Source organism: Canis aureus, chromosome 23 (assembly GCF_053574225.1).
Source record: "Canis aureus isolate CA01 chromosome 23, VMU_Caureus_v.1.0, whole genome shotgun sequence".
Taxonomy (NCBI): domain Eukaryota; kingdom Metazoa; phylum Chordata; class Mammalia; order Carnivora; family Canidae; genus Canis; species Canis aureus.
The window spans coordinates 22,805,736-22,877,824 of NC_135633.1; the positions used below are offsets into that span (position 1 = coordinate 22,805,736).

The 72,089-nt window shown below is 39.4% G+C and overlaps 5 protein-coding genes and 1 pseudogene across 5 annotated transcripts; 1 reads left to right on the forward strand and 5 right to left on the reverse strand.

Annotated features, from left to right (window-relative positions):
* Positions 1-1,262: 1,262 nt before the first annotated feature.
* LOC144295374 (olfactory receptor 51I2-like) lies at positions 1,263-2,198 on the reverse strand. The gene has a single exon (XM_077867764.1). It carries the CDS (start codon positions 2,196-2,198, stop codon positions 1,263-1,265), a length of 936 nt encoding a protein of 311 aa, XP_077723890.1.
* An 8,129-nt stretch (positions 2,199-10,327) lies between these two features.
* LOC144295375 (olfactory receptor 51L1-like) lies at positions 10,328-11,281 on the reverse strand. Its single transcript, XM_077867765.1, has one exon. It carries the CDS (start codon positions 11,279-11,281, stop codon positions 10,328-10,330), a length of 954 nt encoding a protein of 317 aa, XP_077723891.1.
* Positions 11,282-19,766: 8,485 nt separating this feature from the next.
* Positions 19,767-20,759, reverse strand: LOC144295376 (olfactory receptor 51M1-like). The gene has a single exon (XM_077867766.1). It carries the CDS (start codon positions 20,757-20,759, stop codon positions 19,767-19,769), a length of 993 nt encoding a protein of 330 aa, XP_077723892.1.
* Positions 20,760-30,383: 9,624 nt separating this feature from the next.
* On the forward strand, positions 30,384-41,747 carry LOC144295148 (olfactory receptor 51Q1-like; annotated as a pseudogene).
* Positions 41,748-47,952: 6,205 nt separating this feature from the next.
* LOC144295377 (olfactory receptor 51B6-like) lies at positions 47,953-48,906 on the reverse strand. The gene has a single exon (XM_077867767.1). It carries the CDS (start codon positions 48,904-48,906, stop codon positions 47,953-47,955), a length of 954 nt encoding a protein of 317 aa, XP_077723893.1.
* Positions 48,907-54,672: 5,766 nt separating this feature from the next.
* LOC144295378 (olfactory receptor 51B6) lies at positions 54,673-55,611 on the reverse strand. Its single transcript, XM_077867768.1, has one exon. The coding sequence runs from the start codon at positions 55,609-55,611 to the stop codon at positions 54,673-54,675; it is 939 nt and encodes a 312-aa protein (XP_077723894.1).
* Between the last annotated feature and the right edge of the window lie 16,478 nt (positions 55,612-72,089).

Here is a 72,089-nt window from a genome sequence, read left to right on the forward strand (position 1 = left end):
GAATTCAAATAGGGAAGCAACTTGTCTTGTGAGGAGGACAGAGACACTTGTAAATCCAGGCCTCAATGAGGAAAACAAGCTTCTCAGAAAAAACAAGCTTCCTGTGTCTCCTTACTAACATTTCATGTGCAATGACTTCAACTCAGCACAGATTCTGGAAACTCACATTTCAAAATCTCAATCTGACTAAGGATATTTGGCATTAGCAAATAATTCTCTCTGCTTTCCACTTCACCATCTCAGTGTCCATGTACAGTAGATTTTTCCAATGATACCTTAGTAGGCGGAATTATTGTTATTCCCCAAAGTCAGTATTCCTCAAGAACTGTACAGATTCCTGATTTATGAAACTATTCCTTCTGGGCTTATTCTCAATTATAGGGCTTTGTTCTTAGTACCTAGCTTGCTTCTAATTGTTCTAAGATTTGAATAGGTTTTCAGTATAAACTCAAATATGCATATATATGTATATATACATAATATTGTGTATTTTTATAAGGAAGGAAAATGTTGAATGCTTTATTCTTAATTTTTTTAAATAATACAGATAAAGAATTCCTTTTGTGTCTCTCTACACCATCACAGTCTCCTCCAAAAGAAGCTATTATTATTATCAGTTTAACATGTATTTTTAAATTCAGAAATTAACTGATATTTTATATGATTAAATTGTTTTACAAAAAGTGTTATTAAATACATGAGTGTGTGTGTATGTGTGTGTGTGTGTGTGTATCTTCTTATCTCTTGCTTAAACTTTGAATACCTATCAATCTAGGCCTTTTTTACACTGTAGAATACTCCATAGTATGGATAGATTCCCAACTCATTAAACTGTTTACTTATGGACAGCCAATTAGTTTTTTTAAATTACTATTATTTTATTTCAAACATTGCTGAAGTGAAAATTCTTATTCAAGTCTCTGTGGTCATAAACAAACAGCAGAGCATAAATCTAGGGCAGTGCTAAGAATTGGAATTTCTGGGTTAAAGACTAGGTACATTTTAAGTTGATACATATAACAAAGGAGCTGACAAAATACTATACAATACTGATTTAGATTATGACCTCTTGTATGTGAAATGTGAGCTCTCAATACATTCATCAAAATGCAGCCTTATCAACCTTTCTAACTTTGACAAGATGACCAGGTCCCATAGAGCTGCTACTGGTGCCATTGAAGCACTCTGTGCTTCCCTGGACCACCTTTGTGGTGGTGAAAAGGAGTGGCTTGTGGGTAACCATCTCACCGGCCCTAACCTCATTATTTTCTTGGAAGAAAGAGTTGGATGAGCCCCTGGCGAATCTGTTTTGTCTTAACACTGTAGATGATGGGGTTGAGCACAGGAGGCACCAGAAGATAGATGTTGGCCAGGAGTAGACGGAGAGCAGGTGCAGTGTGCTTCATGAAGCGGTGCACCAGAGCCACGCTGATCATGGGCACATAGTACACAAGCACTGCACACATATGTGACACACATGTGTTGAGGGCCTTACACCTTCCCTCCCCAGAGGTAATGCCCAGCACTGTGTAGAGGATCAGCACATACGAGAGGATGATGAGCAGCGAGTCCAGCCCAAAAGTAGAAGTAACAATGCAGAGCCCCAGAATGCTGTTGGGACGTGTATCCCCACAGGGCAGCTGGATTAGATCTGAGTGAAGGCAGTAGGAGTGGGAGAGGACATTGTGGCCACAGAAGGGCAGACGCTTCAGGAGAAAAGGCAGTGGGAACATGAGCATCACACTCTTCAGTCCAAGTGCAGCACCAGTAGCAGCAATACGGGGCCTGGTCAGGATGGCTGTGTACCTCAGTGGGTTGTAGATGGCCACAAAACGGTCCACAGACATGGCCAGCAGAACTCCTGACTCCATGATGGAAAAGCAATGTATGGAGAACATCTGCAAAAGGCAGGCTTCAAAGCAGATCTCATTGGCACCAAAAAGGAAGATGCCCAACACAGTGGGCAGTGTAGAAGCAGAGACACCAAGTTCTGCAAAGGCCAGCATAGCTAGAAAAAGGTACATCGGCTGGTGCAGAGTGGTGTTTTTCCTGATCACTGCCAGGACCAGGCTATTGCCCACAAGGGCCACAAGATATATGGAGCAGAATGGGACAATAAACCAAGGGTACAGGGCCTCCAGACCAGGGAGACCAGTTAGCAGAAAATACTTGGGATTGAATTGACTGCTGTTGAACATTTTCCTATGTTGGAGTCCGAGGACTTTGACACAAGCAGGTACCAGAAATATAACCTGGGGTGAAATACATAAAGGTTATTGGAGAGTGAGAAAACCTGCAATTTCCTCTGCGTCATATATCTGCCCACTTATGTCCCTCCTCCCATTCATGATCAGTTCTTTTTGGTCTTTGATGCTAAACAAAAATGTGGTGTCATACTTAGAAATAGGCAATCTTCAGAATAAGAGAATCTGATAGGATATTTTATCATTCGTATTTAAAACTAATCTCTATACTGGTTCCACTGTGTTTGGTAAGAATTTAATGTTTTCCATGTTTCTATCAAGAGATCGTATTGTGTAGTTTTAAAAAGACATCATTGGAAAAACATTAACACAAAGAAAGCTGTAATCTGTCAGACATTCTCTGAATTACCTGTTGGAGCATATTGGGTTTTAAGTAGCCTATGGAAACAGAGGTTAGAATATACTTACTTCAATGTTAGTAGAGGATGGCTCAAGAGATAAAGATTCTAAATGCCCATCTCTGCCACCCCAAGCAGTATCGAAGACTGCTCTCCACTGGAGACACAGACTTATCTAGTTTTACTGGATAAAACACTTCTAAAATGGGCTCAGTTCTCCATATTCTTTCTACTACCTTCTGAATGATCATTTTGGTTTTTACTCACAATGGAAGAAAACATGGAAAAAGTCAATGTTATAAAGGTTGATGAAAAGAAATACTTTGACCACTGGAATTTCTATTAATGGGAAGAAATATTCTGTCCAATGGATAATTCCTCTCCCACAGTCAATCCACACACGACAGCATGCTTAATCAATACTTACTGTGTCTATGAAAATGATGAGCAGTAGTCCATGTTTTTGAAACTGCACATATAAAAACAAAAGCCTTTTAAAAAAAGATTAATTAATTTATTTATTTGAGGCAGATGTGAAAGATAGCACACTGGGGACAGAGAGGAGTGGGAGAGGGACAGCGGAAGAAGGAGTGGGACAATCCCATGCAGACTCTCTGCAGGGCTTGAGGCTTGATCTCAGGACCCTGAGATCATGATCTGAGCCAAAACCAAGAGTTGGATATTTAACAAACTTAGCCACCCAGGCACCCCCAAAACAGAAGTCTTTTTATCCATGATGGCCCACCTCAATAGTGTTGATGGTTTTGGAAAGCCTGTCTGGAAGGCCACTTGCATCATTTTACACTATCCAAGAGATGAATATGTTGACAAAGGGAAAGATGTTTGCATATTAAGAAGTTGTATCTGTGAAGAAACTTCCAACTTCAGTATGGAAGTTCAATCAAAATTGACAGGTTAGAAAGAAAAATGAGAGTGGAAGAAAAGGATATCTTTCTCGTCAGGTAGAGAAAACAGATCTTATTTCCCATTGGAAACAAACAAATGTAAAAACATGACATGGAGGGAAGTGTATTGACGATGAGGAATTTGGAGACACAGAAGATGGGATACAATTGAATCTGCAAATAGGACTTTAAATCTCTGATTTCAACTTTCTGGTGGGCTCTGATTTTTAAATCTGCAAAATGGAGATAATCATATAGTATATAAGACCTGTGACTTCTCTCTGAGGGACAGATTTCAATGATGTCATGAGGTGTTCCTTGACTAGGAACCATTTATGTGGCTGATACTCTGAGCCTGACTGCTTTTCTAATTAGTATTTGGGGTATATTGTCCCTTTCAGCCTGACCCTTCCACTCCTCAATTTGGCATAATAACAGTCGAAGTTATTTACTTCCTGTTTATAGTATGTAAGTGTTTGCTTTGTTTTTAGCAATATCCTTGGATTACTTAGAATTCAACCTTCATTTACAAATATGTATTTATTAATTGCTTCTTTATGTATTGCTCTTAGATTTCATGTTACGTATTTTGGAATTTCAGAGCAGTGTGCATAAAAAGGTAGGGCTGCAGAGTATGGGGTCAGATTACCTAGGTTGGAATCCTGGTTTGTCACTCTCCCATGGGCTCTCTATTCCTTATCTAGAAAGCAGACATAATATGTAGCCCTAGGCTTGTCTGAGGCTTACACCAGTGAATGTGTATGAAGCAGGTAGCATACTGCATACTTCCAGCAACTGTTACTTTTGCTGGTGAAATAATGGTAATAATAATGTCAATGTAAGTCAGGCATTTAATTTTTATTTTATTTTATTAATTTTATTTTTTAAATTTATTTATGTATTTATTTATTCATGAAAGACACAGAGAGAGAAAGAGAAAGAGGGAGAAGCAGGCTCCATGCAGGGAGCCTGACGTGGGACTTGATCCTGAATCTCCAGGATCACACACCCTGGGCTGACAGTGGTGCTAAACTGCTGAGCCACCTGGGCTGCCCGGCATTTAATTTTTACATAATCATTTTTCACTCAGGCCTTTCTCTCTCCAGCCTTATTCTCTCTCTCTTTTTTTTTTTTTTTGCAATTAAGCAATTTCTGAATTGCTTAAATTTTTCTAGATTGAAGATAACAATTTTGTATCTTTATCCCAACCTTATTGCATTTACAAGTATCTGGAATGCCTGTAAGAAATCATTTGCCTCTGCTTCCTGAGCCATCAGGATGTGGATGAATGTCACCTATATTAAAACAACAACAACAACAAAACTGGTGCAGCCACTCTGGAAAACAGTATGGAGGTTCCTCAAAAAGTTAAAAATAGAGCTAGCCTATGACCCAGCAGTTGTACTACTACATATTTACCCATAGGATACAAAAATACTAATTTGAAGGGGCACATGCACCCCAACGTTTATGGTAGCATTATCAACAATAGACAAACTATGGAAAGAACCCAAGTGAGATACACACACACACATACACACACACACTGGAATAATACTCAGCCACAAAAAAGAATGAAATCTTGAGGTGCCTGGGTGGCTCGGTCAGTTAAGCATCCAACTCTTGATTTCAGCTCAGGTCATGATCTCAGGGTCATGAGATTGAGCCACACGTTGCATCAGGATCCACACTAAGTGTGGAGCGTGATGGGATTCTCTCCCTCCCTCTCTGCCCCTCCCCACCCCCACTTAAGTGGACTCTCTCTCAAAAAAAAAAAAAAAAAAAAGGAAATCTTGCCATTTGCAACGACCTGGATGGAGCTAGAGTGTATTATGCTAGGTAAAACAAGTCAGTCAGAGAAATACAGATATCATATGATCTCACTTATATGTGGAATTCAAGAAACAATACTTGAACATAGGGGAAGGTGGGGAAAAGGGAGGGAGTCAAACCCATAAGAAGATACTATTAACTTTAGAGAAAAGACTGAGAGTTGCTGGGGGGTGGGGTGGAAGGTTGGGCTAAATGGATGATGGACATTAAGGGGGGCAATTGTAATGAGCACTGGGTGTTATATATAAGTGATGAATCACTAAATTCTACACTTGAAATAATATTACACTATATGTTAACTAATTAAAATTTATTATTTTTTAAAATATTTTATTTATTTATTCATAAGAGACACACAGAGAGAGAGGCAGAGACATAGGCAGAGGGAGAAGCAGGCTCCATTCCATGCAGGGAGCCTGATGTGGGACTCGATCCCAGGTCCCCAGGACCATACCCTGGGCCGAAGGCGGCGCTAAACAGCTGAGCGGCCCAGGCTGCCCACTAATTAAAATTTAAATAAAGACTTGAAACAAATAAAAAAGAAAAAATGCTTGAATGATATACATAACATTTAATCATTGACTAAGTGAGTCAATTTTGGAGAAATTATCCTAATGAGAAATGTGAAAAAAATGTTTGACATTTTTGTCCAGAACAGCTTTGTGCACATACACATACAAAATCTGATATTCAAATTATGCTTAATTAAGCATCGTTTCATTTTATGAAACAAAATTTTAAATCATCTATTAAAGTGATATTTAATAATATGTAAAACAAAAGGCTGCTGCTTTCCACAAGCTACTCTAAGCCTTAAAAACAAACAAACAAAAAATGTTTGCATGAGAAGGGAGCCATTGTGTAGAATTGCCAATACTGAGTATCACCCACCACGTCAAAGGAAACCCATAAAGTTTGAGAGAGAACATGCCTGTCTGTGATACAGGTTGTGGAAAGGGAGTAGTGGCCTGGGATCCAGCCTCAACTTTGTGTTTGTCATCTTCTTTGTCTACTGGCCGGTGTATTAATTTTGGAGGCACCAAGAAAAAGTGAAGGAAACAGATTCTAAAATGCATGGTATCCTCTGGCGCTTCAAAACGGTCTGGTGGAGAGGAAGTCAGTGGTATCTGAACATCATCCATCAATTTGAATTGATAAAAGGAACAGTGTTTTGCTGTTGTTGTTGTTCCCTGCCTCCACTGTTTAAGATGAAAGGGAAATTCTTCTATCTCATGTCTGCATCCTCTTTGAAACTCCCATGAGATCTACCTCTTTTAACTTGACTCATCTGCAAATCCTGACACATCCTAACACCTCTTTTCCCCTCCTGGTCATTCCTGTGATTTTTGTTATTATTTTCTTTTCTGCCTTCCATTTCTTAAGCACTTCAGCATTCAGATCAACTAAAAATTATATTTTAAAACCAGTGTAACTTTCATCATTGTTTTGGAACATCTGGCTCAGATGTCAGTCCTGTGGTGTCTTCCTCACTTGGGCATGTGGTTAATCACTTTCTGCAGCAGCACCTCCCTCTAATCTAGCACTCCATCCCCTGTATTGCCATTTAAGTTGTTCGTGTGCCTTCTTCTGGTTGTCTGTAAGCTCTTCCAAAGAAGATGGAGGGCCGGGGATCCCTGGGTGGTGCAGCGGTTTAGCGCCTGCCTTTGGCCCAGGGCACGATCCTGGAGACCAGGGATCGAATCCCATGCCGGGCTCCCGGTGCATGGAGCCTACTTCTCTCTCTCTCTCTGCCTGTGTCTCTGCCTCTCTCTCTCTCTCTCTCTCTGACTACCATAAATAAATAAATAAATAAATAAATAAATAAATAAATAAATAAATAAATAAATAAAATAAAAAAAGATGGAGGGCCTACATTTTGAGCATGTCACCAGGGCTTAATAAAAGGGAAGGGACACAGGGAGGCAGGAAACAGGAAAGAAGGTGCATATTGATATGGTGATATCGTCTAGGCTGGGAATTTGAGGCAGGAAACAGGAAACAGGGGAAGGACTTTGTCTTCTTCTATCAAATGATATCCTCTCAAGACAAAAAAAAAAAAAATCATGTAATATCCTTTTACTCCATTGTATATGAAAAGCTGTTATCTTAGGAAGTCAGGGATCGATGCTGATGAAAGAGGTGTGTGGGTTGAGAGGGAAATATTTTAAAAGGAGGTTAAAGCCTGGTGTTTGGTGGGGAAAAGGTAATTCTTAATTAGAATTTGGTAATTCTTACTTAAAATTACAAGAAAAGAAAAACAATCTGCATTGATTTAGTACAATGTATCAGGTACTCTGGAAGGGTGCCCTGTATGTGTTATCTTTGTATATAGGTCACCTGACTTATTCTCAAAATACTCAAAACAACTCACTCATACACATTTAACAACTTGGGAAAGTGAGAGATCAGCATTTCAAGTGACTTGCTAACTCACAGTGGCAAACCTGCAGTTTAAGAGAACAAGGAGCCTGAACAAAAGTGGTACAAGGAAGCCCATGGTAACAAATGGGTTGGAGGAATCAGTCAACCAGATGGGGAGGAAGGACAGTGAAAAACACAGGTCATCGAGGAGCTGGTTTCAAGAGTGACTAGGCCTTACAGGCTATGTGGCTGCCTGCATGGGAAAAGGGGACAAGGACTATTGACATGGAAGGTGAGGGAGAGGAGGGTAAATAGGTCTAAGAAACAACGATTTAAAAGGAGAATTAAATACCTACTTTAAAATTTGGACTTGGAAAAAAAAAAAGGAGGTTTCCCTGCCCTAGTTTTCCTGAATTAATAGAGAAGAATTGAATAAAACAGATCAAGTATTTCTCTGCCACAGTGAGGCTTTCTGGATAAAAGTCTGAGTCCTGCCAGGAGAGATATTTCATGACATGAGGAAAGGGGAGCATAAAATCCGTGCTGGAAATGAGCTGCATCTCAGAAAGGAAACCCATTTCAGCTCACCTGAACAGATTTCCCATCCTCCTGATGCAATTGGCTGGACTTCTATGCCAACTCCACTACTCCTCTATGAAGGTCCACCTACCCATTCAAGGTAGTCAGTCTCAGGCTGGTTTCCAGCTCACTACCTGGAAGCAGGGGCTGACTGGCCTTCTTATTTATTGTGACTTTAGAACTAGCCTTCTCCTTCTCTCAATTTTACCAGGCAGTCCTCTGGGATACACAGGCAAACCAGACTCAGAAGAATGTGTTGCCTCTAGGCCTGCAGGAATTGGGCCAAGAGCAGAGGATCCCAGGAGATGCTCTCTGGGGAACTATAAGTCAAATTCAGAGATAATATACAAGATGTGTATGTGTGTGTGTGTGTGTGGGTATACATATCTGTGTGAGCATGCTTTTATGTGCATTTGCTAGTGTGTAAATTCATGTAAATATGCATCTGAATGCATGTGTGTGTGCATGTGTGTAGATGTATATATACCATGTTCCTTCATGTAGAAATTTGTTTGCAAGTTTTTATGAACCTATAAGCATGTATATTTTCCCACGAATATATTTACCATCAAATGTGCATTAGTGTAGGTGGTGATATGACAGAGGTATGTCCTTGACTCATTAATCCAAGGAAAGAACCCTTGGATCTGGGTGAAAAGTGAAACTGAATATCCATTCACGTCCGTGTATGTGCATAAATGTCCTGCATGTCTCTTATAATCTTATATATTTGTATGATAGTATATGTCTGCTTAAAGATCCTTCTAAAATACTCTGATAATTGTCCTTTGTCCTAAACCTTATTGGTCCATGACATTCTTGTGTCCTAAGGGGATAGCAGAAATTGTCTTGTACTGAAACTGGCAAAGTATCATCTAAGTGGCCTGTTGAATTTGCACCTTGTACTCAGATCTGGGGGTTTTTCCTTAGGTTAGCAATTCAAGGACATACTTCTGCCACATTACTACCTACAGATCTGAAACTCCGACAACCTCAATTTTTCTTGTTCAGGTTATAAATTAAGCTTTATTTTTAATGAGAAAGAGAGTAGAAATAGAGGAGGGGAAGGCAGAGGGAGAGGAAGAATGAGAGAGGGATTCCTAAGCAGGCTCCACACCCCACACAGAGCTAGACTTGGGGCTCAGTCTCATGACCCTGTGATCATGATCTGAGCCGGTATCAAGAGTCAGGTGCTTAACTGAGCCACCCAGGGACCTTATAAATTAAGCTTTTATGCCTCCTCTGGACTTAATTCTGTCCCAGACTATGATATAGACAAAAAAAAAAAAAAAAGATATATTGGAAAGTTACTCTTAGATATACAAAAAACTTTCCCTGTTAAATGTATATAATAGAATTATTTTTTTAATTTTTCTTTCATTTTGTGACTTTATTTTTTTATAAATTTATTTTTTATTGGTGTTTAATTTGCCAACATATAGAATAACACCCAATGCTCATCCCGTCAAGTGTCCACCTCAGTGCCCGTCACCCAGTCACCCCCACCCCCGCCCACCTCCCCTTCCACCACCCCTAGATCTTTTCCCAGAGTTAGGAGTCTTTCATGTCCTGTCTCCCTTTTTGATATTTCCCACTCATTTTTCTCCTATAATAGAATTATTATATTTTAAAGAATGGTGGCAAACTCATTAGTTAATCCAAAAAATGTGAAGTGATGATTTTAGTCTCCACATAATCAGAGTAACTTATCACTAACAACATTATGTAATTAGAGTTCTACCAAATCAGTAGAGGAGAAAATATAAAAATCACTTTGAACATGCAAATATTTAAGTTAAAAAAATCATTCTTTTTTTTTAAATCATTCTTTTTAATATAAGAAAGTAGCCACTTTACATTCATAAGGATGTACATAAGTAGTATGAGCATAGACTTTATTTGATTTTAACATTAGAGTCAATTCACGATGTACAATCAATTGATCAAACTAAAATAGGTAAGCAGAACTTGCTTTAAGGTATGAAGGCTTAAAAAGAAGCGTGAACTCATTCCTCATTTTGAACTGCTGTAGTCCATTGCCAATGCCTCACTGTATCTTCCCCAGTGAAACCACCTTGAGGATGGCCCTGCGGATCTGCTGGGTCTTGATGCTATAGATAACGGGGTTCATCAGGGGTGGGAAGAGCACGGAGACGGTGCCCATGAGGATGTGCACTAAGGGCGAAGTGTGGTGTCCAAATCTGTGCACGATGGAAAGGCCTAGCACAGGCACATAGAAGCAAAGCACAGCCAGGATGTGCGAGACACAAGTATTGAGGGCTTTGAGCCTCTCCCCGGCAGAAGCGATGGCCAGCACAGTGCGGAGGATGACAGTGTAGGAGAGCAGGATGAAAAGGACATCTGAACCCATGGCCAGCATGATGATGCACAGCCCATAGAGTCTGTTGAAGCGTGTGTCGGAGCAGGCCAGGCGGATCATGTCCTGGTGAAGGCAGTAGGCATGAGACAGAGATCCTGGGCGACAATAGTCAAACTTCAACAGATGCAGTGAGGGCGCAGCTGTGATGGCGGCACTGCGCATACCCAGCACAGCCCCGGCCAGTGCCACGCGAGGACCTGTGAGCACAGATGCATAATGCAATGGGAACCGGATGGCCACCAGGCGGTCCAGGGCCATAGCAAAGAGCACAGCTGACTCCATGAAGTAGAAGGAGTGCAGGAAATGCTGCTGCAGAACACACGGCACCAGGCCCACCCTCCGGGCGTCAAACCACAGTACACCTAACACTGAGGGCAGCGTGGACATGCACAGGCCCAAGTCTGTCACAGCCAGGATGGCCAAGAAGTAGTACATGGGCTGCTGGAGAGAAGGTTCAGTTCGTACCAGATGCAAGATGGTAGCATTACCTATGAGGGCCACCAAGTATCCTACAAAAATGGGTAGTGAGATCCAGTGGTGAGCCCATTCCAGGCCTGGGAAACCTGTTAGCAGGAATGTAGAGAAGCTCATGTTGGCCCTTGGTAGGGTGGATATCCTCATTCTCAAGAAGTCTATTCACTCTAGGAAAAGGGGGTGGTGTTTTGAGAGTTACTAGGCCATTAAGCACTGAGCACTCCTGCTATCACCGGACCCCAATGCCCTGCTGGCTGGTCTGGTCTTTCTGTATACTGTGGACTCAGTGACCTCTTGATTAACCACTGCCCACAGAAGCAGCCTGTCATTTTCCTGCTTCCTCCCTTCTTTGTCTTATTCCCATCCATCCCTTTACTTACCTCATGACAGTAAGCCTCAACAAGGGTTTTTCTCTACTTTTGTTCTTAATCAGTTGTGAAAGATAGGGTTATTGTTGTTTTTTAATTTCTCTTAGAAAAAAATTGGGCAGCCCCGGTGGCTCAGCAGTTTCGCACCACCTTTGGCCTGGGGTGTGATCCTGGAGACCTGGGATCAAGTCCCACGTCAGGCTCCCTGCAGGGAGCCTGCTTCTCCCTCTGCCTTGGTCTCTGCCTCTCTCTCTCCCTCTCTGTGTGTGTGTGCCTCTCATGAATAAATAAAATCTTTTTAAAAAAATCTAGAGCTCAACCTTAACAGTGCTGAGATTCTCTGAAATTCTGTTACTCCCAAGTTGTCTTTTTTGTATGACTCAACCTTTCAAGTTTTTCCTGTAGAAGAAATTATATCCAATTTTTCTAAGCAAATCAAGAATGCCTGTAGAGAGTTTCCTCATCCAGTCTGCTCTCCTTATTGCCATTATGAGATCCTCCCCACATGTCCCTATGATCAGGAGAAGAGGTATCCTGCTTCTTTCCAAATCTAACCTCTCTCAAAGAACACATGACTCACTCTCCAGTATCTTATGCCTCAGGTATCTCAGATCCCTGGGAAGTCATGCTAATTCATCCTTAATACAGTCTACATCTTTAAAGCTGCTACCTTTACTCTTATTTCTGGAATTCTTTTCCGTCTTTCTTTTCTTTTCCTTCTTTTCTTTTCTTTTCTTTTCTTTTCTTTTCTTTCTTTCTTTCTTTCTTTCTTTCTTTCTTTCTTCCTTCCTTCCTTCCTTCCTTCCTTCCTTCCTTCCTTCCTTCCTTCCTTTCTTTCTTTCTTTCTTTCTTTCTTTCTTTCTTTCTTTCTTTCTTCTCTATGTTTTTAAAGTATCTCTCCCCAGAAATCAAGCTGGGGAACTGATTCAACTTTAATAAATCAGGGCTACTTATTAGAGCAGTATTTCCTGAATAGGTATTGCAAAAAAAAGTGTATCAATAAGTGTACCTTAAAATAGAAGCAATAAGGGCCAAGCCTATTCTTTACTCAAATTTATTAAGTTTATAAGGGCAATAAGGGCCAAGCCTATTCTTTACTCAAATTTATTAAGTTTATTTTTTAGTTTATTAAGAACTAAAGACAGGAGTACTGGAGAGGTGCTCACAACACAAGCCCTGCTATCCGAGATCTCAGTGTCTGATGTAATATTTGGTTCTTCATCCTTATCAGTAAAATAATGATACTATTTCCTAAGTAAAGAATTGATGTGTTTTAATTAGCATATGATATGTATAAAATTTAGCACCAACTCTGGATTATAATACACAAATATATTTGCTATTGCTACCAAACCAAACAATACTTTTCTTGTATTCTTCCCTTATGAGTTTTACTCTTTATCTCCTCCTGTTATGCAGAAAGAAATTCCATCTCCTCCTTAACATGAGAGTGTTTTAGATCTTGGCATAAGATGCCACATGCCCTTGAAAGATTAGGAATCTACTGACAGTGCAACAGGCTGAGGGAGTAACTGGGGGCAGGGATAAAAGGAGATCCTGAGGAATAGATCACAGCATTTACTGAAGGACAGACAGGATGAGGCTGAGGAATGGGGGAAGGTATAATGAGGGTCAGTTAGAGGAAGGAAAAGAGAAATGGCCTTAAAACAAATATGCTGAAAGGCAAGTTGCAGAGACCCATGGTTCAGGAAGCAGAGGGGGCTGGAAAACTGTGAAGAAGTGGACAAAGAAGGATGAGTTATGGGGAAAGCTAGTGAGAAACATGTTGAAGGACAGAAAAGGGCTGGATAGGTGTCAGGTATAAACGGGCTTGGTGACTTAGAAGAACCTGAGGAGCACAAGATGAGAGTGAAAGCATGTGAGACAGAGCAGGAATGGATGGAGGAGCTGGTGGCAAGGCTAAGGTCAGAGAGAGGCTGGCACCAGACAGGCATGGACGGACAACTAGGGAGAGGACAGAGTCAGAGGAGTAGTGAAGGGGAAAGCCAAGGGCTAAACTAATGGGAAGTTTAGAGACTGAGGGAGGATGGAGAGAGAAAGGGTGAAGCAGAGAAAGGGGTGGGTGCAGAGTGGCAAGTCTGGAGGGGGTGTTGAGAAGAAAGGAGAGTCTCCTTTGAGACAACATGAGAGAGAAGCTGAGCAGCACAGAGGATGGGGATAGGGGATATGGTCAGACTGAGGAGCCGATATGAGAAGCATGAAGAACAGAGGGGTGAGGAGGCACCCAGGGAATCTCCAACTGCTCTCTATTCAATCTCACTCTCTCAAGCCCACTGGCAGTGAAGAACCTATGGAGTCCTGTGGCCTTCTGGACACAGTTTCTTTAGGTACCACAGTGTGGTGGTGAAGAAAGTAGCTCTGAAATTAGGTCTGCATTCAAATCATACCTCCAACATTTATTAACTCTTTAATTATGCTAATTTTTTATAATCTCAATTTCCTTATCTGAAAAAGTAGGACAACTATTACCCTTTGTAGAACATAGAGCCATTTATAAGCGACTCTACGTGTGGTGCAGTTAGAGCCACACACTCAACAGATGCAGATTATTACCTGCAGTTTCCAACACTACTTTCTAATTGGAAGTTCTCCACAGCAATTATCTACCTTTTGAGAGCTATAGCTCTTCCCTTCATATCTGCAGCAAGCTCCAAGGGAAAGCCAATAAGTCATCTGACAAAAGCAAAGAGTGAGAAGCTCAGAGTTGGGACTCAGAGCTCTTAAGCAGTTTTTGGACAACCAGCCACATGACTGGTGAAGTGAGTGAATCTTAACCTTTTTCTGCAATAGAAGATTTTCATGGGTTCCCTGCCTTCTTTCCAGGGAAACTATTGGATTTAAAGGGACTATGGAAAGAAGTGTTCTGAAGTGCTAGAAGCCATATCCGTTGAGGGACTGGAGTTGTTGAGGTTATGATCCATTCCTGCCATACCCTGTTTTACTCCAGTCCAATTCTCAGCCCAGTGCTAGGGGAGGTCACCAAGAGGACATGACCACAGGTTGACCCATAAGAAAGACCCAGGGAATCTGAGGCTTTTGACTCTTCACCTCTGTCCTTGAAATATACCTTCTACCTGCCTTCCTCATCCTCAGACACAGCCTTAGGAGAATAAGGTATGTTGAGCCCATCTGGAGGGTATACATGACTGAACCCACTCAAGATTCTGGTGGTAGGTGCAGAGAGCTACTTTTACTGTGGTGCCCAAGACATGCCATTGTAAGTAACTTCCTTTGTTTATTAAACCTGCCATCTACCAATCTGGAGTGGCCTGCCTCTTTCTTCAATCTCTCCCTGCCCTCCATCTGCCAGGGCCAGCTTCAGATTTTACTCAGGAAGCTGCCATGTTTGCAAATGAACACCTAGTGACAAATTCTGGTCTCTCTTTCCAACCCAAAAGATCATGGGGAAATAAGATACCATAGACTGGCCATAAACCTGGAAGCTGCACTATCCCATCACCCTACCTATAGGCCTTCTAGATAGGAGGTACCAGAGACGTCACTGGGTTGGCTATATCTAGGCACCTTCAACAACTTACTGGTCCCTTGTTGTCTATGGCTTCTTTCTCCAATCCTGCAATACTTCTCACTTCCTGTCCCAGCCTCTTCTGACTAAATCAGGATGCAGGTCTGCATCTGCTGCAATGGCAATTATATGGCTCTCTGTTCTCCCCCCCTTGGGTCTTGGGCCCTCAGAGGAAACTCCTTCAGGTAAATGTAGACCTTCATACACCAAAGAGGGATCAGTAGCTTCCCAGAACTTGGTCATTGGGCACCCCATTTATCTTCCATGGAAATGTAGTGACCTTTAAGTACTGTCATGAGATACTTTGCAAATCAGATGGTTCTTCGTTCTCTTCTCCCACTAGTTGCTATTGTTACAAGAAAATTTATTGGTAAACCCTCAGTCCTCTTTTCTGTGATCCCCTTTTCCCCAGTCCAGCCTCCTTTTGAGACTCTCTTTCCTATCATATAGTTACCATGCTCATTCATTCAGCAAATATATAGACACCACAAGCTTTGGAACATATACTTGGGTGCAAATATCAATAAAACACAATCTTTGCTTTTGAGAAAATCATTGTTTTTTGCAGGAGACAGATCTGAAAAGGACGGATTCTTCCCAACAGAGTAAAAAACCAAAAAGATTTCACAGGAAATGTAAAGATTTAACAAGAATTCTTTATTAATGGCTGCTCCCTCACTGGGTCCAACATTCCAGATAGGGAGAGAAATACCCAAAGGCTTAGAGTTGTCCCAAAATAAGACATTATAGAATTATGTGAATTTCAATTACCTGGAAGACAAGTTTCAATGACATGAAAATATGTATTTTACAAACACAATGCCAGATTTGAAGGCTTAGGGAAGCGTGAAGATATTAAATAACATGACATGTTTGTAAAGAGTTTTGTATGTGGGAGTATAGAAATGGTGCTGGTAAATGGGCCACACACTTTACACCAAATATTATCATTAGCATGAACAAATCTTTGTTTTGTTGGTTTGTTCTTGTTTTTTACTGAAGAGGAGAACATGGTAGCTGAAAACATACACACTGCATGAGTATAGAAGTTCTATGAACTTAATACTAAAGGAGTTCACTTCCGTAGCATAGATGTTAAGGAGAAGCTAAGTAATAATGTTTTTTAACTTGAACTTCCTTCAGCAAAGCAGGATCTTGTTCTTAAGAGATTGATCCAGTTTAGAGAGGATGTCCAGCACCACTGTAGTTGCTGAAAGTAGCTCTGTGACCAAACAGAAAAATACAAATCCTCATCCTCACAGAGTTCACATTCTAGAATCTTTATATTTCCTTTATAATTATTTCATTAGGATAGATTTCTAGAAGAGGTGCTTCTGAGACACAGGGTATGAGTATGTTTAAGCCTTTCAATGCATCTCACTTTCTATAAAAGGCAAATCAAGTTATACTCTCATACCAGTGTGGGAAAATCCCTCTTTTACTTCATGCTTATTAACTTTTAATATTTGTTTATTAATGATCTTAAAAATTTTAGTTTTCATTTTAATTTTGAATAAAGTGGAAGTTTCTAAATATGTTATTATTTGTATGGATTTCCTCATTTTGAAGAGAAAGAAATTTAAATGTTAGTGGCTTCTCTGTTAATAAGTGGCACAAATAGGACTCAGACTTGAATCTATATCCAAATTCTGTGTTCTCAGTCAGTATACCTTCCATCCATTATGGGAAAACCATTGTGAATCTCACAGCTGCTTTCAGTGGTGTGGTCTGCTATGTAGACTTCCATTAAAGCTTAGAATGGAACCTATGTTTAAGGGGTGTCTGGCTTCAGGACAAAAAGACTCTAGTGCTCCTTCAGGCTTCCCAAGCCTAAAGCACTGGGATTCCAATGGCCCTCTACACATGGACACACATAAGCATGCATGCACACCCACATGCATGATAGCACACAAACACAGAGCATTTTATGTTGAGTTTTAGAGTTTGGTTCTTTTTAAAATTTCACTTTGTACTTTTGTTTGTATGTAAGTAGGAGATATTTTAATTATAAAACATAAAGAATGATATAATAACCACTTGAGTAAATGTACATCTGTGAGCTTACCTGATTTTAACAAATCTTAACAATTTGCTTATTTGCCTTAAATTTTTTTCCTAGATAGAATTAAAACTTTCCATGTAACATGGCTCACTTGATTTGTTCCTTTCCTTAAAGCTATTTTCCAGAGTTTATCAATCTCAACATAGTTTTTAATGCTTTTCCTGTGTGTGTATGTATGTATGATATACATTCGGTATTATCAGACTTTTTTCCAATGTTGCTAGCTTTATTGGTGAAATATGATATCTTTTTGTTATTTATTTTATTTTCCAAATTCCTTATGAAGATATACAGATGTTTTCAGATTTTTATTGGCATATTTGGCCTTTTTTTTGTAGGTGCATTGCCTATTCATATCTTTGCTTAATTTCTTATTGGATTCTCTTTTTAATTTTTTACTGATTTATAGAGGTTCTTTATATATTCTGAACATTAAACATCAGTTACTCATATAGACATATATTGCAGATTTAATCTCTTAGTGTGGTTTGTGTTGTCTTTTTGTTTTGGGTGTGTTCTGATTTACTGTATTTTAATTGTCTATTCTCTCATATTTCCTTTTTTTTAAATTTTTTTAAATTTATTTATGATAGTCACAGAGAGAGAGAGAGAGACAGAGGCAGAGACACAGGCAGAGGGAGAAGCAGGCTCCTCGCACCGGGAGCCCGACGTGGGATTCGATCCCAGGTCTTCGGGATCGTGCCCTGGGCCAAAGGCAGGCGCTAAACCGCTGTGCCACCCAGGGATCCCTCATATTTCCTTTTAAACATTTTCAAGTTTTCCTTTTAACGTTTATATCTTTAATTGAATACATTTTATGTGTACTATTAGGTAAGGATCAAATTTTCTCTTCCACACGGGGAATAAATTTGGCTAGTACTGTTCAGTGAATAATCCAACCTTTCCCAACAGTCTTTAATATTACCTTTTTCAAGAGCCATTATACCAAGGGATCTTTGGTATGCTGTTAAAACCATTTCTCCTCCCACTTTGACCAGGCAAACAGAAAAAAGAAGCCAAAATTTAAATCAGAAACCCATTTTACAGGTATTAACCATCTTCATGCCACCCAAAGGAATTCTCTCAGGCTAAGTATAAACTAAAAGATATTTAAATAAAATTAATAAAAAAAGAAATGAAGAGATGGCAGACGCTGGAATATAAAGGCAAGAGAAGTTGCCTTTTGTGGAAGTAAGGGTATGATTACTCTGGCCCCAGGAACTGTTAGACTCCTAAGTCCATGGAAAAAAAAAAAAAGAGAATTGAGTTTATCAAACAGACTCAGCAAGGTTTCTGTTCAGCCCAGATCATGGAGGAGAGGTGGTGGACTATATACAAGGTTTCCCATGCCCCAGAGCTGTGAAGAATAACTCTCAGGAAGCATTCTGGGACCTAGTAACCTGTGGCAGAGGACGCTGGAAGGGCCAGAGGGCCTGAGTGAAGCAGAACTAGGAAAATGATGAGGAACGTCCTTTGATGGATGGCATCACAAGGGGGTCCTCTTGGGCTTCCTGAGTGTAAAGAGAAAAAGTTTCCCTAGAAGAGTTCTCTTTCTTTGCTTTGAATTTCAATTTATGCCAAAATTGATAGTATGTATTCATTGAGCATCTATTCTCTGCCAGTCATTGTATTTATAGAGATGTACTGGTTAACAAGACATGGCTAATTCCTGCAAGGAGCCTGTTTAGTAATCCTTTCTGGAAGACAAAAAGAAAAAAGAAAGAAAGAAAACAAAAAAAGAAACTAAACTGAGACATGAAGCAGTACATTACTATGTGACAAATGTTACACTAGGAAATGCATTTCATTCAGTCAATGGTGTGAACAATCTTCTCTGCCAGTTTTAGGTCCACAGCCTCCTGAGCAAAGGGATTATGATTTACAAATATTTGTGGTATTTTCCTTTGTTGCAACTTTGTCACATTTCATATCATTGTGCAATATATCTCACAACTGAAATACCTAGAAACAAACACTGACTTCTGCTTACTGTCAGTAAGTCCACAGGAAAGGTAAAATCAGAGATGAGAAGAAGAGAAGAGTCAAGGTTGGGGTCAAGGGCTTCTACTAAATGAGTAGGACCAGAAGTGAGCACATCCACAGAAAGATTTAGAGGTGTTCTAATGGGATCATCCATTAGGAAAAAGTGACAAGTTCTGATTCTTCCAATGTGATTAAAGAGTCCAAAGGATATAGCTTAACCAGGATAGAAACTGAGGAGGACTTGACCAGGGCGAGAAGAGGGAAGCAATGCCAAGGAGCCATGGGATAAGGTACATTTGCTGAGGTGAATTTATCTCTTCTCTGCCAGGTTCTGTTCTGGGTGCTTTTTTGTTTACTATTCTCTTTTCATTTTTGTTCAATTTCACTTTAGTTTTGATATTCGTACACTGATGATGAACTTCAACAAAGTCTTCGTCTGGGCAGTTTTTGGTGCTACCAAAACAACTAGGTCTCATATATAGGAGGCGGCATTATAATTTAAGCAAGAGCATATCAGCATTCTTAAGCCATGACTCAGGAAAAGAAATTCATCCATATTTTATGTAGGGCAATGGAAAAGAATCCCAGGGAAAATGTGGGGTAAAGTAGGTTCTCAATGCTATTGATCTTTGGCCTGATTTGGGACCTCCTCCTGGGTACCCAGTGGAATTTTTAGCCCCAGGACTCAGCACTGACCTTCCTAAGACCCAGGAGCTTGCTGATAACATGACGGATCTCCTTGGTCTTAATACTATATATGATTGGATTAAGCATGGGTGGTACAAAGAGATAGACATTGGCCATAAGAAGGTGGACAGCAAGTGGTACATGCTTCCCAAAGCGGTGTACCAGAGACAGCCCTACCATGGGTACAAAGAATATCAGCACAGCACAGAGGTGTGAGGTACATGTTTGGAAGGCTCGGAGTTGCTCCTCTTGGGAGGCCAGTCTTGCCACAGTGCGCAGGATGACCCCATAGGACAGTGCGATGAGCACCAGGTCCAGCATCATAGTGAATACCACCACCGCCAGTCCATACAGGTTGTTGAAGGAGGTGTCTGTGCAGGCCAGGTGTATCACTTCCTGGTGTAGGCAGAAGGAATGGGAGAGGACTCGAGGCCCACAGTAGGGAAAAGTCTTCAGGAGGACGACAAGAGGAACTAGGGCCACAGGTCCCCGGAAGATGACAGCCAGGCCTGCCCTTACCACTCGCTGGCTAGTGATAATGACCGAGTACCTAAGGGGGTGGCAGATGGCCAAACAGCGGTCAAAGGACATTATAAGGAGCACTGAAGACTCCATGAAGGAAAATGAGTGGATACAGAACATCTGGATTTGGCAAGCTGAAAAGTAGATACCACGAGATTTGAACCAAAAGATTCCCATAGTAGTGGGCAAAGTTGACACTGACAGTCCCAGGTCAGTGAAGGCCAGAAAGGAGAGTAGATAGTACATGGGTGTGTGTAGACGATGGTTGGTCTTGATAATTATCAGAATGAAACAATTGCCTGAGATGGCCACAAGGTACATAAGGAAAAAGGGGATGAAGATCCAGTGTTCGATGGTTTCTAATCCAGGAAAGCCAGTGAGGTACAACATGGGGCTAAACTGAGTGATATTGGACAAGAGCATGAATTGAGGACTGAGGGGATATTGGGCTGGCATTTCTCAGGGATGGAGCTGAAAATAAATGAATATTTCTAGTTAATTCTTCAGTCTCTCTAACAGTCACACCAGCATAAACAGAATCATGATAGTCATCATCTTTGGTACCATCTAATTCAGGATCAATTCTACCACCCTATTAGCTGTTCAGAACTGTCTTTGATAGCACCATCCTCATCGAATTTTCTTCAGTATTTCTATAAATTCTATTCCTTCTCAGTCTCCTTTGCTGGCTTCTCTTCACTGCTCATCCTTAAAATAAAGCCATTCCCATTCTGGGCAATTTTCTGGCCATAGTCTATTGTTTCTCCTGGCAATATCATTACTCTCATGACTTTATTTACCATCCATACATTGATAAATATCAAATGTATATAACTCCATGATTTCTCTTTTTTTCTAGGCACATTGATCTAGCAGCATCCTAGGCATCTGCATGTAGTTGTTTCAAAACGTCAAAAATTCAGTTTAGAGTCACTCCCTCCAGTAGGATTTCCTTTTATTTTGTTTTCATTAACTCAGTATAGGAAATTTTAACTTCAGAAATAAGTTGAGGAAAAGACATATATTTGAGAGATATTAGTAAATAGGCTGGACGAAACCTAAGAAGTGACTGTAGAGAGAAGTTTCTAGTATTGAGCCCTAGGCAAATTTGAAATTTAGAAGTCGAGAAGAGAGACTCCATAAAATAGTTTGAGGGAAAAAATGCCCATTGGATAGGGGAAAAAAATAGGAAAGTCTGGTTTTGTGTGTAAGTTTCATGAGGAATTAATCAATTATATATATAATGTTGCTGAGGGGTCAAGGTAATAAGGACTGAGAAGTGACCAGAAAATTTAGCAATGAGGAAATCCTGGATAAGGATGAAAGAGAAGTTTCATGGAATGGTTGGGAATAAAATATGATTCTAGTGTGTTCAGATGTAGGATTCCAGGCAGTGATGTGGCCCATTGGATGTTCATAAATTCAGAGTGGAACCAGTCATCGTTCTGGTGTGTTTTTAATTACTACACTTCTGTGCTCAAATGCAGAAGAGAAGTATGTAGAGAGTTACATTTACTCAGATTGAAGTTAGAGTAGGCTAGTAGGACTACAGTTAAAGGTGTATGCTTAGGAGTGATTATGAAGCTGTACTGTGGAGAAAAAACTGCATAAAAATAAAAGTGAAAGCGTGGAGTGAGAGACAGTGAGAAGGACCAGGGTTCTAGAGTATGGGATGGGCTCGAGTTGCTGATTTAAGGTAAAGGACACAATCCTTGTTGAGAGGAGGTCAAGGGGCTGAGAGTGTGGCTGCTGATTGGATCAAAGGAGGGAATATTGGAATTTTAAGGATTTTTGTCTAGATCAGTGGAAAGAGCAAAGGAAGTTAATGCTAAAATATGAAGTGAATAAAATATGACTGGAAAGGTGACTGTGGAGGCAACAAGGAAAGGGTAGCAGCAGTGATAATACATACTGCCATGCACTGGAAAGAATGAGGCAAGAGATGGTAGGAAGGAAGAAGGTTCAGGAAGACTGGTGCCAGCCATTCATCACTTTGACAAGGGGGATGAAAGAACTACCCATATGTATCTTCTCCATTTCTTCATCCCTCAGTTCACTACTCAACCAACCACCCAATGACTTTTTTTTTTTAATTTAGTGAAAGCAATGGTCTTTTTTTTTTTTTTTTAAGATTTATTTATTTATTTGAGGCAGAGAGAGAGCACGTGTAAGCATGAGCACACAGTGGAGGGAGAGTGGTAGGAGAGGGAGGGAGAAACTTTAGCAGACTCCACAATAGCAACTTTAGCAGACTCCAAACCTGACACACAAGGCTTGATCTCACAACTCTGAGATTGTCACCTGAGCCAAAACTAAGGGTCTGGAAGCTTAACTAACTGTGCCAGCCAGGCGACCCCAGCACTGCTCCTTAAATTCACCAGTGACCTCTAGGGATGAAATTCAATGGAGACTCTTAGTCAACACCTGATCTCTGTAGCAATGTCTTCCTTTTTAAAGCTCTCTCTTGGAATTCTTGATGCCAATATCTGATGGTTCTCTTCTAATTTTTATGACAGCTCCTAGTTAGTCCCTTCCATCCATTGCTCAAATATTCATGTGTTCATGTTACTCAATCTCTTGACATTGAACACTTTCTCATTCATTATATAATCTATTATTATTTTACTTACAGACTGATAACCCTAAATATTTATCTCCAGCCCAGACAACTCTGTTATGCATCAGGCCTACATTTCCACCTTCCTGATAGTCTCCAAGTGGATGCCAATTAAATCCAACACATCTAATTTTGAGCCCATTATCTACCCTCTCCACACCTGATTCCCCTCCTATTTATGCATTTTTAAAAATAACATTTGCCACTTTCTAATCATCCAAGACAACTTTTTGGAACATACACTTCAATTGACTCTTTCCTTCTTCCTTGATCTATTTTGTAACTGAACTAAACATTTTTTACTTCCTAAATATCCCTTCGATCTATTGTCTCCACTCCTGTGCTGTCATAGTTCCTAGTTTTTCCACACCTGCTTAACTGACCTCTCTGTCACTTAACTTGCCTGCCCAACCCTCCCTCCCCTTGATCCATTCCCTGCTGCAGTCCTGGGGGTTGTCCAGTGTCCAGAGAATGCTAACTGCCTGAGTCACTAGGCTGTTCCCAGTCCTTCACAGCCCCTTTTCACCAGAATGCAGTTCAGACTTGTGAAGAACTATGGGGAGAGCTCCAATTGATTGAGCTCATGCATGATTCATACACTGGGGAAACTTATAATCATCATGTATATTTCTCATGACCATGAAGCATTCCATCCTCACTACACAGAAGGAAACTACAGAAAAGGTAAATAACTTTGCCCAAGCTTCCCAGTGAGCTAAAAATATCAGAGACAGGAGCTGAGCCCATGTCTGCCCAATTCCCAAGTGTGTGCTCTGAATATGCTCACATTCTGTCTATAGCCAGGCCCTTTTGGCTTTGGTATCTTTCTCAACTCAACTTTTCTCTCTTGCAGACGGCAAATCCATATAACTCTTTTTACAATTCCCTATATGCACTTTTCTTGTTTTTATTATTTACTATTGCTTCATATCTTGCTTTCCTGAAAACAAAATCTTGATTTTCTGACCAGTGAACATTGACCAATCCTTTAAAACAGCAGAAATTTCATTTTCTCTGACAGATCTCTTCTGACTTTCTTGTATAGAGTTAGGTGGATCTTTCTTGGTACTCACATAATACCTTTGCTGCAGCACTGTTAAAGTGTAAATCACACACATACATCCTTTATATTATACACACATATTCTTATTTATACTTACAAGTAGCACCTACTTATATGTTAAATATATACAATTACAAATATGTATAATATAAATAAATAAGTATATTTACCTAAATATACTTTATATAGTATGTATTCTTCATATACATATACTCTTTATGTATAAGTATGTTATACATATTTATGCTTATATATTCATACATTTCTCACATACACTGCATATGATACATATTATTTGTAGCATATATGCTCCTTATATGTATGTTGTTTGTGTATTTACAATTTAAGATGTTGACTCATTGTCTTGTACAGGTAGGAGTCAGACTCTCTAAGAAATATGCTGGGAACCCAGAATAAGGTCTAAGGCATGGTAGGCACCACTAAATGCTTTTGCATGAAAAACAATGAATGAGTGAATGAATTAAGTGCTCAACTCTTGTCCTGATTAGTTGTATCTGGAGTTTGGTATTGAGACCTGTATTCACTGACTTTGGAATAATAAGGATGGGAAGAGGGATCTCGGGGAAAGGGAAAGTCTATAAAGAAACAATGACAGGGCTGGGGTTATTTTTCCTGGAAAGGAAGTTCTAGGGAGTTTCTCTGGAAATGAGATAATTATCCATGTTAAGGGAGCAACGGGTGTTTTTTCTTAAAAACAAACAAATTCCCACCCTCCTAAAGTGGCTCCCATTCTCCTCTTGACCCTAAACCAGACAGCCAACCCCACCTCCAATCCCCAGCACAGCCTAGCACAGCCTACTCAAAAGAACTGGCAGGACAGAACCAGAGGAAACAGGTAAGACTCTCTTGGCTTCTGTCCCAGCTCCCTGCAGCCAGGTGGAGAGGTGGCTACTTGCTTTCCCTGAGACCATACCCGATCCTCTTCCAGGATAAGGAGAAACTGGAGCCCAAACTTTGATCCGCCATTGGAGTGGGCCAAATCTTTCCATCTGGGATAAGTGCTCAGAGGCCCAAGGCCTCTACCCAGTCTGGCCTTGGCCTCCAGCCTCCATCCCTTTGCTAGGGAGGAGGAGATCTACTTTGTCTTATGTGGAAGGGGTAACATCAGACCCCCTCTGGAGGTTGAGGCCCCACTAACCCCAAAGCAGAATAATGTCTCTGATAAAGGTTTTGAAGTGACTAAGGTTTTAAAAGCCCAAAACAAACAAACAAACAAACAAACAAACAAACCAGGAAGTCCAATTGTCCGCACATAGTCATGACTAATGACAATGTAACCGCAGTATTCATAGCAGAGATATGCAGAGCCCGGAAGAGGAAATTCCTGAGAAGAAGTTTTTCACTATGCAATGAACGAATAGATCTCTGCCCTACCTTTGTATTTTAAATATTTTTTTTTTGTTTCAGGATGCCTGGGTGGCTCAGCGGTTAAGCATCTGCCTTTGACTCAGGTTGTGATCCTGGAGTGCCAGGATCGAGTTCCACATCAGGCTTCCTGCATGGAGCCTGCTTCTCCCTCTGCCTGGGTCTCTGCCTCTCTCTCTGGTATCTCTCATGAATAAATAAATAATTAAAAAATATTTTTGTTTCAATTTAATATTTTCTATTTAAAGAAATGAATTAGTGGTAAAGGCTATTGTTTCTTATGAGAAGGAAAATACACAGAAGAACTTGGAACTTCTTTTTGAAGATGCCTCATTTTGAACCAGACAGCATTTCCACAATGGTCAAACTCATATGCAAACATGCCTCTTGTGACCAGGGTATAAGAGGATTTTGGAAGGGGGAAGGCATATCCTAGATACTGGGGAAGCCACAGGGATGTCTGTGTTAATAGGAGATCCTAGGGGCAGGATCTCCCCTGCCATGTTCACTGGTCTGACACACAAAATGCACTTAATATCTGAGTTGAATAAATGAATGGTGCTTGGTTGATAAGAAGACAAAGGAAGGCTGTGTGTACCAGATAGCGCTACAGGGAGGAGTCTATGGAGACCAGAGGGTTTATGATATCCGTATTTCCAGACATCATCCAAGAAAAGCCTGACCTGAGCATATTGAGACTGGACCAAGGAGCCAGGCAACCCTTTCTCCTGGCCTCAGCAACAGAATATTGTAGATGGTATCTCCTCTTCTTTAGGGACAGAAGTCCCTGTTCCTTTCTCTGGCTCTGGTTCTTTATAAAGACTTTAGGAGTGTCAGAAGTGGGAGAGTTTCTGTGGGACCATGGAGTCCAAGACTTCTTTTTGCAAATGGAAAACACTAAGTAAGGCCCAGTGTGGGGAACATACTGGCCTCAGATCATTCAAGCATTTAGTAGAGGAGCCTGAATTAGACCTTAGACCACCCTTTACCAGGGTAACTGCTTCCCGGGACAACTGTACATCCCCTTCTCCCTGCATTCTTTCTCCTCATAAGATATCCCTAATCCCCAGACCGGAAACCCTGACACAGGACAGCAATAGAGGCTTACCAGAAGCTGCTAATGTTTTTTTAAAAATGAAGCTCAGGTGATCTGTACTGGAAAAGGAATCAAGTAGGCAGGAGGGCACCAGAATCAGTGAGAGGCATCAGGCTGTGCTGCCAGGGAAGGTTTTATTCTCCTTTTTCCTCTGTGCATGTGAAGCACTATAGCACCAGCTGGGAGAAGCTGAGGACAAACAAAGAGTCCCCAGGGCTGGCAACACTGTGGGCAGAAGCTGTCATTACTCCCTCCCCTCTGCATCCCTCTCTCCTTCCATGAGTTCACCTAAGGCTGAAGAACCCTGACTTTATAGGATTTAATCTCCAGGCTTCAGCTGTTGACAGATCTCTGCTGTAGGAAAAGTGGCTCAGCTTCATCCCATTTTCATGCTACCTCATTCTCTCCCTCCCTTTGTTCATTAGAATGGACCCACAGTTTGTCAGAGAGGCAGGAAGTGGTATATGAAGATTATCCACACAGCTTCCACATCGGCTCACATTGCTCATCTTCCTGGAAGTACCATCACCATCACCGTCCCAATGTCCTCTCACTTCTGCACTAGTTTTCAGGCCTATGTATCTGTTTCCTTTTATGAGATTATTCATTCACCCATGGTCTCTGCCAGTCACTGCACCTTTGAACCTAGAGATCAACTAGATGAGAACTTTCCATATACACTTCCAACCCAAATACATGTTCTAGCCAGTTTCTCACTTTCCCAAGGCTTTCCACTCAACTCTCAATGTGTGGACACTATTCAACAAACTCTAAAACAAGTAGTCCTTCCCCAACATTTCCTCTCCTCTTGCCTTTTCCCCCCTTCTGGTAGCAAACACCACCATCTTTCAGAAAAATCAGTGTGTATTTCTTCCTCAGTTTATGTTACAAAGCTTAAATTGATTGATATGATCAGGTCATATGCACACTTCCTTTCCCTTTAAACACACACACACACACACACACAAATAGAGACTTGGAGATTGCCATGAACAAAATGTTACATTATAATAATATAATCGTAAGCAGGAGATGGTTGATCAGAGTTGTGTGAGGGTGAACCTCCAAAATGAGGCATAGAGATCCAAAGGGAGGACAGAGGCCCATGAAGTTTATGACATGACAATGTAATCAGAACACACCCATATAAAAGATGGCACCACATTAAATCAGGTAAATAACTAGTGGTTATGGACAGACTGTATGCAGGCAACGTTACAGTGATAGGACAGGATGCAGAGAGCAGGTCATCTTTCAAAACTGTGGTTGATCCAGACAGTTCTGGCTCAAGCAACAAAGGGATAGAGTGGAAAACCCTCATTCAGGTTTGAAGAGAGGAAATCCTTACTGGAAAAATCTGAGAATATTCTGTCTTTATTAAAAACATAATTTTGGCCCTGTCCTAGAGGGAGCCTAGTTAGGGAACAATGCTGCTGTTACTATCATCAATAACAACTATTGCTATTATTTGAGGGCATCTATCACATATGAGAAAATACAATTATCATATAGGCAACCAAAGAAATGGACATAGCAATTACGTAAATTTGGGTGGGTTGAAACCAGCCCACCTGGAAGACACAAGGAATTGTTCAAATTGAGCTAGGAAGACTAAGAATTAATCATGAGATGGGACAGTATAGAAAGGGATTTCCAGGAAGAAGGAGTAGTATAATGTAGGGCATGGATGTAAAGAAATTTTTCTGAGAACTACAGAAATCTCCAATATGCAACTATAAAATTTAAGAAAGATAATACCTTGGAATGAAAGAGTAGATGTAGGTAGAGATAAGACTCTGAAAGAATGTATACGTATTGATGATTGAGTTTGAAAGGGCAAGGAATGACCTTATATTTTTTATAAAATATATTGTTAGCAAGACATATAAAATATTTAAAATCTGCACTAAAAAACATGGAGCTAGGTGAGATTTTTAACTCCTAGCTTTTCACATGGCTAAATAATACTATGTAATGGATAACCTGCCATTTATGTAGAGACTTGCAATACTTGCTTTATATTTTTTTAACTACCATCTGTGTAATAGCTCCCCTTTGCTTCTCTGAATTTTATAATAATTTAAGGACTAGTGCCCAAGAAATTCTTATTTTACAAAATACAAAGTGTTCTTAGTTTTTTTTTTCTAATTCCCCTAAATGATCTTTAAATTTATTTTATCATATCACAAAATAACCCTTTTTTTTTAAAGTAAGCTCTATACTCAACGTAGGGCTTGAACTCATGACCCTGAGATCAAGGTTCTTATGCTCCATGGACTGAGCCAGCCAGGCACTCCCAAAATAATCTTTTTGAATGAAGATTGATTACATTAAACATTCTTATTCATTTTCATTTGTTATGCATCTATTAAGTGTCTGCTCTGAAAAACCCTGAGTAGGGAGACATGACATACTATTGCCTTTATGAAGCTCATATTTGGTAAAAAAAAGAAAAGAAAAGAAAAATAAAGAAAAAAAGACTGTCAAACAGAGTTTACCAAACAGTATAACTAGTCCAGGCTAGGAGAGTAGAATTTGTTTCTAAAGGCTGGTGGGAGAGAATGACAAAGGAATAGTCCTTGGGTGCATCTCTGTCTCATTGGGTAATGATGGTGTGTGTGTGGGGGGGGTGTGTGCAAAATTTGCCATCCCAAAATGTGTCTCTTTGGCATGTGGATTATTTTAGGCTGATTATTTTTAAGAAACCTAAAACTGACAGGATATATTGGATCCTAGCATGATTTCCACGGTCCCAATATAAGTTATATTCAAGGGAGCGTCTATGTTGTGTCCATACCTAACCAACAGAGTCTGGCTTGGTGGGGTAGATTTACTACAGAACAGCCAGGTCAATATGCATGGTGTGGTTTTCTAATATAACCACCAGGGGGAGACTTCAGATTAAAAAAGGAGTTAAATCCAAACCCTCTTCAAGTCCCAACAGATTAACAAAGTAGATCTTCCAGTTTCAGTTTCCCACATACTGCTAATCTCCACATAATGCTTTATCTCCCATCTTGATAGAGATTTTATTTATTCACAGAGAGAGAGAGAGACAGAGACATAGGCAGAGAGAGAAGCAGGCTTCTTGCTAGGAGCCGGATGTGGGATTCCATCCCACGACCCTGTGATCATGACCTGAGCAGAAGGCAGATGCTTAACCACTGAGCCACCCAGGTGCCCCTATCTCCCACATAGTTCTGAAAAATGCCAACCTGTGCATTCCTCCTCTGATGATCCCCTCTGTCTCATGCGTATGCACTGCAGACACATCCACACCCTATAACCCACATAAAATCCTGAAACTGATGTAGAGATGATATTTTTCTCTACTTTCTCAATTATTAAAGGTAACCTCATAGGATGCAGATGCTGTGTGCTTTAGTCCTAGTCATATTGACAGGCTTTGAATCCCCAATCTGACCACAGAACTAAAGGAAATCCTTAGAATTTTCAGTTTCTCTAGTCTCAGACTCAATTAGGTGTCTCTATTGCAGAAAACGGTGGTGGCCTTAAAGGGAGCAGAATTTGTGGCTTCAGAATATGCCCCTTTGGCACAAAGACTATTTTTTAGGTTGATTATTTTTAAGAAACAGACTCCAGAGAAGTTCTGAAAACCAACCAGGTGAGATTGCCTTTTTGTAAGAGACATTTGCATTTGAAAGAAAAACCTCCATTTCTCAGAGTGTCTTCCTTTGTGTACCAGGAAGTGGAGAATGGCTAAATCTCTAGAAGTTTATCATTGAGGAAGGCAAAGACCTAAGTCTGCAAAAGAACTTACCCTTGATCACTGCTTTTCCAATAGCTTCCCATAACTGGCATCCCACCCGCCAGCATCTTTTGTCTTAACTGGATCTGGGATTTAAAGTGGTGTCTTGGGCCATTTTGGTGGGTTACTTAGTTTTCCTGGGTACCGCCATGTATGCAAGTGGTATGCATGTTATTAAACTTGTTTTTTCTCCACTTAAACTGCCTTTTATTATTGGAGAGTGGGGGTTGGTCCCAGTCTTGAACCTTGAAGGGTAGAAAGAAAATTATTCCCACTACCCACCCTCCACCCCTCACAAAGCTCAGCATACTTTTTTTGTGATACAAGGTCCAGGTTTGGTGAGCCAGGACTTCCCTAAATCAACTTCATTTTGTGGTATGTGATTGATAGAGATCTTTCAGGCTGGTAAGACCTATACATGCTGGGAATGTCAAAGGGATCTTCTAGCCTGGTCTGAGCCCTTAAGAAAATTTCAAGCTGGAATTTATTTTGTCCATTCTCCTGCGGCCTGCATCTATGTAAGCATAGAAAGTCTAGAATGTTTCCATAAAGGAAGGCTCTCCATATCTTCCCACAGAAATCCTTTTAGCAAGTTCTTCTTTCCTTATATCCTGCCTCTCACCAGTAATTCTAAAGAGGAACCTATTTTCATCCTCACTGCAAAAACTTTTCAGTGAGACCCCTTTTGAAAAGCCAAAGATCCATACCTCCCACCCCCAGCCCTAGCTTGGGCTAATATCTACCTGGTATTTTTGTTTGTTTGTTTCTTTGATTGTTTTGGTTGTCTCTAATCATAGCCCATCAAGCTCAAAGAACACAAACACCTCTGTTACCAAAGCAGGTCTGACATTTCCCACACTTCTCTATAGGTCACTCCACTGTCTTTGCCACAAATCTTAAGAAAGAGAAGGCAACTTTCCTAGGTCTGGTCTCTTTGTTGTTCAGTTTGTGGCCATAAGTCTATGGTGAGAATATTGCCCCTATCTGTACATCCCCACACTGTGTGTTATAAAGAGACAAAGGACTAGAGTTTGCCTGCAGTGAGTAGGACTTGAAACATGCTGGAGAGATGATACCCATGTAATGAAACCAACATTAGTTCACTCCTTGGTGAGTCACAGATACACCAAGTAGAGTTGTGTACAAAGTAAGCTTTATTTGTGGCGAATAAGAAGATCATGGGAAATAGCTTCCAAAGCCCTGACTCTCTAAGAGAAGGTGAATGAGTTCCTTCTGTTTACAGTTAGGGTAAATATTTAGATTGGGAATCCTGGTCATTGGATATAGCGGCAGGCGCATGGTCACGCATACACCTTAAGGAATCCTACCTATATATACGTTGTATGTTATGTAAATGAGGCTGAGGATTTTCCCTTGGGCAGAGATTTTAGTGTTATAATGAAGTAAAGTTCATTGCTAGTCATTCCAAGGGTCACTCCATGGTCCACATTTGTAGGGTGTGAGTCAGGTTTACCTCAAAGGGTCTGGGTGGTCTGGACAGGCAAGAAATCTTGTCAGGGCAGTCACCTTCACCTGGAGGGTAGTTTTGGATTTAATTTGCCTGAATTAAGAGGTAATCTGTAAAGAAGAGCTTAATGAAAGATGTAAGACAAAGATAAGTAAGTACAAGCAGGTGGGCTGTAAAGGTTAGGTCTTAGGGTTTTACTGGTGACACTAAAAGCTTAGACAACCTTTAAAATACTTTTCTTTAATTATTTTTTTTTTTTTTAAGAAAAGAGAGAGATTGCACACTGGAGTTGATGGGGGAGGGTTGGGGAAGGGAAAGAGAGAATATCAAGCAGACTCCCTGCTGAGTGCAGAACCCTTCACATGGGCTCCATCTCAGGATTCTGAGGTCATGACCTGAGCTGAAATCGAGTGGGATGCTTAAGACACCCCCAAAAACCTTAAAAATGCTTTAAGGAAGGTAATAAAAATACACATCGGTGTTGATATTAGAGAAATAGAATATATTTGGGGAACTCATAAAAATTCCAGTGGGAGATGAGCAAAGTCATAGGATACAGTCAAAGAGGAGATGAATGAGACACGTTAAGCGTGTACAATCTATGCAACCTGCAGACTATCAAGGTGTGAGTTAAGCCTGATACATCGGCACATTGACACCTATATTCCCGTAACATAGCAATCTGGAACCATTTTCCTAAAGCCAAGTACACATCTCTTTAATTTATTTTTATCTGAGGTCTTGTCAGTTTCTATTTTACCTACCTCTTACATCTTCAGTCCCTTTACAATAATCTGTATTTTGATCCCTCTATTCTGAGAACTTTTGTTTTGTCTTCTTTATCAGGCTTCTTACCTCATTTCTCTTTTTTCCTCCTCCTTAATAGCATATTATCAGCTGAGCCATGATCAAGGAGGTAACATCAGTTTACTAAGACCTCTGAATCCGTATGAAATTTCCTGAGGAGAAAGAATTTCTTATAAAGTCTGAGTGAGAGGCAGGTCCTCCTCTCTCCCCCCAAACAAATAGTGAGCATCAGGACCAGGCCAAACAGAAGAAAAGTGGACACTTTTTTCTGAAAGAAGAGCTGAGAGTGAGTGCCTCCCTAAATTTGCTCCATGTGAGTCCTCTCGGGTGCCTATTATATATTAGGCATGGAGGGTACACAATAATTAAGAAGTGATCTTGGGGACCCACATGCTGCTGAGAAAGACAGACACATAAGTAGTCAATTGCAATAGAATGGTTTAAGTGGACCCATAGAAATAAGAAATTAAACCAGCCCCAAGGGCTTAAAAGAAACCTCCTAGAGGAACAACCAGGTAAATCAATATATGACTAAATATCACATTAGCCAGGGAAAGAAGAGGGAGAGAATACAGTTTTCTAAGCACACAACTAGCCACTGGACTCTTTTCCAATGATGATTAAACTCATCCTCTTGGAAGATGGTATGAAAAAACAGAAGTTCATAGGACTTTAAAATCCACCTGAGGGGCTCAGTGGTTGAGCATCTGCCTTCAGCCTAGGGAGTGATCCTGGAGTCCCAGGATCGAGTCCCGCATAGGGCTTCCTGCATGGAGCCTGCTTCTCCTCTGTGTCTCTGCCTCTCTCTCTGTGTGTGTGTCTCTCATGAATAAATAAATACAATCTTTAAAAAAAATAAAATTTAAAAAATTTTGAAAAATGAAATGAAATAAAACAAAATTCAGTCAGGTCACTCAATTGAATCCCAGCCATGTGGCAAAAAGCAAGTGATTTAACTTCTTCCAGCTTCACTGTCTTGAGCATGTTAAAAAAAACCAAACCAGACCAAACAAAACAGAGGACCCAAGTTACATCACTGAAGTTAAGGCCTTAAATCAGTAAACCAGGGCTTAATACCAAATCTAATTTCAATTTCATCCTCTCCCAGAAATCTAGTTTTCACTGGTCAGTCAGCAATTTTCTGATGGGCACATGAACCTCTCCATTCCTGTCACATGAACCTCTCCATTCCTGAAAGGAAGATGAGGTCAGCTGCATGAAAAGACTCCCAAGACTCCCAAGCACTCCCTCTAAAGGAATATGCCCTTGTCTGGAATAATTATTTCTTTTCTTTTGCTTACAACTTTCTTACCCCACCATCCTTCCAGTAAAAATCCTCCCTTTTGGGCAGCCGCTGGTGGCTCAGCAGTTTAGCACCGCCTTCCCCCCAGGGTCTGATTCTGGAGGCCTGAGATGGAGTCCCAGGTTGGGCTCCCTGCATGGTGCCTGCTTCTGCCTTTGCCTGTGTCTCTGCCTCTCTCTCTCTCTCTCTCTCTCTCTCTCTCTGTGTCTCTCATGAGTAAATTTTAAAAAATTAACAAAAACAAATGATTTAAAACCAAAAACAAAACAAAAATCCTCCCTTTTATATACCTCCTAAGAGAGTTCCCCTCTACTTGCTAGAAGGAATGCTCTCTGATTCATGAATTATTTAATAAAGCCAGTTAGATCTTCAGATTCACTTAGTTGAATTTTGGTTTTTAGCAAGTAACATATGTTTATAGTATACACCATCCAGACAGCTATTGAGAGAATTACGTATAACAAGAAAGTGATAATTTCTGAAAAAATAAAGCAGTTATTTATGTCCTGAATTAACACTAACTGCTTTACTTTCTTATGGAGCCTGAGAAAGAGTCAAACTCTTTCTGTTTCATTTACAGCAATGAGGAAGCCTACGGGGTGAAGTTTCTTATCTATGTCCTGCAGGTTTTATGCTAAGTTGTCAGTGGGATGGTTTAGACAGGGAGCCTTGGCCTAACTGTAGGCAAATGAGGAAGGAGCTGGACTATCTACTGGTGGCAATGGACCCAGCTTTTGCTCTGCTTCTTTGTAATCACACATAATACAATAGTGGCTAATAGGCTTCACACTACCCTTCCTCCTAGTTTTGAGGCTCAACTTCTTGGCTAACTTCAAAGTAACAGGATACTGCTTACTGGGGCCCTGCCTTTATCCAGGCCGCCCACTGCTCTACTGTCACCTGGCCTCTGCCAGCATCTGCACATTGACTCTGATCCCAAGGAACCTCACTCATTACTTGGTAACAACCATTGCTACTAACCTGTGGCCCTGAGTACTCACTTCAGGGTATGTGCCTGCTGTGTTCCAAGAACGATACTATTTGTCAAAGTTGGAGAATGAAAGTGTCTTTTTAGTCAAATTAAGGAAGTTCAACAGATTACACCCCTATACCCAGAAACATGCAGGTTTACACAGAGACATGCAGAAAGCCCCACAAATATCCAATTGTACAACAAACACTTGTTTAGAACCTACTATATGGGACAGCCCTGGTGGCTCAGTGGTTTAGCGCCGCCTTCAGCCGAGGGTGTGATCCTGCAGACCCAGGATCAAGTCCCACATCAGACTCCTTGCATGGAGCCTGCTTCTCTCTCTCTGCCTATGTCTCTGCCTCTCTCTCTCTCTCTCTCTGTGTGTGTCTCTCATGCATAAATAAATAAAATCTTAAAAAAAAGGAAATTCCTAAAATAAAAAAAAAAAATGTAAAAAGAACCTACTATATGCCAGGCACTGTACAAGACTCTAGGATAGAGCAGTAGATAAATAGTAAGTGTTCTCCTGAGCCTCAAAGTCTACAGAGGCATTTTCTCACATCATCTCTGTATAGAAACATTGAATACATAACAAAGCTGTGGAAACAGGAGAGTAACCTTCTTAGACCACCTAGCCGACCAATAGCTCTCATGAGAGCATCCTAGCATTAGCTGATTAGACCAACCCTTCTCTGTTTTTTGTTCTGTTCACATCTATTTTTAATTCCAGTACATAAAGAATATCTTCTCCTCCAACAACCAAAGTAGGAACAGGAGTCAGAAGACCATTAATAACCCATTTATTCTGCAGATACTAAAAGACAAAAGGGAAAATAGATGCCACAAGATAGCCTCCAAAAGAATCTTGGAATGGTCACCATCTGTTCTTTTCAGTTATGATGGGCTATATCAAGTTGCATTGTAGCTTCAACCCAGAAGGGACTCATTTTGAGTGGTATCTGAAGAATATTCCTTGGTTCTCTTCTACCCAGAAGTGTCCTTTCAAAAAGTGTGGCTGAAATTTGCCCTTCATCTTCCATTAAGCTATCATTGTTTATCTTGTTCCCAATAGATCTCTACTTTGGATATGAAGAGATGAGGAATTTAGATATGGATGAGATTAGGAATTTCAGGAAGTATTTGGAAAGTGTAAAAAAAATTATAATCTAAGTAGAGAAAAATAAATTTAAAAAATTATTGGTTGGGATCCAGAGTGTATTGGGCAACATAGAAGGAAGGGTAACTGAATTTAAAGATGCATCAATATAATCATCTAAATAGAAGCATTGAATGAAATACAAAGATTTTTTTAAAAGTTAAAATACTCAAATAAATAAATAAATAAATAAATAAATAAATAAAAATAAATTTAAAAAGTTAAAATACTCCCAGAAGTAGTGGATGGATCATTATCAAGCTGTCTACCATATGTGCAATTGGTGTTTTAAAAATGAATTAGAGAGAAAAAATGATCAAAAACTTTTGAAGAACTATTGGCTGAAATTTTTCAACATTAGAACATAAAGGATACCCATGAATTCAGATGCTCAGCAAATGTCGAGCAAGGCCAATTAAAGTAAACCTACAGCTAAATGAATATAGAAAACAACACATTGCCTACAAGGAAACTATGAGAAGAATATTGTCTGACTTTTCTTCAGAAACAATGGAGGTCAAAGAAAGAAAAACATGGAACTTCATTTGTGATGTGGTGGAAGTAAAACCTGTCAATGTACCTTTCTAGTGAAAATTTCCTTCAAAAACTAATCTAAAATGAACATTTTTCAGGTTAAAAAACAATTGAGACTAAGATTATTTTCTTTCTGTTTCTTTTTATTAAATTCAATAAAACACAATTGAATATTAAAGTGAAAGTAATAAAGTATTGTGGAATTATTATATAAGCAAAAGTAAAATATATCTGAATTCTAGTACAAAGAATAGATTGGGCTATAAATGAAATGATAATTTGATAGAACAAAAGGAAACATAACAACACATTGGGTCAAGACATTTCTGATTCCAACAGAGCAACGACTTTTCTGAGAAAAGAAAATTACTACTTTATACTATGTATCCATGAACACATTTTAGTTCATTTAAGGTTTTACCAAATTAATAATAAGTGACCCCACTAACAATAGAAAAAGAGTAAGACCTCAACACCATTCATTTGGAGGTTAAGGGAAAACAATAAAATCTTAGTATTTCTTGGTAGAATGTAATAATTTTACATTTTTTATAGAAATTCAAAAGAACTATAGTAGCTAAACACTTTGAAAATGAAGTACAGTCTTTTAGAGCTCATATAATACCTAATTTCAAAACTTACTATAAATCTTTGGTAAAAAGGTAGTGCTGAATAATCATGAGAGACAAATACATCAACCAAAGAGATGAGAGGGATGCTGGGGTGGCTCACTGGTTAAGCATCTGCTTTCAGCTCAGGTCGTGATCCTGGAGTCCTGGGATCAAGTCCCACCATCAGGTTCCCTGTATGGAGCCTGCTTCTCCCTCTGCCTATGCCTCTGCCTCTCTCTCTCTGTGTCTTTCATGAATAAATAAATAAAATCTTAAAAAAAAAAAAATAACAAAGAGGTGAGAGAGTCCAGAAACAGATCTTCATATTAATCAATTATTGACACTTAACAAAATCACCAAACTATTTTTGAAAGAAGGAATAATCTTTTCAATAAATGGTGCGGCTAACTATATATTTATACAGAAATAAAATTAGCTTTGACCCCATTTCACACCTTATGCATAAATTAACTTAAACACAACAAAGACGTATATGTACAAATAAAAATATACCAAACTGTACAGCATCTAGAACTCTATAGCAATAGAAGAAAAAGTATTTGTGGTCTTTTTTTTTTTTTAATTTATTTTATTTATTTATTTATTTATGATAGTCACACAGAGAGAGAGAGAGAAAGGCAGAGACACAGGCAGAGACACAGGCAGAGGGAGAAGCAGGCTCCATGCACCGGGAGCCCGATGTGGGATTCGATCCCGGGTCTCCAGGATCGTGCCCTGGGCCAAAGGCAGGTGCCAAACTGTTGCGCCACCCAGGGATCCCCTGTGATCTTTTTTAAGAAAGAAAAATTCATTGATAAATTCAACTTAATTAAAATTAACAAGGTGTGCTCCTCAAAAGAAAATCAGCCCAGAGATTGAAAAAAAAAAAGTATTTATAACATGTACATTTGAAAAAGCACTTGTATCCGGATTGAATAAAGAACTCTTACAACGTGATAATCCAAAGACAATCCAATGAAGGCAGGCAAACTTTTAACCTAAATATTTCACAAAAGATATGCTAATGCTTAGGAAGCATATAAAAAGATGATCAAATGATGAGTTATGAAAGAAATGCAAATTTAGGAGAAGGGTAAAAAAAATAAATAAATAAAAATTAAAAATAAAAAGGAGATGCAAATGTGTGTCATTTTGGTTTATGCATTACCAAGCTATAACAATGTCCCTGGCATTAAGGGTTTAAGTAATACAGGTTTGCTGAAATTTCTGAGAACAAACATGAGGGTCCCCAAGCTACTTTTAAGTTGCTAAGGAGAACACATTCCTAACAATCTAATTTTCTTATCCAGAGATCCTGACACCATGCCTGCAGATTAGGAAAAAAGATAGATTGAGAAAATAATGAAAATAACTGCATCTTTGAAAGTTTAGATAATAGTAATAATAATAATAATAATAGTAATAATGTAAGAATAATAATGAGAGAGTTAATAAGTAGTAGTAGAGTTACTCTAACTCTAATAGTAGAGTAACTCAGTAACTCTAATAGTAGAGATAATATAAGTACAATTAGTATTTATAGCTAACAATTATTTAGGCTTTGCTATGTCTCAGGAAGTGTCTTCAGCGCTTTCCAAACATGATTCTTATCCTTGACATACTGAAAGTAAAATTGAGGCAAAGAAAGTTTAAGTCATTAGCCTAGAGTCACACAATTAGTGTGTATTCAAATTAGAATGTGAACCCAAATTAGCCTAATTCACAAACACTTAGGTAGGAAAAAGCAATATTATTGCTTCTTTCAAAAAAAAAAAAAAAAAAGGATTACTCAACATAATGGGGAGAGATAACACTTATGATCACCCTCAGTCACAAGGGGATTCCATTTTCTTGTGGAGGACAGAAGTAACAATATATTTTGAGTTTATCAAGAGCAAGTTTAGAGAAAGTGGAAGGAATCTTTATCAGATAGCAATGTTAAAAACAAACAGATAAAATAGTTTATCCAAACAACTGTAAGAGAGGAAAAATAATTTTCTGTTTACCCTTCTAGGTTTTTGGCTGAGGCCTCCCTATAGTAAAAGATTATCAGGTGAAAAATTAGCAAAAGTTTAATAATGTATGTATGGAATTTACCCTGGAAAAGTGAGTAACTCCTTGAAATAGCCCAAACCATCACCTTAAATGCCTTCTTTAGATAAAGACAAAGGAAGATGTTGGGGGGTTGGATGGGTCGGAGGGAGGGTTTCTAGTGGGAGGTTCCCAGGAAAAACACAGTAAACAAGGGAATGTTTGTTATGCAGATTTACATCTGTGCCTTCTTCTTTGATAAGAATTTCTAAAGATTTATTCCTTCTCCTCATCAGGTCTCCCTTATACATGTAAATGTCTCGGAGGTCAGTGTAAGGATCTGAAAGGCAACATCTACTCTGCTTTCAGAGATTGATTGTTCTATGTCTACTGTTCCTTAGAAATAATCAGCTCAAGATAATCCTTAAACCAAAAGGCATATTGGGGGGAGACAGATTCTACTCCCTTTCATGTCTATCAATATAAACTTACACAGTTTCACAGTAAACTACTGGCTGATCCTATGGATCCAATTGCTTTATGAAACAAGAGGATATTTTTTCTTAGTCCAGCCTTCTGAGGCTGTTCCCACAGAGATACTCCTACCTATTGTTGCAGTCTTTCCCAGAAAGTGCATCCTAGGCTAGTCTTTTATTTATTTTTTATTCTTTTCTTTTTTTTCTTTTTTCATTTTATTTTTTTTAAAGATTTTATTTATTTATTCATGAGAGACACAGAGAGAAAGAGAGGCAGAGGGAGAAGCAGGCTCCATGCAGGGAGCCCAACCAGGATCACACCCTGGGCTGAAGGCAGGGGCTAAACCACTGAGCCACCCAGGGATTCCCCCCTCTTTTATTTTTTTAAGAAGATTTATTTATTTTTGAGGGGAGTGAGAAGGGACAGAAGAAGAGAGAGAGGAAGAGAGAATCTAAGGCAAACTCCCTGCTAAGCATGGAACCAGAGATCCTGTTCTGAATCAAAATCAAAAGTTGGATGTTTAACCGACTGAACCACCTAGGCACTCCTAGGCTAGCTTTTTAATACAGGTTCTTATGACAGATATCTGAGCACCAGTTTTACCCATTTAGCTCAGGTAGGGTCCTTTCCAATAAAGTCCCTGTACCTGTCTGGCTTCTAAAATTTTCTTCTTAGGGCTCCTAGATTCTGAAGTCAGGCATTATCTTTTCCTACTCCTTTACCTCTGTTTGTTTCTCTCTTTATGGTTTGCCTGGCTCAGAAGAGTCAACTGGCATATTGGAATTGCTTTGTACATTTACTAGTCTTAGCCTCATCATTTTCTTCTAGCCTCATGGCATCCAAGGATGTCCTATAGTAATCTCTTCTCCATAGCCATACTTTCCAACAGCCATAAAGCCCCTCTATACCTTCCTGCTGCAAAGGCATAACTACTTTCTGCACAAAGAAGCCTGTAGGTTAAAACCAATGAGAACTTCATGCTCTCATCACTCATTGACAAGAGATGACAAGCTAGGACCTAAAACAAGCAAAACTGATAAAACATTTGTAAACTCATTTCCCAGCCAATTCCCTTCCCACAGGTCTTACTTGATGATCTATCAGAGTGATTTCCAGTAGTCAGAGAATATTTACTCAAATTCTTATGTTGTCTACTTTTCACAGATTTGACAAAGAACTCTAGTCTTGAGGCTGCCTCCTCCAGTCACGTTTTTAGTTACTAACTCCACTCAAGTCCCCTTTTGCTTCATCCTTAATGGCATCCCTGGCTTTGAGGTTTTCCATAACTGGATTTCCATCCCCTTTTGTTGTCTCTACACTGACTCCATCATGGGCAATACCACCATCCTGGCGGTCATCAGGACAGAGCCCTCCCTACATGAGCCCATGTACTTGTTCCTCTCTATGTTGGCTGTAACAGCTCTGGGGCTCACCCTCACCACTTTGCCTACAGTCATGGGAGTCCTCTGGTTTGGGGCCTCAGAAATTAGCTTTGAGGCTTGTTTTGCCCAGTTCTTCTTCCTCCATGGATTCTCCTTTATAGAATCTTCTGTGTTGCTGGCCATGTCCTTTGATCGCTATGTGGCCATCTGCCGTCCCCTGCATTATGTCTCCATCCTCACCAACCAAGTAATCAGAAGAATAGGGGTGGCCATCATTTGCCACTGTGTTCTGGCTGTTCCTCCCCCATTGCTCCTGCTGAAACGATTGCCCTTTTGTGGCTCCCACCAGCTTTCCCACTCCTACTGCCTCCATCAAGACATGATTTGCCTGGTGTGTGCTGACACCACTGTCAATAACTGGTATGGATTTGTTCTAGCTCTGGTCATTATTACACTGGACCCCCTGCTCATTGTGCTTTCCTATGTACTCATCCTGAGAAGTGTCTTGAGAATCAGCTCCCAGGTTGAAAGGCTTCAGGCACTCAATAACTGTCTATCCCATATTCTGGCTGTTTTGGTCCTCTATGTGCCCATGGTGGGATTGTCCATGACTCACCGCTTTGCCAAGCATGCCCCTCCAATTGTCATGTCATCATGGCCAGCATCTATCTATTAGCGCCTCCCGTGATGAACCCCATTATCTATAGTGTTAAAACAAAACAGATCCGTCGAGGCATTTTTCACCTCTTTTCTCATAGACAATTGCAATAGAGCATGGAGAAATGGGTTGTGGGTACTATTCCTTAAAGAAAGAACTTAGGAAACTTGAAAAGTTATGGTTTGGGTATCCAGTCATATATGAATCACAAAGCAGGAATGGGTGTTAAATACATTATTGTGCTCCCTGAATTGGTAATTTAAACTAAGCTGAACCATCTACCCATCATGTAGCTGTTCCATTTACAGGAGATTTTTGCATACCGAGTTCCTCCAAACTGTAATTCTCAACTGTATCATATGGATAGAAATGTCTGTGATTTGTCCTGTACAAAGGACCACCCTGACCTGCAAGTTTGCAGGCAGGCTAAAAATGTTATTTGTGAGACTTATGCTACATAAGTGACTTTAGGAGCCTGGTTTGTTGACATTATCTGACCTCCAGGGGAGAATTGGCCTTTCTGGTCTGGACACCAAAAGCTGTAAATCTTGCCTTATATCCCCTCTGGCTCCAGGCTGGGCTGGCCCCCAAGAATGGAATCTGGGAAGGGTCAAGCACATAGGGCCCAGGCTCCTTAAAAATGTGAAGACATGATAACATAGAAATGCAGCTCATTCAAAATTGCACGTAGGCAAACAAATGTTTAACTTCTGACTCTGTCATATGCCCTATAAATACAGCCTTCATGGGAATGGTCAGTTGGAAGTCTCACCTGAGAGGAGGATGCCCTGCCCAGGCCTCTCAACTGGGACTCCAGCTTGGCTGTCTCCACCCACCATCCCCAGCTAATAAGGTTGGATGTTGTAAGTACCCAGTCTGATATAACTCTGTCCTATTCTCCTTTACTGCTTACAATTGCCCTCATGTATGCACGGATTTCCCTTTTCTTCTTTCTTTTTCTATTAGATTTTTATAATATTAATAAAGTGGTTTCTCCTCACCCCCCCACCTTTAAAACTGAGAGTATGGCTGCCATGAATCTTTTGTTGAGAAATTAACTTCTTTTTGCTTGCATTTAACTCACTTAATTTTTTAACTCTTGACCTTATTTAGCCAATACCATTTTTATCTATCAGATAACATGAGGTCGTGGCTTCCCTGATTGTAACCATGGGTCTTCTGTCAGACATGTTTTTCACAGCTTCCGGCTTTATACTTTTTTGCCCTCTCCGGGTAAAAAGACTGTTTATAGGGCAGCCCGGGTGGCTCAGCGGCTTAGCACCACCTTCATTCAGCCCAGGGCATGATCCTGGGGACCTGGGATCAAGTCCCATCCCACAGTGGGCTCCCTACATGGAGCCTGCTTCTCCCTCTGCTTATGTCTCTTCCTCTCTCTCTCTCTCTCTGTCTCTCTGTCTCTTATGAATAAATGCAAATCTTTAAGAAAAAAAAAAGACTCTATAATTCAATCCCATCTCCCTAGATCACATCATTTAGGAAGTGACAGTATAGTCAATGTTCCTTCTAGACTTTTGGCAAATTGGAATGAGTTATCTACATTTTTTTCTGGCCTTGTTGTTTTCATAAAAGAATTATGTGGTTGGTCCTGGTCCCTAAAGGAAACAACTCAGCTAAGAACAAATTCTTGCCATTGAATGTGTTAGAAAAAGTGAATAGGATCTGACTTGAAAGCCAAGAACTTTCTCAGTATCTGTAATTTTTAATAAATTTGTCATCATTGTAATGCTTTGTCCACTATTCTGGATATTCAATTTATGTACTGATGCAAATTCTAAGCCTCCCTCTGGAGGGTCACAGGAGCTGTGAGTGAACTGGGGGCTTCTCTGGGGGCAACAGGCCGAGTGAAGTTTGGGTTTATTGTGAAGTATAATCGGAAGAAGGGCAGTTTGCCTTGGTGAAGTAAACTTCGAGAAATCTCTGACTGCTTTCTAACTGCTGAGTGACTGAGAAGTGACTGATCTTTATCATGAAAGCAGAACACTTGCATAAAAGAATACATTTAAATGTATGTATTGTGCCACTGTCTCTATCCTCATTTACCAGCACATCAGAAATACTAGTTTTCCATTTTAACTTCAAAATCCGTAGAGGTTTTGTTTTTTCTTTTTTTCTTTTTTTTTTTTTCTTCTAGTTTAATAATGAAATAACAAAAACTTGGGACACCTGTGTGGCTCAGTTGTTGAGCATCTGCCTTCAGCTCAGGGCATGATCCTAGGGTCCTGGGATTAAGTCCCACATCAGGCTCTCCATGGGGAACCTGCTTTTCCCTTTGCCTATGTCTCTGCCTCTCTCTCTCTGTATCTCAAATAAATAAATAAATAAATAAATAAATAAATAAATAAATAATAAATAAATAAATAAATAAACAAATAAATAATAAATAACATTTATAACAAAAACTCAGGGTTTAAGTATGTATGGTAGAGCTTCTTTTCCATCTGAACCATAACAAGACCTGAGGGACAGTCCTCTGCCCCCTTTCTAGAGGCTGTCTCCTGGTTCATTCACTAAGGGGGCAGGTGGCAGTAGTTGCAATGTTGAGAGGGGAATGGTTGGAAAGCAGAAGGCTTGTGCCTGTGAGATAAGATTCCAAGTCTAGGGAGGGGCTGAACATATGAGCCTGTTGTCTCATGGCTCAGATAGTACCCCACCTCAGCCCTCTCAGTGTTGCATGTATGGGGACTCTTGCTTGGGGAGGGGGAGGGGTTAGTCACTGATGAAGAATGAAGAATGATTTTCTTGAACTTCGGTCCCAGGGGAACACCCTGACTTCCTTTCTCTCTTTAACATCCTGCCCACAAAGAGACTTCCCCTTGGGTTTCCTTTCTGACTCTCATTCCTGTCTCCCTGGCCCTCTCTCATTTGTTTTCTCCCCTTCCTTCACTCATTTTCCTTCCCATCTATTTCACTGACCTTATCTTCCCATCTGTTCCACTGAGGAAGCCTCCCCCTGAGGCTTGTTCTGTCTTCTCTACTTACTGTTTCTCATCTTGTCCACTGAGGCTCACCTCTAAGCCACTCAGTCCCCAGGACAAATCCGGATAAGCAATGCATGTCCCCCATGTGCCCTTGCAACACAACTGTCCTGCACACAGCTGATTGCCTGCCTTCTCCATGGGTGCTCAACAGTTGCTAAGTCCTCCTCTAACTGGCATTTGGCAGTGTTTCAAAGCCTGTGGTTCCCAGTGCTGGTGGTGAGGCTGGCCCCCACTCTGGCCACATTCAGATTCACATCCCCAGAGAAGCAGGGAGAGGTCCTCCAAGAATGGTTAGGGACATAAACTTTATCCTGCCTTCAAGCCAGTAGATACTGAACATCTAAGACATCATAGAGAATGTCAATTGAAGTGGAGGTTACATCTGGACCATAATCTTTGACCTCAAAGGTTATATCTAAAGATTTTAAAAACCATTGCCGTATAATGTAAATGTATCAGTTTATGTTGAATACAATTGAGCACATTTTACTGTAGTGCTAAGCCTCACCAGGGCCTTAATGTGCTTGGAATGGTGGGAAGCTAGTCAGTCACAGCCAGAGCCCTGTCAGGCCACAAGGTGACCTGTATCTCACTTATGTTTTAACGTATGAGTATGCTTTATGGAAGGACTTCTTTGGAGATACTAAAATCATATCCATTGCTGCGTATAAAGGAGAAGATGGTTGCTGACAAGCAGAGCAGAATATTGAATTGTTATTCTCTCTTTATCTAAATGCCTCTCTTCACAGTATTTTCTACCACATGCTTGATCTTACCCTTCTTTATCCTCTGAGGAGGGGTAAGATAATGTTGAAAACTTATTGCTGAGCTGGAACCAGCTGGCACAGTTTTGTGTTTGGCATCACCATACACTCTAATCCCATGGTTTCCATAGCTGGCAAACACCAATGATACTCTGATAACACTCCTCTTAAGGCACAGAACCTGTTGCTCAGTGACCACCAGTTCCTCAGTTACCTAGATACCTCCATGGACTGTTGATATATAATAAAGACATTATTTTCAGTTCTGGCCTAGTTCCTGGCCCTAGTGATCTAAATGTCTACAGAACTCCTTACCAGACAAAAAAGAAATGTTCTTTGGCAGATGCAATAAATAACCACTGGAATTCAAGGTCATTACTAAAAAAACACAATTGGTGTTATTGAGAGTCCTTTATTTATCCCACATTGAATGGGTTGCTATGGTAAGGAGGCAAAGAACCAGACAAAGCTTGAGCAACCCTCTCATAGACTCCTCTTCTGTATCTTTTTCTTTTTCCTCTTTCTCTCCTTGGTTATCCTACAGCTCTTAGGAAAATGTGGAGACCACAATGATTGAAAATCATTCACTAAAAAAAAATCAACATTTCATATAACTCCATTAAAAAGAAAATTCACCAATGGAAACTTAGGGAAGTTGACAAAGATGTCCTATGAGGTTGGCTTCAGTGTACACAGAATATATACCCAGGAAGGAACAGGCCGACTTCAAACATAGGAGACTTTGGTTATTCACTTTGGGGAGTCTCCTGTCACACAGTGTTGGGCAAAAGCTTAGAGGAATACCCCAAAGTCAGAGACTTTGATCTCCATCTCTACCTCTACACTATATATAAAAATGCAGAATTAGGAGAAATAGACACAGGAACATCATCCACTCTTAGTTTATTATTTGATTTAATAAAAAACATTTTCCTTTTTAATTATTTTTTGCATTTTCAAAATGTTTTATTTAAATTCAATTTTTAACATATAGTATATGTGTCCTCCTTAATGCCCATCATCCAGTCACACTATCCTCCCATTCACCTACCCTTCTGCAACCCTATGTTTGTTTCCCAGAGTTTGGGGTCTCTCATGGTTTGTCTTCCTCTCTAATTTTCCCCAATCAGTTCCCCTCATTTCCCATATGGTCCCTTTCATTATTTTAAAGAACATTTTCTTAAGCTCCTGCTCTACTCAACCAAAGCATTGTTCTTGAAGCTGGTACACAGTGGATTTCATAGTCCAGTAGGGGAGGAGCAGAGAGAGAGACACAAAAGAAGAAATTTTAAGTGTGACAAGTGCTTCTAAACAGAAAGTTGTGCCAATCCTTGGGCATGACAGATACAGGATACATTACATAGCTTGTAAAGTGCACCAGAGCATTTGCCATGGTCCCACATTTGCATATTTGGCTTGCCTCCATATTACCCAAAATTCCAATGATTCTGTAAAGTTCTTCTCCTTTGATGATTAAGGGCAAGGGAAGGTGCAAGAGGTCAGAAATTCATTTATATTTAGCCCTGATTTCATCAATCGTTAGGGAAATAATCTTCCTCTGGGTGGCCTCCACAAGGCTGTTGAACTCTGGCAAATTTATTCCTTCCTCTTTCTATATTAAATCTATGGCTACCCTTACTGTCACCTTTGAGAATGGGATCTTATCTGAATCCCTCCTCACCTGCTATATGGATTAAACTTATCCTTACAGCCTGCCCTGAAACCGTTTTCTCCAGGCCAGGCTTTTTTCTGCCCCCAACACATGTGTCTCTTTCTTTTTCTTTCTTTCCCCATAATTACACACACATAATCTACCCTTTGTTACCTCTGTTCTACACACCTGATAAATATACACCAAGTTCCAAATGTGTCCAGTTCTGATCTGAATTAATTTCCTTTCAGGCTCTGATTATTTATAGTTTCTGACTAGCACCCTTTTATCAAGATCATCATAACAAACTTCTTCCTCTGGACAAGGAATTGATTCACTTCTTGATTTCAATTCACTTCACTACGTAAAAATTGAGCATTAATATATTACATGTACAGTTGTCTTGCATGCATACTGTGTTCAATAGCCATCATTTGGAAATTAGCTCAGAAAGACTGTTTCGATGATGACAAGGTTCTAGAAAATGGAGCTGGGTGCACATAGGGACACAACAGATAAAAGTTAATGGTTGCAAGGATGTCCAGTCCACATGAAAACACAACCAAGACTGGAATCTGTTAAACTTGTTGGACCATGCCACAGAATTCAGAATCACATCAGAGCTGTTATTAGTAAAATTAATGCATTTAGTACAAAATGAATATCAATTGAGCACATTCTAAGAACCTTGTACTATGTTTTGTGCCTTACTATGACTTATTGCATTTCATCCTTATGAGGAAAAAGAAAGGGGGGATGGCAGAAAAAAAGCAGCTGTATCTGTAAGACTTTTTTTCTGACATTTGCCCATTTATTTTAACATGTTTCTTAGAAATTTGTGCCAGTCAAGTTATCATTCTGTTTATAACTTCTTAGTCATTTTCCAGATAGGAGAAAGTAAATGTCATGTTCTTGGTGGGGACAGAGAAAATAATTGGAGTATACTACCGCGAATCTGCTTAGTTTTAATACTACAGATAATAGGGTTCATGAAAGAGGGGAAAAGGAAGTAGATGTAGCTCATTATGATGTGTACTAGATGGGGAACATTCTTCCCAAATCGGTGGATGAATGTCAAACCAAAAACAGTGACATAGAAGACCAAGATGCAGCAGATGTGGGAGACACAAGTGTTGAGGGCCTTGGACCTCTCTTCTTCAGAGGCAATGCTCATCACAGTCTGGAGTATCAAAATATAGGAGCAAAATATTATCAGGCAGTCCATTAGGACCATAGAAAATACCACCACAACAGGATACAGGCGATTGAAGGTGATGTCAGCACAGGCTAATTTGATAACATCCTGGTGAAGACAGAATGCATGAGAGAGGACATGGGATCTGCAATAGGAAAACCAGTAGAGAGGCAATATTGGAGGCAAGATGAGAACAAATCCCCTCATGAAAACTCCCACTCCAATCTTTAACACTTGGATGTTGGTGATAATGGAAGTATATCTCAGTGGGTTGCGGATGGCAATAAACCGATCATAGGCCATGGCAAGCAAAATTCCAGACTCTATCATAGAGAGGCTGTGGATGAAGTAGGCTTGGAGAAAGCAGATGCCATGGCTGACTTCCCTGTGATTTATCCACATCACACACAGCACAGTAGGCATTGTAACTAGGGTCATCCCTAGGTCTGTGGTTGCCAGCAGGGCTAAGAAATAGTACATGGGTTCATGGAGGTTATGGTCAACCCTGATGAGAAATAGGAGAATGCCATTGCCAAGAAGTATAGAGATATAGACGACAGATAATGGGATGGAGATCCAGTGGTGTGCTTTTTCCAGGCCCACGAAGCCAGTCAGCAGAAAAGGTGTAGCACTGGTATTGAGTTCCATAATAGGCATTTTCATAGAATAAGTCTTCTCTTAAGGAAAGACCATGCACAGGTCCATAGGTCTTCAGAAATGCTCTTTTAGTAGCTTCTACTTTTTTTTATTTCCTGTAGTTCTTTTCTAAACTGTGGTGATATCAGAGAAATAAAGTGGTCATTCTTAGGAAAGCCTTAGAGATAGGAGAAAAAAAGAAAGAAGAAAGAAAGAAAGAAAGAAAGAAAGAAAGAAAGAAAGAAAGAAAGAAAGAAAGAAAGAAAAGGAAAGAAAGAAAGAAAGAAAAGAAAAGAAAAGAAAAAAGAAAAGAAAAGAAAAGAAAAAAGAAAAAGATCAACAACTGCAAATCATTGTTTAATATATGTGCCAGGGAATGTACTAGGCAAGGTGGATTTAATTGTGAGTTTACGAGATAGAGCTGATTCTTGTCCTTATAAAACATAAAATGTGAAAAAAAAAGAAAATATTTGAGATTACACTATTAAGATTAAAAAAAGGATGACATATCTAGGGTCTGGGGGAGGGTAGAAAGGGGGAATGAGAAAAAGGGGGGAGTACTTTAGTAAGTGCAGTCCAGCCTGATGGCAGCCTGCAGCCTTAGGCTTCATGCGGGGGGTGGGGGCGAGGCAAACTTTTCCCTGGTAGAGCAAAGAAAAGCAGATTGTGCAAACCAAAACTAAAAACAAACAAACCAAACACCCTCCCCACAAACAAACAATCCAAAACCAAAAAAGAAACTGTTTTGATAGGGATGGGTCTGAGTTGCCCATCCTCACATGTCTAACCCAGGCTATTTCCTAGGTCATGCTGAGATCCAGAGGAGTATGGGAACCAAATAGGGAGGGAGAGACAGAGTTAGAGAGCATAACTGCTTCCTATTATACAATAGACATGGTGGGATGTGCCAATGTGCCCTATTTTTAAATAGAATGCCCAGAAACATCTTAATTACCCTATTTTTTGATAACTGTTACTGAACATGATAAAGAGGCCCCCACAAGGTCCAGATGCCAGGAAGCAGCAGAGTTGTTCTCTTCCTGTATCACATTAGACAAGGGTAATTTCAGAAATGGTGATCTCTTAGTAGTATCTGTGAAAAAAATAAGCCTTAACGTGTCCTTTTCCATGTTCACACTCAAAGACTGAGAACCTGTGCTTGACTCTAGCAAAGTAATGAGCATCCTTTGTGGAGCTGGCTGTTACTGATGTGTGTGTGTGTGTCTTGAGAGGTCCAGGGGTTGGACGAACAGTTAATTGATAATTAGGATCGTATATTCAATGACACAGTTTGATGATGTTGAAATAAACTTTCTAGGCCTGAGATGGAACTGCTTCTACCCAGGGTGCCACATTAGCAAACTGAAACTTACACAACTTTCATGTCCCTGTCAATGTTCCACTTGACCAGAAACACAGTATATCCATCAGCCAAACCCCCAAAACAAAGTCAACTCTGGGCCTTCTCACCCAGACAAGATTGACTATGTGGCTTCAGACAATAAGGTGTTTCTATTGTCTCTTCCTTATTCTTTGTTCTTTATTCTTTATCCTGTAAAAACTTTCTGGCTTGCACCCCATATTGCAGTTCTCCAAAACTGCATGTCCGCTTCATGAAGTGTCAAATATATTTGTTTGCATTGGGGTGCCTGGGTGGCTCAGTCAGTTAAGCGTCTCACTTTGGCTCAGGTCATGGCTCAGTGCTCTGGGATTTAGCCCCACATCAGGTTCCCTGCTCCTAGTGGGGAGTCTGTTTCTCTCTCTCCCTCTCCTTCTGCCTCTCCCCCTGTTCATGCTATCACACTCTTCCTCTCAAATAAATAAATAAAATATTTTAAAAAATATATTTGTGTCAACTAAATGGTCTTCTTTAATCATGATTTAACACTGCAAAGACTTATAATTCTACAACTCTACAACCTTATCACCTTAAAAAAATATATCCATCAACTCACAGAGGTGTTCATTCCTGGGGAGTCCTTAAGATCTTGTATTGATGAAAAACTGTTTTCCCAATCTAATCATTCTATTCCAGAAACTTAGAGGCTTCAAGAAGACACTCTGGTTCTCTCTTTTCTTCTGTGTGTTCTCATGGAGGAACACCACCCAAACATTCAAGTAACACATTTTACATTTGCCTTTCCTTGGGATCCTTCTCTCTTTTGTTTCCAGCCTTTGTTCCCCATATTCCTGTCTGCCTTGTACCCTTTATTCTTATCTTCTGCATTCCCAGCATCATCTCTGCTGACTGATTAGATGATTTATATTATGCTACCTGTTCTGATACATGGCATCCAGTAGATGTAATGTAATCATCAAATACTCACTATACACCTCTACATTTGCTGAGGTGTATACATTTCCAAAGCCACAAACTGATCATCTTACCTATAGATGCAATAAATTCCTGACTTTCTTACCAGTGAATACTGGCTGTGAATGCCTTTCTACTCAAAGTATCCAGCTTTCTTTCCTTGGGTAGCATCCCTTGCTGGTTAAAATGGTGACCACTTTCCCCTACCCATACCACCCCATCACCAGATTCACTATTACTCCCTATCTGTGGGAGTTTAAGATCCTCAAAATCTACAGTGTCTATACCTCAATATAGAAGAGAGTGAACAAAGAAGATCTACTTTGCCTTTAGTTACAGAATATGTACACTTATTTCCTAACAGATAAGAGGCTCTCTTCTGGGAATATGAAGCAATTTAAAGCAGAGTGTGTAATGTCTGCCTCTGCTTTGATCTGAGACTGGCTTCCTTGGCAAGTTTTTCTTTCTCTTAGTCTATATCCTTGATCATTATAGTGCCTCCCCTCCTCAACCTGATTTAAGCTCTGTGGGAATAAATACTGGGTGGCACACACAGGGTTTAAGAGAAAGTTGGTACAAACAGCTGGAGAGCACAAAAATAGCTAATCCATCCCAAACCTCTGAATCATTCTAGAGCTATCTGCCTCTATTACCACAAATGTTCTGCTTTTTTCTTCCAAAATATATCTGCCTAGTAAGGAAGGGAAAGGCATATTTTGGCTTTTCCTTATTCCAAAAATCTGCAAGAAAAGATTGTTTGGGAGTCCAGCTTTTTTTTTTTTTTTTTTTGAGGGTGGGTTCCTTAGCATATTCCTATGCCTCATCACCTCTTGACTGACATATTGCTGCCTTTCTCCATAAGTTTCATTAAACCAACTCTCTATACTCTATCCTGCCCTGCCATATCCTGTAATCTATACTAAGCCTTCTAGGACATGATACATTGGAGTTTCTTACTGACCTGTTCATGAGTCTTTTGTTCATCGGTGCCATAGATGTGACCCTGGAAACCTGACTCTGGCCAAGGTCTTGGTTTCTACACCATCTCTTTTGGTTGTATCCAGAAGCCAAGGTCCAAGTAGCATTTGTTTCAGAAGGTCCTCCCCAAGGCCCTTTTCTGCCTCCTCCCTCCTTTGTTCTCCCAGCCTTGGGAATTTGGAGCTTTGGAACAGTGATGCCCCAAGGTCTAGAGCTATATCTTGGTTTGGGCATTAGTCTTGCCACCAGGAAGGTGATTAATTTTAAGCATCAGATATTGATAGGAAAGAAAAGTTAGGGAGGGTGGACTTTTGCTCCCCCCCCCCTTTTTTTTTTGAGAACTCCCAGGACTTTGCCTTTACATTGAAGCATATGTGGATATAAGGATCAGAACAAGGCATTAAATTGGTCTATCAGGAAAGTTTCCCCACCCTAACTCCCTTGACCCAAGTGTTCAGCTGAGACCACTGTAATCTCAGAGCTCTGTTTCAGAGGACTCATCTCCATCTAACTTCCCAGTCCTTTATTTCTTAAGAGCTCTTTCTCTGACCTTTCCATACCATCTCTGCAAGGTAGGGAAGGAGAGAAAGAGAAAAGAGAAATTTTGGAGGTGTCAAATGCACCCATTTGAAGACCTTCTAAAATATATTGTTATCCTAATGTCCTTTATATTCATCTACAATGGCAGGTCCCAGGATCACTGGGTCTAGAGAGAAAGTTAAGAAAGATTTCCTTTGATGGAGTTAAATCCCTCTGAATTGATTCCCAAGAGCACAAGGAAAGGATGCATTCTGAAATAAAGAGTTAGGAGTTTATATTTTTGAGGGTGTTACATGAAAATTCAATTTAGGATGCCCAAATATTTGAAGGTATTACAGGACACAATAATAGAGACATTCAGAGGACATGTAGATTCAGAAACATAATCAGAAGGACCAAGAGACACACAGAGACACTGGTCACTTTTTAAGTTTTATTCATTTTGATCAAAAATTTGTATTTTATTAAAGATTACCCATATGGTAGTTTCTGTAATACAGTAGAAGGTAAGACTCCTCATCCTCCTGGAGCATATTGTCTAGAAACTACAAAAGGAGATAGACAAATGTCATGCAGATAGATACACAGCTGACTTGAATAAAATAAACGAATGAATAAACAAATAAACAATAGTCCAGTGAGCTCATCTGCTAAGGGTTATTTATAAGCCTGGAAGTTGCTCTAAAGGTCTAGTTTCATGTTTGTTTCTCCATAGTACTCATTAATCTCAAAGAGTTCTGGGAAATTCTCACTTTCTTATGAACAAGACTAGGTGCAGGAGTCAGAAACCATTTTGAATGCCATCATGACAGAGCCCAGAAACAAGCTCCATCTATATGAAGGAAAGTGACTAGTCACTGGGTGGCCCCTTGTGTAATCCTAGCATTTCACACTGGATCTTCTGTTCATAAAAATATCTTCTCTGATTCACATTAAAACCTGTAACCTGGGTCATGTGTACTGCTCTTTAATTGGTCATAGGACTTTATGTGAACTCCTCTGTATGTCTAGAAAATGAACAAAATCAACTTTGATAGCTATTTCGAGCCAGAAAAATGTCATTTTTTTCTTCTAGTCACAACCATTGTCTCTATCCTCTCCCTTTCTCTCCACTCACACATATGACCAACTCTTTGTCAGCTGGTATTTTTCACATCCCAGGAACCCCCATCTAGCCTTATCTGGGGTGTACTGCCAAGCTGGAACTTTAATGCCACTTCACTATTTGAAAATACATATCTCTGATTCCCTGTATCTAGGACTAACTCATTAAGACATTAAGATTTAGGAGTTATATCACTGTTATTATACGTTTTACATATATTTACATATTTACATATAATGTATTAAAATAATATTTAATAAATGTTTATCAAACATTTAACTTTGTAGACTTAGACACACTTTCTGTAGAGTTGTCATATTGAGCTGATGATAGAATAAGGATCATTTTTTTCACTTAGTGCAATTTTACAGAAATGGCAGTTATACTATTTCCATATTAGCAAAAAAAAAAAAAATGAATGTTTGAGATTTAGAGTGTCATTGCTAGGTACGTCAGAGCCAGGACATGTAGAACAAATGGAGAAACAACAGGTTTTTACTCAAACAGTCAGAGACCCAAACTGTAGATCGAAGAATCATATATTAGGTGCTTTAGGCTCACCAAATAGGGTGAGTGACCTAAAAAAAGAGTATCTCAAGTGTCTCAGTTGGACACTTGAGATATATGCTTAGTGTTATACTTATATATGTGTGTGTGTATATATGTGTGTATATATATATTATGATATATAATGCCATGCACAATCCAGCAATAAATATGCTGTGTAATATGATGTTCTAAATATCAGAGAGAGGTAGATTTCGACTGACATGTCTTTCTCTAGCCACTCCTACTGATAAAGCTGTCAGTTTCCCCAGGTTCCCTGAGTTATTTCTTGGAGAGCAATGGGTCAAAGTTATGCTCTAGAATTAGGCAGAGAGAATAAACGAACTATACCACTCTGGATCTGCTTGGTTTTAATGCTATAGATAACAGGGTTCATAAAAGGGGGGAAGAGGAAGTAGATATAGCTCATTGTGATGTGGACCACATGAGGAGCATGTTTTCCAAATCTATGAATAAATGTCAGACCAACTACAGTGACATAGAAGACCAAGATACAACAGATGTGAGAGACACAGGTGTTGAGGGCCTTGGCTCTTTCTTCTCCAGAAGCAATGCCCATGACAGTCTTGAGGATCAAAATGTAGGAGAAAAAGATGATGAGAAAGTCCAACAAGACCATTGCAAATACAACCACAACTGGATAGAGTCGATTGAAGGTGATGTCAGCACAGGCTAACTTAATGACATCTTGGTGTAGACAAAAAGCATGAGAAAGTACATGGGAATGACAGTAGGGAAACCAGTGAAGGCGAATAATTATTGGCATAATTGACAGACCAGCCCTTGTCAATACCCCTATCCCAATCTTCATTACCTTGGTATTGGTAAGGATGGAAGTATATCTCAAGGGGTTGCGGATGGCAATGAAACGGTCATAGGCCATGGCAAGCAAAACACCAGATTCCACAATAGAAAGAGTATGGATAAAATAGGCCTGAGAGAAACAGACCTGATGGCCAATCTCTCTGTGATTTAACCATAGGACACCCAGAACTGTGGGCATTGTGGTCAAAGTCACTCCAAGGTCTGTGGCTGCCAACATAGCTAAAAAATAGTACATGGGCTCATGAAGGCTATGATCATCTTTGATAAGAAAGAGAAGGGTGCCATTACCAAGAATAATGGAGACATAAACCACCAATAATGGGATGGAAATCCAGTGGTGTGCCTTCTCCATGCCTGGGAAGCCAGTAAGCAGAAATGGGGAAACAGTAGTGTTGAGCCACATGGCAGGCCTTGCAAAGAGGAAAATACTCCTTTCAGGGATGCAGTAGAAGCTCTGGTTCTGTAGAAGTTACCCCTGAATGTGCTACCTGTTCATAAGATGTTTATCAGTCTTGACTTCCAGTGATAGCAAGGATGATAATTTAGTCATTCTTTTGAGATTCCTAAGTAATGGGAGAATAGAATGTATAAAGAACTCTACATATAATTCAGGGTTATTGGACAACATACTGGCGATACAGCGATGTAGGAGAATAGCCTTAGCTGATGTCTTTATAAATTATATAATCAAGAAAATAAAGACAAAAATGAAAGAAGAAATCCATATATTTGAATAGTGTTGGAACTTACAGCATGTTTCTCATGGAGCTCCTTATCTTGACTTGCGATATTGAGGGTGGATGGAAAGTTTCCCCAGAATGTATGAAACCTAAAAGATAGTAGAAAATTAGTTCCAGGTAGTGTTGGAAGTGCAAATATGAACATCTGATGGCAAAAGAAAAAAAAATATATATATATAAGTAAACAAAAATCAATCAATAAAATAGACTTAATTGATTTGAGGGAATGACTAATACTAGTTGCAAAAAATGAAGCTTTAGAGACCTTTGAGAGGCTACAAAAATGATACAAGTTAATTAATTATATGTATCTATCTCCAAAACACATAGACCTCAAAATCTATGTTGCCTAGCATCATAATCCCTTAGTTATTGATGTCATGTGTCTCAATGAATTCAAAATTTCACAGTATTGATAAAAAAAATGAGCAAAAAAACCGATTTTATGATAAGTACTTGAGAGCACTATTTGTTAACAGCATAAATTACTGTCAGTATATCACCTATTTGGAGATACAGACATAGATATTGCTTATGTAGGCAAGATCAAGGAGGATATTAAAAGCTATGGAATCTGATGATATTTAACAAAACTGAGAAGGCTCTGTGACATTAGAATTTCAGATATTCCCTCTTGTGGCAGCCAAAGTCTGGGAGTAAAGAAAGCTTGCCTTGTGGCATCATGGAGAGACAATGAAGACCATCTATTATATGGTTGATATGGACTAAATATCTCCCTTGCTTTGAAAAGGACATCTTTGTGTGAATTTAATATATGAGTCATAGAACACCTTTTTGCCATGAAAAAAGGTCTATGAGATTACTGGACTTTAATCCTCAGAAGAATTTGATTGATGTTCCAGCTGTGCTTTGTATTGTACTTTGTAACAATAATTATATCAGGGAAGTCCTTTCATCTTGGACTTTGATTTTGTTATCTATCAATTTCTATGTTGCCCAGTGACGCTCTTGACACAGGATGTGAGAAGGGAATGAAATCGCCAATGAGGAAGTGCTTTGCAAGGGGTAAATTATTCTTCACTTCTGAAGCTTTGGTATTATTATTGAGAAGAGCCTTCTTCCCATGCTCTCTTTCTCATGGCTATGCACCACGGTTATTCATTCTGAGAAATGTGTCAATTTTTTTTATGAAGCCTGGGGAACAGATACACGATGCTGGGGGTTTTGAGGAGGCTGGATTTGACTGTACCTGAAAGTATTAAACTAGGGTTTACCTGAGCAGTGGATAAAAGATAGTATGTGTGGGCAGAGAGAGAGAGGAGAGGAGAGTGGTGAGTGAGTGTGGGGACTTTCGAAGATAGCTAAAGACATCAAGCCTGGAGCACTGAGGCTAGAGTATGTTAAGGGAAAAGCAACTCTCTTCATATGGGTTAAAGGAGGAATAGCTGACTCCTGCCTGTGAGTGAAAGGTTTGGGAAATACTTGGCTCGTGCAGGGTTAAAGAAGCAGGTGTGGGAGCACCAGACAGAAAATACAGAGTCAAAAAGCCAATTTAAAGAAAAAATAATAGCTGAGCCTTCATTTTGTGTCAGAACTCTAGGACACTACATGGGTCTCTTTTTTGTGTGTGTAGAAACCTAATAGTAGCCTATTTTTCCCATTTTACAGAGTCAGGTTGATTATATGTCCAAGGTGATACAGTAAGCAAATGACAGAGTCCTTTTTATACACTTTGGATTAGAAAGACCCCAGGAGTGGTGAAATCTTTGTAGTATTTTGGAATACAACCAAGCTTACTGCCTCTTTTTTTCTGTTTTCATATTGAGAATCTGAACATTTTTACTTGATTTACTCAGAGCTATTTTTGTTGGACATGAAATTATCTGTAAATTTCAAGAGTTTAAAAATCCTAGAATTTTTAAATCTTGTCCCTGCAGCCACTGATGATCTCCCTGAATCTTAGAGTGGACTTGAGTTTTAATTAATGAGAAGTTAATTACCAAAGTCTCAAACCCTGCTACAAAAACTGTGTGCTCTGTATAGACACCCTAGGTATCCTGCTCAGACTTTTATCTTCCCTCACCTTCTCTTAGGCTCTTTTCCTGACAATTCCTCTATCCTGCTTCCATTTAAAAACATATATCCTAACCTCTGTTATCCTTCTTTTCTAGATAGTTCAAATTTATAGTCCATTCTCTGTTTACTCTATTGCAGGGCTTCCTATGGCTCTATTCTCAATACATAGTTCTTAGCAGAATGCCTTGCACATGATTCATGTTCTTTTCTGAATGATTGGTCTGCGTATACATATAAATTGATTTTCTGACCATCTTAGATGCCTGAGTTTTTTAAAAAAGATTTTATCTATTTATTCATGAGAGACACACAGAGAGAGGCAGAGATATAGGCAGGGGACAAGCAGGCTCCCCACAGGGAGCCTGATGCAGGACTTGATCCCAGGACCCCGGGGTCACAACCTGAACCAAAGACAGATGCTCAACCACCGAACCACCCAGGTGCTCCTTATATGCTTGATTTTAAGCAAGTTCTCAAATCATCAAAGCATATAGATTGATTGGTACTCAGTGGGTGATTGATTCTGAACACACCTGGAAACACCCTGAGGGCTGTTATAAGGGATATGGAGAGAAAAACTCTACCCTATCTTCAATTCAGGGAGTTGAATACCTATTGTACCCTGTGTCCTTTTCCAGGTGCTGAAGACACACAGCTATGCAAACCTAAAACAAAGGTGCACACACAGCCCCCACTCCATCCAAGACTAATTTGGACCGATTTATCAGTCTTGGATGATGGTGACTATTCTCCAGGAAGTGTTTAAACCTCTCATAATTACAGAGCTACCCCTTCTCACTCTTTTGGAAGACATTCTATCTTTGTCATTGATCTGGGCTTCTAGGGGGGAAAAGACCATGCAGGAAATCACAGTGTTAGGCTGGAGGCCAGAGAGGCCATAGGTACAGACATGGGGAGAGCAAGAATGAGAAATGCATAATTCATCCCTGATTCTACACCCATCACCCGGTTTGTTGCCATAAGTCTTCTTTGTCTCCTGTGTTCCAGAATCTGTCCATGGCCTTATTTTATATATCTGAGAAGGTAATCCTTAAAGAAATGTTGGAGGGTCTTAAAAACCCATGACTATTCTCCACATACTCAACAGAGAATGCTATCATTTTCTTTTGCCAAGAAATCAGATCCCTATTTCCTACTCTCTCTGCCCTCTTACCTGCAGTGAGGCATTGGAGAGAAGATTCATTACATATCCTCACTAACCTGAATTTTGTTTCCCTTTCATTCTTCATTCCGTAGTTGTAAATCTGGAGTCCTTGGCCTTATCAACGACTGAGTCATAATGCCACTCTTTTCATAGACTGCACAGAATCTTGGCAAGTAAGAGCATTTATTTCAGAAACTCGTCTCCACGGTCTTTTCCTGATTTAGGCCACTCATTGTCCCTTCCTCTCTGTATCCCTCCATCCCTTTGTTCCTCCCTCCTTCCATCTTTTCTATCTTTATTTGAACCCTTGACTTTGGAGATCTGAGGTTTGAACAGCAATCCCTAAGGTCTCCGTCTGTTAAAAAAAAAATAAAGTGTTGGGGGTGGGGTGCTTTAGTAAAATCTCCGTTGCTAGGAGAGTGATTACTTGTTTATACCTATTGGTATATGGAAGGAAAAGTAGCCCATATAGGACTGTGGACTAAAACAGAGTTCTTCAGAAAGCATTTTCCCCAGTTGTCTGTGGGAACTCCTCATCATTGTTCGTAAAATGAGGAACGTGTACAAGTTAGAGGAGAGCAGGACATCACTTTGGTGCAGTAAGAGTTCTCCCCATCCCATTGCCTTTCTGCTAGTCTTGAGGTCTGGCTAAAGTCAATGAGAGCCCAGATGCCTATCTCGGAGAAGGAAGCTCCCTTTCCTCCTCAGCCCCTGATTTCTTTTCCCTCCTCTATATCTTCCATCTTCACGTTCTCCATAAGAAGACAGAGCAAGGATGGCAGTTACTTTTAATCAAATTATAAGTGAGCTATGGAGGACAGAAATTGTAATGCCAATTATCTGGAAACCAAGAGTCTTACTCTCTTTTCCCATAGAGAAATGACAACATATTATACGTGTGATTAAAAGCATGAATGTTAGAACTTGAGTACTTGGTTTATACCATGACTGGTTCTTGCTGTGTTACTCTGCCACTTTTGAGGACTTAACCTCATTGTACTTGTGTGTTCCTTATCTCTAAAATGCATGTAATCATAATCACCATCGTATAAAGTTCTTTTAAGTTTTAAATATAAATAATTTAGAATAGTCTCGACATATAATAAACACTTGTCAATGTTAGCTATCATTACCTTGGTCATGATAAATCACACTCATTTTAATTACTTATATTTTGGACTCTTTTCTGCCACTGAATATTGAAATATTTGAGAAATGAACTCTGTCTTTTATAATTTTATGGTATATCGATATCCAAGTGATTAAACTATAGAATCAATGTCATATTTCCCAGTTTCTTTTTCTTTTTCTTTTTCTTTTTTTTTGTTTATTTTTTTATTGGATTTTGATTTGCCAACATATAGTATAACACCCAGGGCTCATCCCGTCAAGTGCCCCCCTCAGTGCCCCTCGCCCAGTCCCCCAAACCTCTGCCCACCTCCCCTTCTACTACCCTTTGTTCGTTTCCCAAAGTTAGGAGTCTCTCATGTTTTGTCACCCTCACTGATATTTCCCACTCATTTCTCTCCTTTCCTCTTTAATTCCTTTCACAATTTTTTATATTCCCTGAGTGAATGAAATCATATAATGTTTGTCCTTCTCCAATTGACTTACTTCACTCAGCATAATACCCTCCAGTTCCATCCACGTTGAAGCAAATGGTGGGTATTTGTCGTTTCTAATGGCTGAGGAATATTCCATTGTATACATAGACCACAGCTTCTTTATCCATTCATCTTTCGATGGACACCGAGGCTCCTTCCGCAGTTTGGCTATTGTGGACATTGCTGCTATACACATTGGGGTGCAGATGTCCTGCCGTTTCACTGCATCTGTATCTTTGGGGTAAATCCCCAGTAGTGCAGTTTCTGGGTCATAGGGTTGCTCTATTTTTAACTCTTTGAGGAACCTCTAGAGTGGAGGTTCATACTGTTTCAAACTCCACAGTTTTTCAGAGTGGCTGTACCAGTTCACATTCCCACCAACAGTGCAAGAGGGCTCTCCTTTCTCCACATCCTCTCCAACATTTGTTGTTTCCTGTCTTGTTAATTTTCCCCATTCTTACTGGTGTGAGGTGGTATCTCATTGTGGTTTTGATTTGTATTTCCCTGATGGCAAGTGATGCAGAACATTTTCTCATGTGCTTGTTGGCCATGTCTATGTCTTCCTCTGTGAAGTTTCTGTTCATGTCTTTTGCCCATTCCATGATTGGATTGTTTGTTTCTTTGCTGTTGAGTTGAATAAGTTCTTTACAGATCTTGGATACTAGCCCTTTATCTGATATGCCATTTGTAAATGTCTTCTCCCATTCTGTAGGTTGTCTTTTAGTTTTGTTGCCTGTTTCTTTTGCTGTGCAGAAGCTTTTAATTTTTTAATTTTTATTATTTGTATTTTATTTTTATTTTTTTAAATTTATTTTTATTTTTTATAATTTTTATTTTTATGTTTTTATTTTTTTATTTTTTTTAAATTTTTATTTATTTTTATGATAGTCACAGAGAGAGAGAGAGAGGCAGAGACATAGGCAGAGGGAGAAGCAGGCTCCATGCACCGGGAGCAGGACGTGGGATTCGATCCCGGGTCTCTGGGATTGCGCCCTGGGCCAAAGGCAGGCGCCAAACCGCTGCGCCACCCAGGGATCCCCTATAATTTTTATTTATTTATATTTTTTTCAGAAGCTTTTTATATTGATTCAGTCCCAATAATTCATATTTGTTTTTGTTTCCCTTGCCTTCATAGATGTATCTTGCAAGAAGTTGCTGTGGCTAATTTCAAAAAGGGTGTTGCCTGTGTTCTCCTCTAGGATTTTGATGGATTCTTGTATCACATTTAGATATTTCATCCATTTTGAGTTTATTTTTGTGTATGGTGTAAGAGAATGGTCTAGTGTCATTTTTCTGCACGTGGCTGTTCAATTTTCCCAGCACCATTTATTGAAGAGACTGTCCTTTTTCCAGTGGATAGTCTTTCCTACTTCGCCAAATATTTGTTGACCCTAGAGTTGGGGGCCCATTTCTGGGTTCTCTATTCTGTTCCACTGATCTATGTGTCTGTTTTTGTACCAGTACCACACCCCACACTGTCTTGATGATCACAGCTTTGTAGTACAACTTGAAATCCAGCAATTTAATGTCGCTGGCTCTGTTTTTTGTTTTGTTTTGTTTTGTTTTTGTTTTCTTTCTCAATGGCTATTCTTTCCCCTGGCTATTTGGGGTCTTTTCTGATTCCACACAAATCTTAAGATTATTTGTTTCAACTCTCTGAAGAAAGTCCATGATATTTTGATAGGGATTGTATTGAATGTGTAAATTTCCCTGGGTAGCATTGACATTTTTGCAATATTAATTCTTTCCATCCATGAGCATGGAATATTTTTCCATCTCTTTGTGTCTTCCTCAATTTCTTTCAAAAGTGTTCTGTAGTTTCTAGGGTATAGATCCTTTAGCTCTTTCATTAGGTTTATTCCTAGGTATCTTATGTTTTTAGGTGCAATTGTAAATGGGATTGATTTCTTAATTTCTCTTTTCTGCATTCCCCAGTTTCTGCTTCTGATGTCACAAGCGATTTACGGATGTATCTCTGATGAAGAGTAATTTTCATTTCCAGATCAAAACCACTAACTCATGAACACCATGTTACTTAGCAAAAAATTTTCAGATATCTACTATATTAGGTTTTAGTCATGGATGCATATAATAGAGGATATACAAATAAACACACAGATATATATTTTTTCAATAAGCAAATGATGAGATTCAATAGAATTTAATTCCAGATTAATTAAATTTATTCAATCATTTTATTATTGATACAATAAGGAAGAAATAACTGTATTGGGAAGTTGTATTATAGATAAACCTAAACTGACAATCAAGAAATACTCAATGAGCATTTTTAAGTAAAAAACTTATTGATGTAAATTTACATAAAGAAATGTACCCAAATTATAAAAGTTCAGCTCAATGAATTTGTTGCAAAAGAAATTCACCATTGTAATTACCACCTAGAAATAGAAACAGAACTTTAGCCCTTTTGTGCCCCTGTCCAGTCCAGCTTCTGGATGAATTTTACCCATTTGTGACTTTTATATAAGTGGAATAATACTCCGTACTCTCTTTGTGTTTGGCATCTATGCTCAGCATTAAGTTGTGAGAAATATCCATGGGTTTGCATGTAGCAATATATATAGTATTCCTTTGTATGAATAAACCCCATATTTACTTTTCCAGTCTCTATAGTCAGTAATAGTTGGAGCTATTTTAAATAATGCTACTCTGATCATGCTGGTCCATTTTTAATTGATCATTGTGTGCAGAGACATGAATTTCTGTTGGATTGAATCATAGGAATATAATTCCTTAGAAAGATATGTGTTCATCAATGATAGTAGTAGTAGTAGTCTTATATCAAATATAAGTATAGTGTGTATCTTTGTTAGTCTACAGCTGACTTTTTACTTCTTTTAATAACTTTTTCACAAAATAAGTTATTTTTAATGCAAATTTATTTATGGTTTTTGTTTGTGTGTGATATATAAGAAAACTTAAATCCCAAATCAGTGAATAAAAAACACTCTGTCATTTTACAATAGCTTTGTTTTAACTTAACCATAGATTGAATTTTTTCTATGGTAGGAAGTTGGGATCAAGAACCATTTTGGAGGATGCCCAGGTGGCTCAGTGGTTGAGCATCTGCCTTTGGCTCAGGGTGTGATCCTGGAGTCCCAGGTTTGAGACCCACATCAGGCTCTCTGCATGGAACCTGCTTCCCCCTCTGTTTGTGTTTCTACCTCTATCTCTCATTCTGTGTCTCTCATGAATAAATAAATAAAATCTTAAAAAAAAGAACCATTTTGGTGTCCAGATTAATTTTGTGCCTTTCATTAGCCTACATTCTGTTCTGATCCCAGAATGACCCATAGTTTGATGTACCTTCTTATATGCTTTCACATAGTCATAGCATGATTTTGTTGCCAGGAACGGTCATGATACCATTTTATTCCCTACAGTAGCTCTCTATTCAGAACATTTATATTCTTGTGGAGCAATGAAATTTATACTTTCACAAATGGTTGATATCTGATTAACTTAGTATGTTCCTGTCACTGGGTGAGTTCTCCAGAAACAGATACGAAGACCAAGTTTGGGGTGAAAGTTGTTTATTAGAGGTTAGGCTTTTGAAAGAAAGGAGGAAACAGGATTTGGCAAAGGAAGAAGTCAAACTGAGATACAGGCTGACAACACAGCAGAAAGCTCTGGAGCAGGTCTTTATTACCCAACAGTATTACACGTTGGTGGAGTTGAAATGACCAGACTTTTAAGATCTCTCCTCGCTTAGTCACCTAAGATGGAAGGTCATGACCTTGAGCAATGGCGCTCTACAGCCAAGAGAGACCCTGTATAGGCTGAGAGTTGGAGGCTGTCTGCTGACCCCACTCTCAGAGGTGGGCAGCAAGTCTTTCCTTGAAGGGAATCTGGCCCTCAGATCAACACATCTACAACAAATTCCTTATTGATATCCTGTGTCTGGAGGCTATTTTCTAAGAGTTTTCAGATTTATTTCTCCTAATCTAATCAGTTTCCTATAACTCCTAGACCAATGGACAATTGGAGCATATTATCTAGATATTAAAGGAATATCTCCAGGATTTCACTAGCTCCCAGCAGCACATGTGGTTTCCTAAGTTGTATGGGAGTATATATTTAGAGTGTTTCAATACAAGTTCAATAAACTAGCAAACAAAACACACATTATATTTTAAGGATGTTTGTTTTCTTAACTTTTCATTCTGAAAGAATTATAGATTCATGGGATCCCTGGGTGGCGCAGCGGTTTGGCACCTGCCTTTGGCCCAGGGCGCGATCCGGGAGACCCTGGATCGAATCCCACGTCGGGCTCCCGGTGCATGGAGCCTGCTTCTCCCTCTGCCTGTGTCTCTGCCTCTCTCTCTCTCTCTCTCTGTGTGACTATCATAAATAAATAAAAATTTTAAAAAAAGAATTATAGATTCATAAGAAGTTGCAAAATATATATAGGAAGATTCTATGGACCTTTTCTCCAGTTTTCTCCAGTGGTAACATCTAGCGTAACTATAGTGTGATACCAAACCAGCAAATTGACATTGGTATGACCACAGAGATTACTTAAATATCACCAGTTTTACATGCACTCTTTTGTATGTATATACATGTAGCTTTGTGCAATTGCATCCTGTACAGATTCTTATAAATATGACAATGACCAAAATACAAAACTGATCCATCTCCACAAGGCTACCTAATGATACTCCTTTATAAACATACTCCCCTCTCTTCCTTTCTCCTTCCCTCAGTCTTAACCTTTGGCAGCTACTTATCTGTGCTCCATGTCTAAAATTTTGTTATTTCAAGAAAGTTACATAAGTAGAATTATTGGCTAGCTGGATGACTGGGTGGCTTCCTTCCTTCCTTCCTTCCTTCCTTCCTTCCTTCCTTCCTTCCTTCCTTCCTTTTCTTCTGTCCTTCCTTCTTTCATTTCATCCTTCCCTCTTTTTTCTTATTTCTTTCCTCAGCAAAATTCTCTTAAAAGTATCCAAAGTATCCAGTTGCATATATCAATAATTTATTTCTTTTCTTCGCTGAGCAGCAAGTCATTGTATGGATTTACTAATTTGTTTAAGCATTTGCTGACCGGAGAACACTTAGGTTGTTTGCAGTTTTAGGCAATTATTTTTAAAAGCTTCTATAAACATTTGTGTACAAGTTTTAGTGTAAACATATCTTTTCATTGTTCTGAGATAAAAGCCCAAAAGTACAATGTGAGGTGATAAGGCAAGTACATGGTTAGTTGTATAAGAAACTGACAAAAGAATATGCCAGAGTGGCTGGACCACCTTTTATTCCTACCGTTAATGTAAGAATGACCCAGAACTTCTGCATCCCCATGTATTTGATACTATTTTTCATTTAGGCCTTTCTGGAATATTATAGAAATATCTGTTTGTGGTTTTAATTTGCATTTTCCTAATGATTAATGATGTTGACATCTTTTCATGAATTTATATGCCATCTGAGCATTCTCTTCAGTGAGAAATTTGTTCATGTCTTTTGCTTATTGTCTAATTTTATAGTTTGATTTTTCATTCTGTGCAGTTTTGAGAGTTCTTAAAATTTTCAGTATGCTAGTCTTTTTTCAGGTATGTTGTTTATAAATATTTTCTTCCATTTTGTAGTTCATCTTTCTATTCTCTCTCTCTCTCTCTCTCTCTCTCTTTAATCCTTCCATTCTTTTAACAGAGCCTTTCCATGGCAAACATAACTCTTCACTTTGTCATAGGACTCAGAGATTTTCTCTTATCTTTTTCCATAACTTTTAGAGTTTATATTTTACATTTCTGCTTATGGTCCATATTTATTTTGAGTTAATTTTGTATAAAGTGGGAGTATTTCTCCCTCCACCCTCCAGAGATGGCTAATTACTCCAATACTATTTATAGAGGGTCTTTCATTCCTCCAGTCAATTACTTTTGTAAGTTTGTTGAAAATCAATTCTATTTTTTAAGATTTTATGTATTTATTCATGAGAGACACACGGAAAGAAAGAGAGGCAGAGCCACAGGCAGAGGGAGAAGCAGGCTCCATGCAGGGAGCCCAATGTGGGACTCAAACCCAGGTCTCCAGGATCATGCCCTGGGCTGAAGGCAGTGCTAAACCTCTGAGCCACCAAGGCTGCCCTGAAAATCAATTCTAAAGTGCCATTGGAATTGTGATAGGGATTGCACTGAATCTATGGGTGTCTTTGGGTAGTATGGACATTTTAACAATGTTAATTATTTCTATCCATGAACATGAAATATCTTTCCATTTACACATCTTCTTCAATTTATTTCATCAGTGTCTTATAATTTTAGTGTACAGATCTTTTACCTCCTTGGTTAAATTTATTCCCAAGCATTTTATAATTCCATATGCTATTGAAAATGGAATATAAATGGTTTTTTCTCTTTCTTTCATTTCTTCAGATAGTTTTTTGTTAGCATATAGAAATGAAACCCATTTTTATATGTTGATTTGTAGCCTGAAACTTGATTGAATCTACTTATTATTTCTAATAGGTTTTTTTTTTTTTTGTAGGGTATTTAGGATTTTCTTCATATAAGATCAAATCATCTGCAAGCAGAGATAATTTTATTTTTTCCTTTCCAATTTGGATGTCTTTTAGTTATTTTAGTTATTTTTTTTGCCTAACTGCTCATGTGGAACCACTAAAATCCCAGATAGCCAAGCAATCCTGAGAAAGGAGAATAAAACCTGAAACATCACACTTAGCTGATTTCAAACTTTATTACAAAGCTAGGACCATCAAAACAGTATGGTACTGTCATAAAAACTGACATGCAGACCAATACAACAGAATCAAGAGCCAAGAAATAAATTCACACATATATGGTCAAATAATATTTGATAAGAGAACCAAGAATTTTCAATGGGGAAAGTCTCCTCAATAAATGGTGTTGGGAATACTAAATAGTCACATGCAAAGTAATGAAGTTAAACCTCTTCCCACTCACACAAAGTAACTCTAAATGAATTAAAGACTTAAATATAAGACCTGAAAGCATAAAACTGCTGGAAGAAAACATAGGAGAAAAGCTCCTTGACATTGGTTTTGGTGACAATGTTTTGAATATGACATCAAAAAGAGCAAGTAAGAAAAGCAAAATTAAACAGGTGGGACTATACCAAACTAAAAAGATTCCACACAGCCAAAGAAACAATCAAAGAAATGGAAAATCAACTTATGGAATGGGAGAAAATATCTGCAAATCATACATCTGACGAGAGATTAATATCCAAAATATATTAGGAACTCATACAGCTCAATAGTAAAAAAACAAAAAACAAAACAAAACAAAACAAAACAAAAAGACAATGCTATTAACAAATGAGCATAAGACTTTCACAGACATTTTTCCAAAGAAGACATATATAAATGGCCAACAGGTACATGAAAATATGCTCAACATCCCTCATCATTTGGGAAATGCAAATGAAAACTACAGTGAGATATCAACTTAACCTGTTAGAAGAGGATCTTGTCATCAAGAAGACAAAAGATAACAAGTATTAGTGAGGATACGGAGAAAAGGGATCCTTTGTATGCTGTTGGTAGAAATGTAAATTGGTATAGCTGTTGTGCCCAAGATTACCAATCCGAGAAACCACCAAGGAGCCGACACCCACGCAAACACACGAGGGTTTATTTACAAGCTCCAGCTTGGGTCCAAGTATACCCGACACACCAGAGCAGGGACTTAGACCCCGAGGCTAAGAGGTGTAGCAGTTTTATAGGGGCCAGTGGCCAATGAGATTGTAACACACACAGAAAGTTTCACAGTCATGTCGGTTCACACTCAGATGGCCAATTGAATTACAATTTACCCTATAGTGACCATTTGAACTAGCCTATCACTCTGGTCAGAATTGGCATACAGGTTTGGTGGGCAAAAGGCGGGGTTTACATTCTTTTTTTTTTTTTAATTTTTTAAAAAATTTTTATTCATTTATGATAGTCACAGAGAAAGAGAGAGGCAGAGACACAGGCAGAGGGAGAAGCAGGCTCCATGCACCGGGAGCCCGACGTGGGATTCGATCCTGGGTCTCCAGGATCACGCCCTGGGCCAAAGGCAGGCGCTAAACCGCTGCGCCACCCAGGGTCCCCGGGGTTTACATTCTTATGAGCCCGTTTCCGGTAAGGGTGTGCTCAGTGTGGGGGTGGGGGTAGGGTGGGGGAGTGCCTTAAGCAATAACCAGGTCATGTGGGGGTCATACAGGAGATGGTGGATATAGCACAAAATGGAGTTAGCCCTGCTCTGCTTGTCCAGGGATAGGGGTTTTTGTTAAATTCCTTGGGTCCCACATAGCCACTATGGGAAACAGGATGGAGATTACTAAAAAAATTAAAAATAGAACTACCATATTATCCAGCAATTAGCTTCTGGGTACATAGCTAAAGGAAATGAAATTAGTATCTCAGCTAGCTATACCTCCAAGTTCATTGTAACATTTTACACAGTAACTAAGACATGGAAACAACTTACATGTCCCTCTACAGATGAATGGATAAAAAAACAAATATTTATCAGGTTTTCTTTATCTCTCTCTATATATAAACACACACATATATTAATATCTGTGGGACTAAGGTGATGAGATGTGCTTGGCTGAACTACTATGTTATATGTTCATGTCATTTCCTGGAAAACAGAAAAATTCTGGTGAGGTTAAGCCAATAAAAGAATGATGAGTACTGTAGATAGTGGGTTCATGCTGATTACTAGAGAGGCTGACTGGCTCTTATCATATTTACTCCAGTCCATCTAACTTTCCATTCTTAAACTAGACTTGAGATAATCCAAGCAGAAAATGTAATTAGAATTCAAAAGACTTAGGGGCACCTGGATGGTTCAGTAAGTTAAGTGCCCAACTCTTGATTTTGGCTCAGGTCTTAATCTCAGAGTTGAGGAATTGAGCCCTTTTTCAGGCTCTGTGCTCAGCAAAAGGTCTGCTTAAGATTCTCTTTCTCTCCCTCCCTCTGCCCCTCCTCCACTCTCACATTCACTCACATGCTATTTTTCTCAAATAAATAAATAAATCTTAAAAAGAGAAAGAATTCAAAAGTCTTAGGCTAAGAAGATACATTAAGTTTCCTCCTGAGAGCAAATGGGAAAGATTTAACCTTTGAAGTAGGTGTGTAAGATAAACGGTCTCCTAGAGGGGATAACAAGTTCTACTGGGGCCATAAAGACAAGCCCTCTGATTTCTCACACATAAAGCTGCCACTTGAGGCTCTATTAATTCTTTATCTTATTTTGAGAAGATATTTTAAGACCTTGGGGGATTAGTTAAATGTTCCCTCTCCTTCATAGGAGGCGTTAGGATACAGAAAATGTTTCTTAAAGATCTACAATTGGCTGGCAAAGGAAAATCTCGGGAGGTGATTTCTTCATTAATAACTTCACTGACTGTATCTCTTAGCTGTCTATGAGAAGGAGCTATATGATCTGAGTCCTCAGGCAGGACCCAAGAACCCTGCTTCTTATCCTTAATATCCAGGTGATGGTGCATGTATGGGTAAACACCCAGTATATACAGGAAAAGGGTACTAGGACACTCCTCTGAGCTTGTCTAGAGAGAGTATAGGGGGAAGAGGAGGGCAAGGATCTTCATAGCTTATGGCTCTCGATGAGTGCACAGATCTCGGTATGAAGTTGGTAGCACTTGGAAAGATATTCAGGCATGAGTACCTCAGATCTGCCATGCTTAGTGGCATGATTATGATTGACCATCTCACATATCTCCTATCCTTTCTAGGGGAGTGAACAGAGAGGCATCTCTTATTCTACAGGATATCTAAATGAGGCAGAGAAGGGTTATAACTTTATGTGATAGAAAATTATTTGAATTTCAACATACTCAACTATAAAATTTTCTTCTTGGTTCTATTTCAAGTCTTCATAACTTCTTTCCTTCCCCATAGTCTTTCTTTGGCTTTTGAGACTTTTCTCAATGTCCTCAGAAAATACAAGAAGCTCTTTGCTGAAGACATGTAAATTTCTCACAGGATGGAGTATGAAGTAGATCTGAACAGAATTCTTGGAAATAGAGAAGAGGAACCTCCATTGAAGGTAATTGGCAAAATAGAATGGATACTCTCCGCTTTGGGTAGGTTTCTCTATCATGATTTATTCCTGTGTTACATATTCTCATATAGAGAGAATTCTTCACAAATTGCATTAGGACTTTGGGTTACAGATCATTGCTTAAGAGTCAGAGAAGGAGGGGTAATGAAGCTGTATTTAGAACACATAAGAAGAGGAATGATTATGTGGGATTATCGTTCTATCCAGTGACTGCAGAATAAAGAATATTCATCATATTTCCAATAAACACTAAATTTATGTATCTTAATCCTGAAGATAGAGTATGGGCGATGAGAAATAATTCTGTAAATTTTTTGTCACTTAGTGTCAGGTCAAAAGGGCTAAATCACTGCCTTATGTTCAGTTGTCTGGCACCTTTTCAATGCTAGAAACTTGGAGTTTGATTTCATCTACACAGGTACATCGTTTTCTTTGAGAGCATCTTAAGGGTGGTGGCTTCCACTGGCAAAATATCTTCAAAGAAGCATACTTGAGTGAGAATATATTTTTTAACTTAGCAAAAAAAAAAAAAAAAACAGCTTGAATAATCTTTTCTGGTATGTAACAAGAAGAAAAAATAGGACATCCATTTGCTCTAATCCAGCCATATTTACTGATAACTCTTGATTTCCTCATTAGTAAATATATATATCTTTCAAACTTCCCCTTTTGAGAAAATGATTGTACCATCCTCCTATTTGCTGAAGCCAAAAATCACACAGATAAAGAAATAAACCAATCTCATTTTGTTTTCCCTTATTCCCATTAACAATATATCAGCAAAACTTGGTACTACCTAAAAAAAAAAGTATCTTTATCTGTTTAAATTTTATTTTTACTGTCCTCCTAGTCAAAATTACCATCCTCAGTTAGATTATTTTGTTTCTAAATACTTTCTTTGACCTTGCTTGATTATCTATTAGTCACAAAGTAGTCCCAGTGATAATTTAAAAATGCAAATTTCAGTAGGTGACTAGGCCCTGAAGAATTTTTAATTTCCCAATGTTGGGACGCCTGGGTGGATCAGCAGTTAAGTGTCTGCCTTTGGCTTAGGGTATGATCCTGGAGTCCCAGGATTGAGTCCCAAGATCGAGTCCCATGTCGAGCTCCCTGCATGGAGCCTGCTTCTCTCTCTGCCTATGTCTATGCTTCTCTGTCTCTGTCTCTCTCTCTCTGTCTCTGTCTCTCTCTGTCTGTCTCTCATGAATAAATAAATAAAATCTTTAAAAAGAAAAAAAAAAGAAAATTCCCCAATGTGT

What these genes read in the sequence shown, in the direction of transcription:
- LOC144295374 (XM_077867764.1), bottom strand. Translation starts at nt 2,198, where the DNA reads ATGTTCAACAGCAGTCAATTCAATCCCAAGTATTTTCTGCTAACTGGT.
- LOC144295375 (XM_077867765.1), bottom strand. Translation starts at nt 11,281, where the DNA reads ATGAGGATATCCACCCTACCAAGGGCCAACATGAGCTTCTCTACATTC.
- LOC144295376 (XM_077867766.1), bottom strand. Translation starts at nt 20,759, where the DNA reads ATGCCAGCCCAATATCCCCTCAGTCCTCAATTCATGCTCTTGTCCAAT.
- LOC144295377 (XM_077867767.1), bottom strand. Translation starts at nt 48,906, where the DNA reads ATGAAAATGCCTATTATGGAACTCAATACCAGTGCTACACCTTTTCTG.
- LOC144295378 (XM_077867768.1), bottom strand. Translation starts at nt 55,611, where the DNA reads ATGTGGCTCAACACTACTGTTTCCCCATTTCTGCTTACTGGCTTCCCA.